Source organism: Lampetra fluviatilis, chromosome 20, assembly GCF_964198595.1.
Source record: "Lampetra fluviatilis chromosome 20, kcLamFluv1.1, whole genome shotgun sequence".
Classification (NCBI taxonomy): domain Eukaryota; kingdom Metazoa; phylum Chordata; class Hyperoartia; order Petromyzontiformes; family Petromyzontidae; genus Lampetra; species Lampetra fluviatilis.
The window spans coordinates 1,054,582-1,125,792 of record NC_136294.1 but is presented as its reverse complement, the minus strand read 5'-3'; the positions used below and the strand labels follow the sequence as shown (position 1 = coordinate 1,125,792).

The 71,211-nt window shown below is 50.4% G+C and overlaps 3 protein-coding genes across 9 annotated transcripts in view; 2 read left to right on the top strand and 1 right to left on the bottom strand.

Moving 5' to 3' along the window:
- The window catches only part of LOC144937816 (solute carrier family 13 member 1-like), a 28,534-nt gene extending 10,791 nt beyond the window's left edge, over positions 1–17,743 (top strand). Inside the window, 12 exon segments of the mRNA XM_078865304.1 lie at positions 279–439; positions 1,436–1,502; positions 5,390–5,641; positions 6,296–6,415; positions 7,076–7,168; positions 12,214–12,233; positions 12,236–12,260; positions 12,552–12,652; positions 13,098–13,234; positions 13,671–13,832; positions 15,132–15,269; positions 15,691–17,743. Of these exon segments, the coding sequence (XP_078721430.1) occupies positions 279–439; positions 1,436–1,502; positions 5,390–5,641; positions 6,296–6,415; positions 7,076–7,168; positions 12,214–12,233; positions 12,236–12,260; positions 12,552–12,652; positions 13,098–13,234; positions 13,671–13,832; positions 15,132–15,269; positions 15,691–15,864 (1,450 nt within the window). The 3' untranslated portion in view covers positions 15,865–17,743.
- Positions 17,744–24,641: 6,898 nt separating this feature from the next.
- On the bottom strand, positions 24,642–55,900 carry LOC144937814 (interleukin enhancer-binding factor 3 homolog). 7 transcript variants are annotated; one of them, XM_078865297.1, is made up of 19 exons: positions 55,780–55,900; positions 54,802–54,879; positions 53,788–54,059; positions 52,822–52,999; positions 51,946–52,102; positions 49,053–49,144; positions 48,540–48,635; positions 47,668–47,779; positions 47,125–47,222; positions 46,876–46,984; positions 45,914–46,039; positions 43,574–43,761; positions 42,956–43,078; positions 42,377–42,511; positions 41,735–41,851; positions 41,272–41,307; positions 38,940–39,030; positions 37,268–37,321; positions 24,642–26,373 (listed from the first exon to the last, which is right to left on the bottom strand). In XM_078865297.1, exons 2-19 carry the CDS (start codon positions 54,802–54,804, stop codon positions 26,237–26,239), a joined length of 2,124 nt encoding a protein of 707 aa, XP_078721423.1. In that variant the 5' UTR covers positions 54,805–54,879; positions 55,780–55,900; the 3' UTR covers positions 24,642–26,236. The 7 variants fall into 7 exon arrangements, with proteins under 7 accessions (XP_078721423.1, XP_078721426.1, XP_078721429.1 ...); XM_078865300.1 differs by having other exon boundaries at positions 45,929–46,039; XM_078865303.1 differs by having other exon boundaries at positions 53,788–53,911.
- A 5,230-nt stretch (positions 55,901–61,130) lies between these two features.
- On the top strand, positions 61,131–71,098 carry LOC144937733 (keratin, type 1 cytoskeletal 11-like). Its single transcript, XM_078865171.1, has 12 exons — positions 61,131–61,171; positions 62,780–62,873; positions 63,686–64,018; positions 65,075–65,157; positions 66,032–66,188; positions 66,713–66,877; positions 67,226–67,351; positions 67,738–67,958; positions 68,257–68,351; positions 68,692–68,710; positions 69,097–69,177; positions 69,837–71,098. Exons 2-11 carry the CDS (start codon positions 62,787–62,789, stop codon positions 69,155–69,157), a joined length of 1,347 nt encoding a protein of 448 aa, XP_078721297.1. The 5' UTR covers positions 61,131–61,171; positions 62,780–62,786; the 3' UTR covers positions 69,158–69,177; positions 69,837–71,098.
- The last annotated feature ends 113 nt before the right edge of the window (positions 71,099–71,211 follow it).

Sequence of the window (71,211 nt, the reverse complement as noted above, 5' to 3'; positions counted from 1 at the left end):
ACCATGCCCAGCAGGAAGCGGCCGTGGGCAGGCCACGTCGCGGCCAGACGGGACGGTGAGCCGTGGCCAAGAGTAGTAACGGAGTGGCAGCCAAGGAGTGGAACGCGTCCGAGCGGCCGTCCACCGTGTGTATGTTGAACTTCTTTCGCATCGGACGTAGCCAACCGTGCTTATCGGAGATTAGGAGGCGACGGAGAGGTGGAATCATTTGGCGTGCAGGTGGCTGATGAACTCTGGCTACCCCCCCCCCACCCCCCTCGCTCGGCGTGTGATCCCAGGCTGATGCTGGGGTTCATGGGGACCTCGGCTTTCCTCTCCATGTGGATCAACAACAGCTCGACCACGGCGATGATGATTCCCATTGTGGAGGCGGTGCTCACCACGCTCTTGGGCGCCAAGGAGAGCGTCGCCAAGGGGTGCGGGGACGGCGCCACGCACGGTGAGGAGGAGGAGGCGGCGGCGACCCTCGGGCGGGCTGGCACCAGCGGGTGCCGCGGTGGTGGCGAGATCTTCACGACTTGTGTGCGTGCGTGTGCGTGTTGAACTTCTTTCGCACCGTACGTAGCCAAGCGTGCTTATTTGGAAGCGCGGTGGAAGGACAAACAACTAAAACGTGGAAAGCAGTTTTATAGAAATTATTTTCAATCTCGATTATTTAACCGCGCGTAGTTCCCAGTGGCTTACTCATATCGGAAGGAAGAGCGTTCCAGACGGCCGCAGAAGATGCGGTGACCGCCTTTGTACGGCGGCGAGCCACACGCCGCCGCTGCATGGGTTGGTGGTACATTGCACAACCACATCGCTTGGTGGGTTCGGTCCCGACCCTGATGACGCCTGTTGTATATTTGGGGTTTGCGTGCTGTCTCTCTCTCTCTCTCCCCGTGGTCGAGCTGATTTTTCTCCGAGTCCCTCCGGTTTTCCCCTCCATATTTAGTCAACATCACGTGTTTAGAGTACAGTATTTGGCTCCTGCTATAAATGCCCACGTGATGATGATCAGCCACTTCGTTGAGCGATCATTTGTGGCCGGGTCACGTCTGAAAAAGTGGGCCTTACCTGGTAAAATAAAATAAATAGTAGAATCGCAGTCGTAGTAATAGTTATAGTTGGGCCGATTACCTATCCCGGCACGGCCCCGTAGTGGTGGTGGTGGTGGTTGTGGCCACGCTGCTGCACGTGGCTGCTGCACGTGGCTACTGCACGTGATACAGCGACGTGGAAGCAGCAGCGAGGGGGTGGTGGATCATCGCACAGGAAAGTGGACTCCATCTGTGTGGAATGACAGGGCTTGGGTTATATATATTTTTTTTTACCAAGTGCGAGACTCACTTAGAACAGTTTTGGTTGATCATCATCGTCATCATCGTCGTCATCATCGTCGTCGTGAGCCAAGTTGCTTCCGTCTTGGTGATGTCCGTGATGTCATTTGTTTCAGAACCAAGCGGCGACGACAAGAAGGACGCAGAGCCCTTGCCCGCAAAGGAAGACGTCGCTACGCAGGGGTGAGGAGATCTCAGCGCGGATGCCCTGCACTTGCCTCGGCATTCGCTTCCCACGCCCTGCAATGCCCACGCTCGCGCAGGGAACGCGTGCAGCCCTCGTGTCAATCCGCGGCTGGATGGACGAGGGCCGCTTGGTGAAGTGTGGCCACCCCCGCCACGAGCCGCACAGTGCCGGGAGGTGCTCATCCAGCAGCGGGCGGCATGACGTGTTCGCAGTTGTGGCGATGGTGGTGCGCGCTGGTTCGCGCGCTGTCTTATGGAATTCGACGACCCGAGTTCGATTCCCCTCTACGGCCACTTACCCCGTAATTGATGATTAAATAAACCAGTCCTGGGCCTTCCCTAGGTCAGCTCAGCCTCAAATGAGTACCTGGTGCGGTGTGTAAACATCGCCACTCGGGAGACAAAGGCGGCCGGGCGTGGTGCCGGCCACTCACCCACTCGTGTCCCGTCCCGGCCTTCATCGGTGCCGCTCGCTAACAGCACTTGCCCCAACAGTCTGTTCATCATCAGCATGAGAGATGATGGCAGTGGTGGTGTTGAATTAGATAAAGGCGCAGTCCTGCAATTCCCTGCTCACGCAGAAGAGGCCTCCACTCAAAGGAGCTCTGGACAGCCCCTTTTAGACGGTATTTGGCCTACTCTTCTACACCTGTGAGAGGTATTAGAAGAGGTGGGGGTACCCACACTGTACCCCACCATACGCAGCTTGTGGTGGGCACAAATAAGCCGCTGCTGGGTGGACAGAGGCAGTGGGGGAGACAGGATCACCATCACCACCATCATCATCATCACCATCACCACCATCACCACCACCACCATCACCATCACCACCACCATCATCATCACCACCATCATCATCACCATCACCACCATCACCACCACCACCACCATCATCATCACCATCATCATCACACCATCATCAACACCATCATCACCACCATCATCATCACCACCATTATCATCATCATCACCATCATCACCATCATCACCATCATCAACACCATCATCACCACCACCATCATCATCATCACCATAATCACCATCATCACCACCATCACCACCACCATCACCATCACCACCACCATCACCACCATCATCACCACCATCATCACCACCATCACTACCATCATCACCACCATCACCACCATCATCACCACCATCATCACCACCATCACTAGCATCATCACCATCATCACCACCATCACCACCATCATCATCACCACCATCATCATCACCATCATCACCACACCATCATCACCATCACCACATTCATCATCAATACCACCACCATCACCACCACCATCACCACCATCATCACCATCACCATCACCACCACCACCATCATCATCACCACCATCATCATCATCACCATCACCACCATCATCACCACCATCATCATCATCACCATCATCATCATCACCATCATCACCACACCATCATCACCACCATCATCACCACCATCATCACCACCATCACTACCATCATCACCATCATCACCACCATCATCATCATCATCACCATCATCACCACCATCATCACCACCATCACTACCATCATCACCACCATCATCACCACCATCATCAACACCATCATCACCACCATCACTACCATCATCACCATCATCACCACACCATCATCACCACCATCATCAACACCATCATCACCACCATCACTACCATCATCACCACCATCATCACCACCATCATCACCACCATCACTACCATCATCACCATCATCACCACACCATCATCATCATCACCATCATCACCACACCATCATCACCACCATCACCACCATCATCATCATCACCATCATCACCACCATCACCACCATCATCATCACCACCATCATCACCACCATCATCAACACCATCATCACCACCATCATCACCACCATCACCACCATCATCATCACCACCACCATCATCATCACCACCATCATCACCACACCATCATCACCACCATCACCACCATCATCATCACCACCACCATCATCATCACCACCATCATCATCATCACCATCATCACCACACCATCATCACCACCATCACTACCATCATCACCATCATCACCACCATCACCACCATCATCATCACCACCATCATCATCACCACCATCATCACCACCATCATCAACACCATCATCACCACCATCACTACCATCATCACCATCATCACCATCATCACCACCATCACCACCATCATCATCACCACCATCATCATCACCACCATCATCACCACCATCATCAACACCATCATCACCACCATCACTACCATCATCACCATCATCACCACCATCACCACCATCATCATCACCACCATCATCATCACCATCATCACCACACCATCATCACCACCATCACCACCATCACCACCATCATCATCACCACCACCACCATCATCATCACCACCATCATCATCATCACCATCATCACCACCATCACCACCATCATCATCACCACCACCACCATCCTGATTGTAGGTTTATTTAAATGATTCTACTGAACACATCAGTTCACACGAGATATGAAACTGGAATCTGGCCTGCGTGTCTTAACGACTCCGTTTAAAGGTGCGCTCCTAACTTTGGCTGTACGAACGGATCGATCAAAGTTCAGCGATAAAATCCAGTGGAACGGGATTCCACGCACGGAGGTAGGGCTAGGCTGGTGCTCATCTCTATCGCCAGCCCTGAGATAGTCGTGGAAATTCCACGTTTTTATGACAGGACCGGGTCCAGTAAAAAAAAAACACTTGTGGCTTCTCATCCTATCCCACCAATTAGCTCAACGTAGTGGTTGGTAGTGGTGGTAGTGATGGTGTTAGTGGTGATGGGTGTTGATGATCTTGACGATGGCAGTGATGGCCGTGTTTATGATGATGTTGACGACTCAGGACTATCTGCGCCTTTACGATCCGCGGAAAAGCACAGCACATGTTTGTGCAAGATGGCTCTATCTGAAGGTTGTTTATCGCGATTATTATCGTGCACTTGAAACCCTATCTGCATTCTATTCTGCCGAACCAACAAACAAGTGCAGCGCCCTCGTCGTATCTGCCACGACTCCCCGACCGAGTGCGTGAGGTTGTCTGGCTCAACTCGGAACTCTCTTCGCCGGACTTCGCACCGCAAACTGCCCCCCCCCCCGCCCCGTTACATAAGCGAGATGCCGTCTCCGCACTCTCGTACTACACGCACGACGCCCGATGTCAAATCCGCTGCTGGACGAGGGTTATTTGGCCATACTTCACCACACCGGCCATTGTGGATTAGTGACGGTGGGGTGGGGGTGGGGTGGGGAGTTGAGAATGAAGTTCGCTGCACTGGCCTCTGCTGCCCAGGATGCTCACTACATCTGCACTTTCCGAATGGTGGTGGCGGTGGTGATGGCGGTGGTGTCGGTGGTGGTGGTGTCGGTGGTGGTGTCGGTAGTGATGTCGGTGGTGGTGGGGAGCGGTAGTGTAGTGGTCAGCGCGCTGCGCCACGAACCCGGCGACCCGAGTTCGATTGCCGCTCACAAGTGACGATTATCTGAACCGGTAATGGGCCTCCCCTAGGTTGACTCAGCCTCAAATGAGTACCTGTTTCGGTGTGTAAACATCGCCACTGGGGAGACAAAGGCGGTCGGGCATGGTGCTGGCCACCCACCTCCTTATGTACCGTTCCGGCCTTCATAGGTGCTCGCTAACAGCACTTGTCCCTACAGTCTGTTACAGGCTATACAGGGGATCTTCATCTTCGTCGGTGGTGGTGATGGCGGTGGTGGTGATGGTGACGGTGGTGATGGCGGTGGTGGTGATGGCGGTGATGATGGTGGTGGTTTTGACTGAGTGAGGCTCTCCTGGGTGCCATCAATAACCGGTCCGTCCCCTGCAACCCCCGCAGCGACTTCAACGTCTACGAAGTCTCCACCAGCGACGTCGACGACGACGACGCTGACGAAGGCGCCGCCGGCGGCGTCGTCGTGGTGGACAAAGACCTCGAGGCGGACACGAACGCCGCCTCCAAGGAGAGTCGGAGGGACGACCTCATGGCCCGCGGCCTGTCGCTGAGCATCGCGTACGCGGCCAACATCGGCGGCGTGGCCACGCTCACGGGGACCTCCACCAACCTGGTGTTCGTGGAGCAGATGGAGCAGTGCGTGGCGCGCGCACACACACAGCACACAGACGAAGATCGCCCGGGTTCGCCTTGAACTCGCTGTTGGGGTCGAGTGCTGTTAGCGAGCAGCAACGATGGAGGCCGACACCGGGGGGCACACGAAGGGGTGGCTGGGTGGCCGGTAGCGCGCGCGGCCCTCGTTGACTCACAAGTGGCGGTGTTTTTACGCATGGCTCGAGGTCGACTCATTTGAGGCTGATACTGCGTTGAATTTGAGGCTGAGTCGACCTAGGGGATGCCCAGGACCGGTACAGATAACCATCGCTGGTGTTGACCGTGAGCGAGGAATCCAACTCGGGTCCGTCAGATTAGTAGCGCAGCGTGCCAACCACTGCACCACCGCTCCCCCACTCGCACGCAGCCACTCGTGCACACACACGTGGTGTGGCCGAATGGTAGCGCGAGTTAGAGGTTGGCGGTACGAGCCCGGCGGTCGCCCTGGTTAATGCTGCGGGGTCTCGACCAAAACACTCCGCGTCGTCCGCCTCACGACGGGCGGTCAATATCCCCGTGGCAACGTCACCATCCATGGTCCAAATTTTCCCCATGTTTTGTTTTAGTCCCCAACCGATCACTCGGTCGCAATAATCTCACGGAGCCGCGCGTCTCTCTCCCCCCTCCCGCCTCCAGGAAATACCCCGACTGCAACTGCATCAACTTCGGGTCGTGGATGGCGTTCGCGCTCCCCTGCGCCATCATCTTCGTCTTCATCGCGTGGTTCTGGATCGCGTGGATGTTCGTGGGTTTCCAGTGAGTGGCCCCCTCCCCAACCCTCAACCTTCCTACGCGACCTGCAAGCCGATGATTCGAAATCGACGGGGTCATTTGGGCATCATTCGCTCTCAAAATACTCACCACCCCCCTCCGCCGCGACAAATCGGTCCATGGCCTCCTGCAGTCCTCGTCACGCCGCATGAGCAGCTCCCAACCCGCCCCTCTCGACCTCTTCCTGGACGCCGCCGCCGCCGCTGTTGCTGAGCGAGATGTGGCCAGGGCGAGAGCTCCTCTCGCCTTGCCGCCCCTCGCCCTCAGTGAACGAGCCTCGCATCGCGGCCTCGGCTTCCCGCCCCCTCCCGCTTCCCTTTCCCCGGCCCGTTTTAAATGAATTCCTTGATTTTGAGATTCCCAGCGCGACCACGCGAACCCCGCGCGTGCGAGCCCACGCGTTGTGCTGCTGCTGCGCTTCCTGCTGCCAGCGGCACTCGAGTCGTTGATGAGTGCGTCTGACAGGCGGCATGTGCAACGTTTCATTTATATGCTGTAAATTCACCAAGGATCCTCCGTGGGTTATTCTGTGGTCAACGGCGGGGATGCTTCTAACCCGCGACAACAAACTCCATCGACCAATCATTGACGATCATTGACGATCATTAACCATCACTATCTCCGTGCCCCCCCCCCCACACACAGGGATCTGTTTTCATGCAAGAAGAAGAGGACGTCGAACGAGAAGAGGGCAGAGAAGCTCATCCGCCGCGAGTACAAGAAGCTTGGCAACACCAGGTGAGGTCCCGGCACGGTGCGCCCGTGAGGGTGGCCAGCACCACGCCTCCTCTGTCTCCCTGTGTCTCCCACTGTCTCCCTGTGTCTCCCACTGTCTCCCTGTGTCTCCCACTGTCTCCCACTGTCTCCCTGTCTCCCTCTGTCTCCCTGTGTCTCCCACTGTCTCCCTGTCTCCCTCTGTCTCCCTGTGTCTCCCACTGTCTCCCACTGTCTCCCTGTCTCTCCCTGTGTCTCCCACTGTCTCCCACTGTCTCCCTCTGTCTCCCACTGTCTCCCTGTGTCTCCCACTGTCTCCCTGTGTCTCCCACTGTCTCCCTGTCTCCCACTGTCTCCCACTGTCTCCCTGTCTCCCTCTGTCTCCCTGTGTCTCCCACTGTCTCCCTGTCTCCCTCTGTCTCCCTGTGTCTCCCACTGTCTCCCACTGTCTCCCTGTCTCTCCCTGTGTCTCCCACTGTCTCCCACTGTCTCCCTCTGTCTCCCACTGTCTCCCTCTGTCTCCCACTGTCTCCCACTGTCTCCCTCTGTCTCCCACTGTCTCCCTGTGTCTCCCACTGTCTCCCTGTGTCTCCCACTGTCTCACTGTCTCCCACTGTCTCCCACTGTCTCCCTGTCTCCCTCTGTCTCCCTGTGTCTCCCACTGTCTCCCTGTCTCCCTCTGTCTCCCTGTGTCTCCCACTGTCTCCCACTGTCTCCCTGTCTCTCCCTGTGTCTCCCACTGTCTCCCACTGTCTCCCTCTGTCTCCCACTGTCTCCCTCTGTCTCCCACTGTCTCCCACTGTCTCCCTCTGTCTCCCACTGTCTCCCTGTGTCTCCCACTGTCTCCCTGTGTCTCCCACTGTCTCCCTGTGTCTCCCACTGTCTCCCACTGTCTCCCTGTCTCCCTCTGTCTCCCTGTGTCTCCCACTGTCTCCCTGTCTCCCTCTGTCTCCCTGTGTCTCCCACTGTCTCCCACTGTCTCCCTGTCTCTCCCTGTGTCTCCCACTGTCTCCCACTGTCTCCCTCTGTCTCCCACTGTCTCCCTCTGTCTCCCACTGTCTCCCACTGTCTCCCTCTGTCTCCCACTGTCTCCCTGTGTCTCCCACTGTCTCCCTGTGTCTCCCTCTGTCTCCCTGTGTCTCCCACTGTCTCCCACTGTCTCCCTCTGTCTCCCACTGTCTCCCACTGTCTCCCTCTGTCTCCCACTGTCTCCCTCTGTCTCCCTGTGTCTCCCACTGTCTCCCACTGTCTCCCTGTGTCTCCCTCTGTCTCCCTGTGTCTCCCACTGTCTCCCACTGTCTCCCTGTGTCTCCCTCTGTCTCCCTGTGTCTCCCACTGTCTCCCACTGTCTCCCTCTGTCTCCCACTGTCTCCCTGTGTCTCCCACTGTCTCCCACTGTCTCCCTCTGTCTCCCTGTGTCTCCCACTGTCTCCCACTGTCTCCCTCTGTCTCCCACTGTCTCCCACTGTCTCCCACTGTCTCCCACTGTCTCCCACTGTCTCCCTCTGTCTCCCACTGTCTCCCTGTGTCTCCCACTGTCTCCCACTGTCTCCCTCTGTCTCCCTGTGTCTCCCACTGTCTCCCTCTGTCTCCCACTGTCTCCCTCTGTCTCCCTCTGTCTCCCACTGTCTTCCACTGTCTCCCACTGTCTCCCTCTGTCTCCCACTGTCTCCCTGTGTCTCCCACTGTCTCCCACTGTCTCCCTCTGTCTCCCTGTGTCTCCCACTGTCTCCCTCTGTCTCCCACTGTCTCCCACTGTCTCCCACTGTCTCCCACTGTCTCCCACTGTCTCCCTCTGTCTCCCACTGTCTCCCTGTGTCTCCCACTGTCTCCCACTGTCTCCCTCTGTCTCCCTGTGTCTCCCACTGTCTCCCACTGTCTCCCTCTGTCTCCCACTGTCTCCCTCTGTCTCCCTCTGTCTCCCTCTGTCCCGCTCTGTCTCCCACTGTCTCCCTGTCTCCCTCTGTCTCCCACTGTCTCCCTCTGTCCCGCTCTGTCTCCCACTGTCTCCCTCTGTCTCCCTGTGTCTCCCACTGTCTCCCACTGTCTCCCACTGTCTCCCTCTGTCTCCCTCTGTCTCCCTCTGTCTCCCACTGTCTCCCTCTGTCTCCCACTGTCTCCCTCTGTCTCCCTCTGTCTCCCTGTGTCTCCCACTGTCTCCCACTGTCTCCCACTGTCTCCCTCTGTCTCCCTCTGTCTCCCTCTGTCTCCCTCTGTCTCCCACTGTCTCCCTCTGTCTCCCACTGTCTCCCTCTGTCTCCCACTGTCTCCCACTGTCTCCCTCTGTCTCCCTCTGTCTCCCTCTGTCTCCCACTGTCTCCCTCTGTCTCCCACTGTCTCCCACTGTCTCCCACTGTCTCCCTCTGTCTCCCACTGTCTCCCACTGTCTCCCTCTGTCTCCCACTGTCTCCCTCTGTCTCCCACTGTCTCCCACTGTCTCCCTCTGTCTCCCACTGTCTCCCACTGTCTCCCTCTGTCTCCCTCTGTCTCCCACTGTCTCCCACTGTCTCCCACTGTCTCCCTCTGTCTCCCTCTGTCTCCCTCTGTCTCCCTCTGTCTCCCACTGTCTCCCTCTGTCTCCCACTGTCTCCCACTGTCTCCCTGTGTCTCCCACTGTCTCCCACTGTCTCCCACTGTCTCCCTCTGTCTCCCTCTGTCTCCCTCTGTCTCCCACTGTCTCCCTCTGTCTCCCACTGTCTCCCTCTGTCTCCCTCTGTCTCCCTGTGTCTCCCACTGTCTCCCACTGTCTCCCACTGTCTCCCACTGTCTCCCTCTGTCTCCCTCTGTCTCCCTCTGTCTCCCACTGTCTCCCTCTGTCTCCCTCTGTCTCCCTGTGTCTCCCTGTCTCCCTCTGTCTCCCTCTGTCTCCCTCTGTCTCCCACTGTCTCCCTGTGTCTCCCTGTGTCCCGCCCTGTCTCCCACTGTCTCCCTGTCTCCCTCTGTCTCCCTGTGTCTCCCACTGTCTCCCACTGTCTCCCTCTGTCTCCCTCTGTCTCCCTCTGTCTCCCACTGTCTCCCTCTGTCTCCCTCTGTCTCCCTGTGTCTCCCTGTGTCTCCCTCTGTCTCCCTCTGTCTCCCTGTGTCTCCCTCTGTCCCGCTCTGTCTCCCACTGTCTCCCTGTCTCCCTCTGTCTCCCTGTGTCTCCCACTGTCTCCCTGTCTCCCTCTGTCTCCCTCTGTCTCCCACTGTCTCCCACTGTCTCCCTCTGTCTCCCTCTGTCTCCCTCTGTCTCCCTGTGTCTCCCTCTGTCTCCCACTGTCTCCCTCTGTCTCCCTCTGTCACCCTCTGTCTCCCACTGTCTCCCTGTCTCCCTCTGTCTCCCTCTGTCTCCCACTGTCTCCCACTGTCTCCCTCTGTCTCCCTCTGTCTCCCTCTGTCTCCCTGTGTCTCCCACTGTCTCCCACTGTCTCCCTCTGTCTCCCTCTGTCCCGCTCTGTCTCCCACTGTCTCCCTGTCTCCCTCTGTCTCCCTGTCTCCCTCTGTCTCCCTCTGTCTCCCACTGTCTCCCACTGTCTCCCTCTGTCTCCCTCTGTCTCCCTCTGTCTCCCTCTGTCTCCCACTGTCTCCCACTGTCTCCCTCTGTCTCCCTCTGTCTCCCTCTGTCTCCCACTGTCTCCCTCTGTCTCCCTCTGTCTCCCTCTGTCTCCCTCTGTCTCCCTCTGTCTCCCTGTGTCTCCCACTGTCTCCCACTGTCTCCCTCTGTCTCCCTCTGTCTCCCTCTGTCTCCCACTGTCTCCCTGTCTCCCTCTGTCTCCCTCTGTCTCCCTCTGTCTCACTGTGTCTCCCTCTGTCCCGCTCTGTCTCCCACTGTCTCCCTGTCTCCCTCTGTCTCCCTGTGTCTCCCACTGTCTCCCACTGTCTCCCTCTGTCTCCCTCTGTCTCCCTCTGTCTCCCACTGTCTCCCTCTGTCCCGCTCTGTCTCCCACTGTCTCCCTCTGTCTCCCTCTGTCCCGCTCTGTCTCCCACTGTCTCCCTGTCTCCCTCTGTCTCCCTGTGTCTCCCACTGTCTCCCTCTGTCTCCCTCTGTCTCCCTCTGTCTCCCACTGTCTCCCACTGTCTCCCTCTGTCTCCCTCTGTCTCCCTCTGTCTCCCTCTGTCTCCCACTGTCTCCCTCTGTCTCCCTCTGTCTCCCACTGTCTCCCTCTGTCTCCCTCTGTCTCCCCGAGCGTCGATGCTTTACACGCTACGCCAGGTGCTCGTGGTCAAGGCCGAGTTCACCTAAATCGTCTCCGGTGTTGGTGTGCCGCGAGCGGGAATCGAACTCGGGCCGCCGGGGGTGCCGTGGTCCACACGGCCACGCCGCTGAGCACGAGCTTCCCCCACGCCTCTCACCCACAGTGGGGGGGGGGGGGGGGGCACGTGCCACGTACTTCAGCTGGCCGGGTTCGATTCCCAGGCGCCTCTGTGTGGAGTCTGTGTAGGTTCTACTACGGTTCCGTATGGGTGTCCTCCGGGTTCTGCCGTTTCCTCTCCGTAACTAAGAACACGCGCACAACGTATTGGTCAATCCACATCCCAATGTTGAACATTACCTGCATAATCACTCTAAACTATTAAACGAGGTAAGGCCCATTCAGTTATATCGTTCTTTTTCAGAAGCGACCTGGCCACGAATGATAGCCCAACAAAGTTGCTTATCATGCTGACACGTGTCACTAAATGTGGAGGGAAAACCCACGACCACGGCGAGAACAAGCAAACTCCAAATTCACAGCAGCAGGCGTCAGTGTCGGCATCACGACCTCCTGCACAGCAGGCGAGGTAGTTAACATCTCGCCACTGTGTGGCCACTCAATTGGAATCACACAGCAACAACAGCAGTGGCGACAGCGCTCCCCGACTGCGATCACTTGGCAGGACCCTCGTGAAAACAAGAGTCACGAGACTCAGTGAGGCTCTCCTGGGTAACACCACCACAATAAATAAATGCATGAAATGATTCATGAAAAAATACATGGATTAATACATTTCTAACCCCCCCCACCCCTATCGAGCTCGTCCGGGTCGGTTCGCCGCGTCACGTGACCTGTGCCTCCCACACCCTCACCCCGGCGCGAACCCTGGCGCAGCTACCCCGAGGCGTGCGTCCTCTCTGGGCCACCATCTTCGGGCACTAGTGAGGCCCGCACGCACGCACGCCCAGCAGCAGCAGCAGCAGCAGCACCCAGCAGCAGCAGCACCCACAATCATGCAGAGCGCCCAGTAACATCTACAACTCATCATTGGGATGCAGCGCCCTGCAATGCCTAATCATGCTCCAATACACTTGCAGCATCCTGTAATACCCTGTCATACCCAGAAGCCTGCAGTAGCTATCACACTGCAGCACCCTGCAGTAGCCAGCAGTAGCCTGCACCCCACGCCGAGCGGCCGGCGTCACTCCGTGTGCCCCGCGCTCTCTCCGCAGCAAGTCGTTCGTGTCGGACACCACGGTGGCCGTGACCGTGGGCTTCCTGCTCTTCGTGTGGCCGTCCCACACCCCTTCCTGCATCCAGCACTACTTCCCCGGTGAGAGCGGCGGCGGTGGCCTCATCAACAGCGGCAGAAGCAGCAGCACCGTGAACACTATCGTCATCACCGTCACCTGATATTATCAGCAGCATCGTCATCTACAATCACAAGTAGCACCATCATTATATGTTTTTCTATCATCATTATCTCACTATTACCACCACCATCATCGGTAATAGCACCATCGATATCTGAAATAATCATCACGATCATCATCATCATCATCACGATCATCATCATCATCATCGACACAATCACCAGGGCCACCCAGAGCTTCTTGGAAGCCCGGGGCAGGATGCCACCTGCGGGCCCCGTCACTCAGAAGCACGATGGAGCTGGCCCCGTCCTGAGGCCCCCCTTCTGTGTGAGGCCTGGGACAGATTGCCCCTTGTACCCCCCCCCCCACCCCACCCTCTGACCTCCCCCGTGCCGCCCCCCGCAGGCCCCCCGATTGATCCCGACAAGCCCCCCGTGATTCACCCCGTCACGCTCATGGACTGGAAGACGTTCAACCGCGGAATGTCGTGGGGGGTCTGCTTCCTCATCGGGGGGGGCTTCGCCCTCGCAGAGGGGGCCGAGGTAAGTGCCCTGCACGGGACACGGGGCGCGGGACACCCTGCACCGGACACAGCACACGGAGCACCCTGCCCAGGGAATGAGACACTGGGTTCTAGATTTGAAGCTTTTGTGACTGCAAGGATTCACACTCTTAGTTCTTTCGGTAAAGTCACGTAGGTAAAAAAATGAAATTAAAATTAATAAAAAATAAAATAATAAAATCACGACGTTTCGGAAGCAACACAAGTCTCCGTCATCAGGTGGGAGACTTGTGTTGCCTCCGAAACGTCGTGATTTTATTATTTTATTTTTATTAATTTTAATTTCATTTTTTTACCTACGTGACTTTACCGAAAGAACTAAGAGTATGAGACACTGGGTATGGGACACCCTGCACGGGACACGAGACAAGGGACGCCCTGCCATGGCACCCTGCACGACCCCCCCTGTGCCGCAGGTGTCTGGGCTGTCCACGTGGATGGCGGCCCAGCTGGAGCCGCTCAAGGTGCTACCCGGCTGGGCCATCTCCATCATCTGCTCCATGTTGATCTGCGCCTTCACGCAGTGCGCCAGCAACCTGGCCACGGTCACGCTCTTCCTGCCCATCCTCTCCTCCCTGGTGAGACGGGGGAGGGGGGGCACAGTGGGGGGGGGGGGGTCACGTGGGAATCCTCGCAACGCCGCTGGAGCTGGCTCGGAGTAGTAGGGGGCATATCGGCAGAGGTGGGACAAAGTCATTGTTATGCAAGTCCAAGTCGAGTCGCAAGTCATCAAATTCATGACTCGAGTCTGACTCGAGTCCAAGTCACATGACTCGAGTCCACATCTCATAGGTGGGACAAAGTCATTGTTATGCAAGTCCAAGTCGAGTCGCAAGTCATCAAATTCATGACTCGAGTCTGACTCGAGTCCAAGTCACATGACTCGAGTCCACACCTCTGCATATCGGCATAAGGCACTACCACTACAGTTCAATGGAGGTACACACCTCCGTTATTAAATGCAATATCAGCACGAGCAGCCGTTGTTGTGGAGAGATTTCAATGACCAAGTAGATGCGCAGATGATACGTAATGCTTTATACCTCCGTGTCTCTGCGTAAAAAAATATATAGAAGTAGATTTTAAATACGCGATCCATCGGCCCGCGCGGCCTTCTGGGAGTGCATCAATTCAGCAGCGTTGATTCAGTGCGAGCAAGACTGCGGACGGGTTTCGACATGCATTGTCTCATCAGCACGGCCAGGCTCGCTTGGATCAATGCTGGTGAAACTGGCAGGTGTCAGAGGCAAGGAGTCTCCCGCGAAGACGTGGGTCCGATAGTTCGACGCAAAATAACTTAACGCATATCACTTACATTCGCTGTATCCGTTAGGTAGAGGTATGACCTCCAATTATCACGGTTGGCTACGTACGGTGCGAAAGAAGTTCAACGTACGTACCTCGTATTAAGGAAATGAGGGGGCTTATTCCCAGCACGGTTCGCTATAACGAGGGGGGGGGGTCGTGCTAGCACGGTTCGCTATAACGAGGGGGGGGGTCGTGCTAGCACGGTTCGCTATAACGAGGGGGGGGGGGGTCGTGCTAGCACGGTTCGCTATAACGAGGGGGGGGGGGGTCGTGCTAGCACGGTTCGCTATAACGAGGAGGGGGGTCGTGCTAGCACGGTTCGCTATAACGAGGGGGGGGGGGGTCGTGCTAGCACGGTTCGCTATAACGAGGGGGGGGGGTCGTGCTAGCACGGTTCGCTATAACGAGGGGGGGGGGGGGTCGTGCTAGCACGGTTCGCTATAACGAGGGGGGGGGGGGGTCGTGCGAGCACGGTTCGCTATAACGAGGGGGGGGGGGGGGTCGTGCGAGCACGGTTCGCTATAACGAGGTGATTCCCGTTGAACCCCGGGATTCGTTTCTCACCGCAGGCGGAGGCGATCTCCGTGAACCCCATTTACCTGATGCTCCCCGCCACCATGTGCGCCACCTTCGCCTTCGTGCTGCCCGTCGCCACCCCTCCCAACGCCATCGTCTTCTCGTACGGACGCATCAAGGTCATGGACATGGTGGGTGCGCGGAGCTGAGCATCCTCACCGTCGCTATGGCATTCCCATCATCATCACTATGATGTAGATCATCAACATGACTCATCATCACCATCGTGCTGTGTGCCATCGTCATCTGGATCTTTTTAATTCTCTGCACCACCGCCATCATTATCATCCTCTACATCATTAACATCATCGTCATCATCCCATACCCAAGTGCTTTTCCTTCGCCTAGGTGAAGTGTGGCGTCGTGCTGAGATCTCTAGTCGTGGTTATCATCACCACCATAAATCATCATGATCATCCGATGCAACATCACCACCATCACCTCAATCCCATGTGCATCTCTACGTAGCTCAAGTGTTACATGGTGCTGAACCACCTGCTCATCGTCATCACCCCCAACCACGCTGAGCCCACGTGCTTCTCGTCCACGCAGGTCAAGTCTGGCGTGGTGCTCAGCTTCCTTGGCGTCGGTCTCGTGGCGATGGCCATGAACACGTGGGGTGTTCCCCTTTTCGACGTCCTCAACTACCCCGATTGGGCACCCAACCGCACGCAGCCCTCCCCGTCGCTCACCACGATCATCCCGACCTCGCTGTTCCATCTCTGAGCCCCGGCCTAGAGCCAAGCGGGTCGAGGGGGGGCTGGAGGAGGAGGTGGAGGGGTTGACACTCTGCACACTTGGTCTCCTCTTCCCCCAAGAAGAGGAGGAGTCGTAGCAGGAGGAGTACACTTTCTTACTGAGCCCCCTCCTACTCCAGCTTGAACACGCACTTCTTTAAACTGCTTGCTGTTTAGTTTGTTGTCCTTCTACCGCACCACCGTCTAACACGGTTGGCTGTGTACGGTGCGAAATAAGTTCAACATAGGTACGTACAAGCAGAGGTGGAGGAGGAGCAGGAGGAGGACACTTCCTTACTGAGCCTCTTCCACTCTCTCGGTGGACACTATTATGGCTTCATGTCGAACCAGTCAGTGGCACAACAAATACAGTTCAGTACCCAGCACACCACATCGAGTAGACATCTCCCTACGGCTGCGGCTGCTTGCCACACGCGTATTCCGGGTCTCCCAGCAATCTGGACAATAGTCCGTGAAAAATTAAACCCTGGTCACGAACCATGACGCCTCGAACTGGCAATCACAGACTGCAGATGATTGAGCAGCTTTGGATAACTGGGCGATTGTTTTCCCCCAGGTTGTGCAAATACATCCTGATGAAGGGCAACTTAAAATCGCATGGAAATCATTAGCAATGCCACATGATTGGGAAATTCTAGGCAACTTGCCAGCTTTCAAGGCCTAGGCAACTCCAGATGGTGACTAGGCAGCTTCAGATGATGGGGAATCTACAGGTGACTGGACAGTTACAGGCAACTGAGCAACCCCAGAGAATAACGAAGCAACTCTTTGGACGATTTATCAACTCGAGTTGACTGGGCCGGGCAAAGGTGCCCGACCAGAAAACTGTAAAACTCTCGTTGACTGGGCAACTCTCGATGGCTGGGCAGACATGTTGGGCAACTCCAAATTTTCCACCAGGCAAATCATTTCCCAGAATACCTGGTCTGTTAGAGTCCGGGCGCTCACCATACCACATTTAGTTTTTCACTCAGTGAGATGCTATTTTTTATATCACCGTCAAGATACGAACAAATGTACTCGAAGGCAGTGCGCCTTCCTGTGTCCGGTAACGACCTCGAAGTGGACATCACAGAACTACTTCTGAGATGTCTTCATTCGCCTCTCGACCGCACCGGGTGGCGATGCGCTGCCTCGCACGCCCTGCCAGGGCGCGTGCCATCCACATCCCAACCAAACGTTTGCGTTTCATTCAGACCTCGAGATCAGAACCCGACTCAAGCGAATAACCAAATTAACACCGTGGGCTTGTTACTGCGCAATCATTTGTGACCGAGCTGAGCCTGTCACCTCGCTAGACTTGTTGACCCCCCAGTATTACTCACGCGAGGCCCAAATCTCCATTCGAATCCAGGCTCTCGGCGGCGTCGTCTCTGGGGTCTCTGGCCCGGCCATTGTGAACCCACTTCAAGAGGGACGCGCCAACCCAGGGCTTGAACCCAGCCAGCTTCACCAAGTTCCACTTCATGGAAGGGGGGGGGGGGGATGCAGATATATTGTACTCACCTTTAACGTTAACACTGCATTAAGTTGTTATATATTACTTTGTGGCGAGCTTATTTCTTGACAAAATTATTTCACTGCTGAAATTGACTCCAAGACCGCTTCCACGTTATGTATATACAGAACATTATCTATATACTATTATATATACTATTGTCTAAACAATCTCTAACGTTGTCGTAAAGTGGCCCTCTCAAGGGGGCGAAGGCTGCCACATCGCTGGTGCAATGGTCCCCACACTGGACTCGCAACCCAGAGGTCACCGGTTCGATTCCTTCTCGGCGCATCCAGCCCAGCGATGTGCGCGTCGGTACGCCAGTCAGTAGAGCGGCCGGAGTGTGGGTGGGGTAGAGTGTGGTGGGGTAGAGTGGTGGGGTAGAGTGTGGGTGGGGTAGAGTGTGGTGGGGTAGAGTGGTGGGGTAGAGTGGTGGGGTAGAGTGTGGGTGGGGTAGAGTGTGGGTGGGGTAGAGTGTGGTGGAGTAGAGTGTGGTGGAGTAGAGTGTGGTGGAGTAGAGTGTGGTGGGGTAGAGTGGTGGGGTAGAGTGTGGGTGGGGTAGAGTGGTGGGGTAGAGTGTGGGTGGGGTAAAGTGTGGTGGGGTAGAGTGTGGGTGGGGTAGAGTGTGGTGGGGTAGAGTGTGGTGGGGTAGAGTGTGGGTGGGGTAGAGTGTGGGTGGGGTAGAGTGTGGGTGGGGTAGAGTGTGGGTGGGGTAGAGTGTGGTGGGGTAGAGTGGTGGGGTAGAGTGGTGGGGTAGAGTGTGGGTGGGGTAGAGTGTGGTGGGGTAGAGTGGTGGGGTAGAGTGGTGGGGTAGAGTGTGGGTGGGGTAGAGTGTGGGTGGGGTAGAGTGTGGTGGAGTAGAGTGTGGTGGAGTAGAGTGTGGTGGAGTAGAGTGTGGTGGGGTAGAGTGGTGGGGTAGAGTGTGGGTGGGGTAGAGTGGTGGGGTAAAGTGTGGTGGGGTAGAGTGTGGGTGGGGTAGAGTGTGGTGGGGTAGAGTGTGGGTGGGGTAGAGTGTGGGTGGGGTAGAGTGTGGGTGGGGTAGAGTGTGGGTGGGGTAGAGTGTGGGTGGGGTAGAGTGTGGTGGGGTAGAGTGTGGGTGGGGTAGAGTGTGGGTGGGGTAGTGTGTGGGTGGGGTAGAGTGTGGTGGGGTAGAGTGTGGGTGGGGTAGAGTGTGGTGGGGTAGAGTGTGGGTGGGGTAGAGTGTGGGTGGGGTAGAGTGTGGGTGGGGTAGAGTGTGGTGGGGTAGAGTGTGGTGGGGTAGAGTGGTGGGGTAGAGTGTGGGTGGGGTAGAGAGTGGTGGGGTAGAGTGTGGGTGGGGTAGAGTGTGGTGGGGTAGAGTGGTGGGGTAGAGTGTGGGTGGGGTAGAGTGTGGTGGGGTAGAGTGTGGGTGGGGTAGAGTGTGGGTGGGGTAGAGTGTGGGTGGGGTAGAGTGTGGGTGGGGTAGAGTGTGGGTGGGGTAGAGTGTGGTGGGGTAGAGTGGTGGGGTAGAGTGTGGTGGGGTAGAGTGTGGTGGGGTAGAGTGGTGGGGTAGAGTGTGGGTGGGGTAGAGTGGTGGGGTAGAGTGTGGGTGGGGTAGAGTGGTGGGGTAGAGTGGTGGGGTAGAGTGGTGGGGTAGAGTGTGGGTGGGGTAGAGTGTGGTGGGGTAGAGTGTGGTGGGGTAGAGTGTGGTGGGGTAGAGTGTGGGTGGGGTAGAGTGTGGGTGGGGTAGAGTGTGGGTGGGGTAGAGTGTGGGTGGGGTAGAGTGTGGTGGGGTAGAGTGTGGTGGGGTAGAGTGTGGGTGGGGTAGAGTGGTGGGGTAGAGTGGTGGGGTAGAGTGTGGGTGGGGTAGAGTGTGGGTGGGGTAGAGTGGTGGGGTAGAGTGTGGGTGGGGTAGAGTGTGGGTGGGGTAGAGTGTGGTGGGGTAGAGTGGTGGAGTAGAGTGGTGGGGTAGAGTGTGGTGGGGTAGAGTGTGGTGGGGTAGAGTGTGGGTGGGGTAGAGTGGTGGGGTAGAGTGTGGGTGGGGTAGAGTGGTGGGGTAGAGTGTGGGTGGGGTAGAGTGTGGGTGGGGTAGAGTGTGGGTGGGGTAGAGTGTGGTGGTGTAGAGTGTGGTGGGGTAGAGTGGTGGGGTAGAGTGTGGGTGGGGTAGAGTGGTGGGGTAGAGTGTGGGTGGGGTAGAGTGTGGGTGGGGTAGAGTGGTGGGGTAGAGTGGTGGGGTAGAGTGTGGTGGTGTAGAGTGTGGTGGTGTAGAGTGTGGTGGGGTAGAGTGTGGGTGGGGTAGAGTGTGGTGGGGTAGAGTGTGGTGGGGTAGAGTGGTGGGGTAGAATGTGGGTGGGGTAGAGTGTGGGTGGGGGTAGAGTGTGGTGGGGTAGAGTGGTGGAGTAGAGTGGTGGGGTAGAGTGGTGGAGTAGAGTGTGGGTGGGGTAGAGTGTGGGTGGGGTAGAGTGTGGGTGGGGTAGAGTGTGGTGGTGTAGAGTGGTGGGGTAGAGTGGTGGAGTAGAGTGTGGGTGGAGTAGAGTGGTGGAGTAGAGTCAACATCTCCTAGCCGCCATGACGCCCGTGTGCAGGCGGTGCAACTGCACCAGGGCCCCTCGGCGTCGGGTTACAAAGGGGGGGGGGGAGTTGGTGGGGGTGGCAGTGGAGGAATTGGGAGAGGGGCCCACGGCAGCCAGGCCTCGCCACTGCCCGACAGTGCAGTGGCGAGGCCTGTTGTTGTTGTCGTTGTTTGTCGTTGTTGTCCTTGACGTTGTTGGGACCCGCGGCTGAGAGGGGAGCCGCCTCCAGCGGTTGGAGGGAGCGGCGGTGCTCGCTCTCGCGTTTCTAATAAAACGAAGCACTTTTATTTTTTGTACCTCGGGGCCGTTGCTCTACGACGCTGCGCGGAAGATGGACAGAGGTTAAGAGGAGATGTACAAACGGGTGCCTTGATGACGTCCACTCGCTTATCAAAAGAGAGGAGAGATCGATGAAAGCTTACACAGATTATTTAGCGGTGCTGCTGCTGCAATGGCAGCGGTGTACAAGCAAAACAAACACACCCCGACATATACATAATACAGATATAACAAAAATATACATATACAGTATAGTAGGCCACGTGTCAGGAAATGGCCCCTTTCATAGCACGTAATAGGCTATGATGCACGTGCTATGAAGAAGCGCCATTGCCCGAAACGTCGCCTATAATTCGTTTTGTTCCAAGGCCGCGCAGTGGTTACTGACGAACGTGTCGAGGGTGGACTTTCTTTTGTTTGATTAAAGCTCAAATCTGGAGGGCTGGCAACCACCGGCGAGTTCAAGCGACCCACCTCCTCCCGCACCGCGGGCCCCACTCGACGGCAGGGCCCGGCACTGACCCGCTCGGCGTGGCGGGCCACGCGTGGAGCTGCTTCGCCGAGAGCGTGGGGGGTCCCGCTTGTCTGCGTGCGTTTGGGGGAGTAAAAGATGGACCGAGGTTGGCTTGTGTGGTAACGGTCAGGGCTAGTGCGGTCATAGCTCGTGTCTGGATGGCCAGTGTGGTAATGTAGAGTGTCTGGATGGCGAGTGGAGTGGCGTCTGGTTGGCGAGTGTGGTAATGTAGAGTGCCTGGATGGCCAGTGTGGTAATGTAGAGTGTCTGGACGGCGAGCGGGGTAGTGCCTGGTTGGCCAGTGTGGTAATGTAGAGTGTCTGGATGGCGAGTGGAGTGGCGTCTGGTTGGCGAGTGTGGTAATGTAGAGTGCCTGGATGGCCAGTGTGGTAATGTAGAGTTTCTGGACGGCGGGCGGGGTAGTGCCTGGTTGGCCAGTGTGGTAATGTAGAGTGTCTGGACGGCGAGCGGGGTAGTGTCTGGTTGGCCAGTGTGGTTTGGGATGGGGAGAGACAGGATTTGAATGGCTCGTTGACTCTAACCCGGTCTGCTAAGCCAGATAGAAGGGTAAAAAACCAATTATCACCCTTTAATGAATGAACTTGAATAGCCACATCCACGTTGTAAAATTATCGTTTTCTTGTTCGTCATATTACAGCTCCTTATTTGTACATAGAATAATGTATTAAAACAGAGCGGAGGTCTATTTTTCACAATGTTAATTTACAACCAATAAACATAAAACGGCAAAACTTACAGGTGCTTTTCCGACTCGATATATCAAACTCCATTGACACGTCAGGACACACGCGGGCTGTACTTACACCCGTCTCAAACAGTGGCGGCGTGAGATTACAAAAGTGCCGAGTTTACGGCCACTTGTTCATCACGGCTGGACGAATGTCTCATGTCAGCAGTGCGAGTTCGATGGATCACTACACCACTGCTCAGTGCGGACGGTTGAAGCGGTGGGTAGCCCAGCTCAGGTTAATGCCACTCTAAAACTAAACTATATTTTTTATTTTACTACGTAAGGCCCGACTGAGCTGTACAGCTATTTTTCAGGAGCGAGCTGGCTATCACAAATGATAGCCCAACGAAGTGGCTTACCACGTGGACATTTAGAGCAGCCAATACTGTACTCTAAACGCGTGATGTCGATTCTAAATGGGGAGGGAAACCCCGGAGGACCCGAAGAAAAATCCACGCGACCACGGGGAGGGCACGCAAACTCAAAATATGCAGCAGGCGTCCGTGTCGGGATCAAACCCACGACCTCCTGTATTAAAAATCAACATGCGTTTATTAAAGTATTTGGCTGCTATACATTTCCACGTGATAAGCCACTTCGTTGAGCGATCATTTGTGACCAGGTCGCTTCTCGAAAAAAAAGAGCCATATAGCTCAGTGGGCCTTACCTGGTGAAATTAGAACAAGTTTAGTTTAAACTTGAGAGGGGGCAGGGAGACGTGGAGACGTCACAGCCACCAGGGGGCAGGCGACACACACGGGACGAGGGCGCACACACAGACTCCAGCGCTTCACAGCACCACCACCACAAACTCTTCACTTTGTTGGGAAGTGGCCCTCGAAGGAGACGACGGCTGCCGTGGAAGCAACGGATTTGCGCGCCGAGCTTGTAGAGCAGAGGTCGCCGGTTCCACTCGATCTCCATCGTCGACGGAGGGAGAGTTGCACTCGCAGCCTTCGGCCGGCGGACCCGTGCCGTGGCCTTCGACGGCCATTCTCTCAGGCAGCGCGATCCCGCTGCTCGCGGCGAAGGGTTCACGACTCGACAGCGATTGTGGGGGACACAAAACCGGCGGGCCGACGTCGTTGCGCACTGCAGGGCACACCGAGACTCCGCGGCACTTTCCCCGATGATTTGTGGTTGGTCATTTTTTCATTCTTCACCTGAGGACGGCTGCTTGCGTTGTGGCCGAAACGTCGTGAGAATTATTTTATGTTTTATTTGTATTATTTTATCACTTCCCTTCTACGTGACTTTACCGAAAGAACCAAGAAGATGAATCCCTGCAGTCACAAAAGCTTTAAATCGAAATCTCCACCATGTCTTACCGGAAATGTTTTCTCCCTTGGACCCAAAGATAACTTCTTAAAAAGGCGAATTCAGATGTGTTCTTACTTCAGTCAGTGTTAAGGACTTATTGCGGCGAGATTGGATTTCAGTCGACCTCTTGCGTTGGCGCCAGGTGACCCGATGACCCGAATGCCAGCCTGCTGGCGACGAAGGGGACATGTGGGACTGCGCTGCCAACGGAGGGCCGTGCAGGAAAATCCGGTTGTACATCCTCAGCCTAAGCTCCTCCCTCCATTTAAAAACCACACTGACCATAAGGCGCAAGTTTGGCCAAACAGTCCCCACGACCTGCACTGCATGGAGCTTTCATCCAGCAGTGATTTGAACAAGTTTGCCTGGACACGTACTCACGTATGCAATCATTATCCAGGCCTTAATAAGTTATCTGATCTTAAAGGCCACTGTCGACGTTGATGTACTTTTCTGTTCCAAGGCAGCGCTGTGGTTGGCATACTGCACAATGAACCCGCTCGATTCCTGGCCACGTCTAACATCAGTGGCTGATATCGAACCGGTCCTGGGCCACTGCCACCCTTCCATAAACCCGTACTGACCAGCATATTGAAGTGTGGTTACATCAAATCCCACGACTCACTCTGCATGGACAGGCCTCCATCCTGTAAATTATTACATTTTGTAAGACAATGATCGTTAAGAGGTGCGTTTTATATTGTCCTTGACAGCAGCCGCTTTTCCTTACACATTCACCCTGCCACTTTGCGAAGACACCTTTCACATTTATTACGATTTTCCAAACGCCGATACACATCGTAATGGAACGCGTCACAATGGCCAAGGATCTGCTGCTCATTCGCACAGCCAGTACCAGGCGGTGGCTCCCCAATCCAGCTTGCGGAGGCAACAACGTCCGATCAAGGGTATTCCGGTCTCAAGACGCGTGCGCGACGGCGAGACCAGGGGAATGTGAAGGCAGGCGGCTTCGTCATCAGCACCCTAGCAGACTCACAGAGAGACCTTTAGAGTCCCACAGAGACCCACAGACTCACTCAAGAGTCCCAGGCTCACAGAGAGACCTATATAGAGTCCCACAGAGACCCACAGACTCACTCAAGAGGCCCATACTCACAGAGAGACCTTTAGAGTCCCACAGAGACCCACAGACTCACTCAAGAGGCCCAGGCTCACAGAGAGACCTATAGAGTCCCACAGAGACCCACAGACTCACTCAAGAGGCCCAGGCTCACAGAGAGACCTATAGAGTCCCACAGAGACCCACAGACTTACTCAAGAGGCCCAGGCTCAGAGGTCCACTGGGGAACTGCAATGTGCTGGCAGTGGCTTCATCATTGGCGCTTTCGCCACCAGACAGGCACATGAAGCCCAGCCAGTTTCCCAACAGACCTATTCTTTAGAGAGCCCAGCACTGGTGCATTCGTGTGTGGTCTTAGCATTATAATCCACAAATAAATAAAAATGCAGCGAAGGAACTAATAGCTCTTACTTTGCCAATACTTTGCTTGACTGTGTGTCCCTGGTTGTTGAACAGTTTTATTAATGATAAAAAAAAACCACACGACTGGGTAGGTTGTGACGCTTGTACAGGTCTCTGTCGCGTTTTCGGGTTGTGCCGCGTGCCGTTCGGCACGACGTCCGACGTTTCGGTCAACGTGCTGGGAGGGCTTGTGGCGCGTGGAGCACAACGTTGTACACGGCACAATCCGAAAGCGCGCCGCACGGTGCTATGAAATATATGTTAAGGGGTAAGCCAGAGCGCGCATCAAAGTCCGTTGAGAGCCTTTCCTTTCACCTCGTTAGCAAAGCTACGAAACAATGAAGGGCAGCCAAGGACGCAAAGCCCAGGTCAGTAACAAGAGTCCTTTATTCCTCTTAGACTGCATCTTCCTGTCATCTACCTGGCACTTGTCCCCCGAGGGGAAAAAAAAAACCAGAAACGGACTTCGTAGCCTCCTCAAACGGGAGCCGTGAGCCACTGGCGGACGTCAGGACCCCGAGCGGGCAGTGGGTCCCCTTCCTCAACGCAAAATCCACTTGGTAGGTCGTACAAAAAAACGCGCACACCGAAAATCAGGGAGTACGTCAAATGAAAATATTAAAAACGGCAAACAATACAACTGTAACTTATACGAATATAAGAGAAAGAGAACGTCTGAGTTTGCCGAAAAAAGTGTCGGGAAGGAAAGCATCCTTTCATCCTTCATATCCTTGACGGAGTTGCAACCTCTCCTTGCGAAGAACGTCACAAAAGCATTGAGACATGGTACTGCGCTCTTGCAAACACAACTGTCCCCACGACGAGACGAGGGTCTGCAAGACCATGCGTAAAATAAAATAAAAAGTATTCCAAAAGGCACCCCAATTATCATGCCACTAGCAGGTCGGATGACAGCAATGGTCTTAAAACAGCAACCTTTCGACTATGTCGCCTACGTTAAACGAAGAGAATGACACCGGTTTGGATAAAACCGTGCGGAGAGCTGGATGGTCGATAGGACATGCATGGGGCGGGTGATCGCGAGGTCTGGCACCCACATTCCTACTGCTGCCCCCCCCCCTTCCACCACGACGGGTGGTCGTGCACGGGAATGCCACCGAGGACTTGGCCCATCGGTCGCAATGTGGCAAGTGGCAGCAGCGTCCACCGGTGCAGCGCGAGTAAAAACGCGAGGCACGCCGCCGCCTCGTAGGCCACGCGATGCTTCATTCCCCCGCACACCACATGATCCGATTTGTCATAAAAAGTTTGAAGTCGCTACTTCAACCCATTCCACTGTGCTACTTCGGGGATAATGTATCGTCATCGTCAATGGCCACATTATTTGTAAGAACCTATTACGTACACGCGCGTAATTCCGAGCGTTGAGATTTTAATTGACGATTCGTTAATGGTCACATGCCTAACGCCGAGGGCGGGGCAAACCCAGCTACTGCAGGGTGGGGAGGGAGAGGAGGTGGTGCAAGGTTGGTGCGTTACGTTGCGTAGATCTAGCAGCGTACGGGACATGCCAGCTGCCAAACATCTTACAAAAGACCAGTGCAAGACAGAGCACGCGCACGCGTGCACGCACGCACACACACACACAGGCAAGGAACACACGCACACAGACGCACAGTAACTTGCAGCACAGCTGAACTACCGCATTCACAAATGACCTTCTCAAAAAACCAATTTTCCCTAAGCAAGGAATGGCCAAGCCATCACCACCACTACCACAACAATAACCATCACAGCTGCCACCACCTCCCCCTGCCTGCAACTCATCCTCCTCCTAACCCCTCACACCTACGCTCGGCACAAAAGCGCCGCTGCGGCGATCACCGGAGGTGGGTGGGGGGGGGGGACGCGCGCACGGGTGGCAGGCGGCGCCAGGGCGAGCGTTAGGCGGGTAGCGCACGTTATCGTGGGTTTAGGATGCCGACGGAGGGCCGCCGGCCGCTTTAGTAGTAACTCCCGAACGGCGGGCCGTGTGGCTTGCCGCCGCCGCCGCCGCCCCCCGGCCCCGAGCGAGGAACGCTCACACCCAGTTGCACCACAGTCTCCCCCGTGCTCTCGAAGCTGGCCTCCGACGCAAAATCTGTGCCGGGGAGACAGAGCATATACAAGACGCACATTAGTGCCGGGTCTATACCCCCATGCTGCCAGCCAGCTTGACGCTAGGCTTACACTACGGGAATTACTATTATTTTAAAGGAATTTTAAGGACGCAACTGATAAAAACTAACGGTTCTAATCTTGTGGCACGATTGCTGGGGAATCGACAGCGAGCGTGGCCCGCGACTTCATTTCACACGGCCCGTGGCCACACTTGGTCTTAACCCCTCGAAACGGCCAGCCAACGACGTACATCCGTCCCTACAAAATCCTAGCGGTACTCATCAGGTACAAGAGGAGAATATTTTAACAACCTGGCAAAACTCTAATTTTAACGAGCTCAGTCAGATATTACAGCAGTGTGTTAAAGAGACAAATAAGATGCAAGAAAGAATGGTTTTAAAGACGACACCGGTGGTTAAATCTCACGCAAGATGGGCCGAAAGACAGATCCAAAATATGTATCCCCAAGGTGTGAACGTGACATTGAATTGCACATTACTACAGCACGCCGTCAGCCGCATGCTGTGCAGACGCTACGCTCAGATTCTTGAAATTAGACACGCAAAAACAACTCCTTATCTACCCGACCCAGGTCTCCCTTTCTCAATAGCTTCAGACAAGTCACCGCACACCACCAAGAACACTTCCAACAACTCACAAGGGAACAAATTAAAAACGCAGGAAATTATGGCCCAGAGTCAGTTATAGTCAGGACCCGAACGAGTTGAGCATCAACGAATTAAACGTAAGAGCGCTTCCATAGCAGGGAGAGGACTCCACCGATAAACACAATCACCTCGCCTCCAAAGTGAGCCGCCAGCACGGCTATGCGACAAGACGTGCGGCAAACATTGAGCTAACACACGCCGGGGTAATCACGCCGGGAGATCACCACAAGAAACTTCCAAGCAAAGTCAAGCTTCTGCATATTAAAAAAAGCACTTCTGACAAAAAGGAATTGGCCAAACATAAGTAGGGACCCCCCACCCCCTACCTCGTGAAAGGCTACCGACTCAAGCGAGCCGGCTCAGAGCCATCATTAACTTGAGTCGACTAAGAGCCACCATTAACTTGAGTCGGTTCAGAGCCATCATTAACTTGAGTCGACTAAGAGCCACCATTAACTTGAGTCGGTTCAGAGCCATCATTAACTTGAGTCGACTAAGAGCCATCATTAACTTGAGTCGACTAAGAGCCATCATTAACTTGAGTCGACTAAGAGCCATCATTAACTTGAGTCGGTTCAGAGCCATCATTAACTTGAGTCGACTAAGAGCCACCATTAACTTGAGTCGACTAAGAGCCACCATTAACTTGAGTCGACTCAGAGCCATCATTAACTTGAGTCGACTAAGAGCCATCATTAACTTGAGTCGACTAAGAGCCATCATTAACTTGAGTCGACTAAGAGCCACCATTAACTTGAGTCGACTCAGAGCCATCATTAACTTGAGTCGACTAAGAGCCATCATTAACTTGAGTCGACTAAGAGCCATCATTAACTTGAGTCGACTCAGAGCCATCATTAACTTGAGTCGACTCAGAGCCATCATTAACTTGAGTCGACTCAGAGCCACCATTAACTTGAGTCGACTCAGAGCCATCATTAACTTGAGTCGACTCAGAGCCATCATTAACTTGAGTCGGTTCAGAGCCATCATTAACTTGAGTCGACTCAGAGCCATCATTAACTTGAGTCGACTCAGAGCCACCATTAACTTGAGTCGACTCAGAGCCACCATTAACTTGAGTCGACTCAGAGCCATCATTAACTTGAGTCGACTCAGAGCCATCATTAACTTGAGTCGGTTCAGAGCCATCATTAACTTGAGTCGACTCAGAGCCACCATTAACTTGAGTCGACTCAGAGCCACCATTAACTTGAGTCGACTCAGAGCCATCATTAACTTGAGTCGACTCAGAGCCATCATTAACTTGAGTCGACTCAGAGCCATCATTAACTTGAGTCGACTCAGAGCCACCATTAACTTGAGTCGACTCAGAGCCATCATTAACTTGAGTCGACTCAGAGCCATCATTAACTTGAGTCGACTCAGAGCCACCATTAACTTGAGTCGACTCAGAGCCACCATTAACTTGAGTCGACTCAGAGCCATCATTAACTTGAGTCGACTCAGAGCCACCATTAACTTGAGTCGACTAAGAGCCACCATTAACTTGAGTCGGTTCAGAGCCACCATTAACTTGAGTCGACTCAGAGCCATCATTAACTTGAGTCGACTAAGAGCCACCATTAACTTGAGTCGGTTCAGAGCCATCATTAACTTGAGTCGACTCAGAGCCACCATTAACTTGAGTCGACTCAGAGCCATCATTAACTTGAGTCGACTAAGAGCCATCATTAACTTGAGTCGACTCAGAGCCATCATTAACTTGAGTCGACTCAGAGCCACCATTAACTTGAGTCGGTTCAGAGCCACCATTAACTTGAGTCGACTCAGAGCCACCATTAACTTGAGTCGACTCAGAGCCACCATTAACTTGAGTCGACTCAGAGCCATCATTAACTTGAGTCGACTCAGAGCCATCATTAACTTGAGTCGACTCAGAGCCACCATTAACTTGAGTCGACTCAGAGCCATCATTAACTTGAGTCGACTCAGAGCCACCATTAACTTGAGTCGACTCAGAGCCACCATTAACTTGAGTCGACTCAGAGCCACCATTAACTTGAGTCGACTCAGAGCCACCATTAACTTGAGTCGACTCAGAGCCACCATTAACTTGAGTCGACTCAGAGCCACCATTAACTTGAGTCGACTCAGAGCCACCATTAACTTGAGTCGACTCAGAGCCACCATTAACTTGAGTCGACTCAGAGCCATCATTAACTTGAGTCGGTTCAGAGCCATCATTAACTTGAGTCGACTAAGAGCCATCATTAACTTGAGTCGGTTCAGAGCCATCATTAACTTGAGTCGACTCAGAGCCATCATTAACTTGAGTCGACTCAGAGCCACCATTAACTTGAGTCGACTAAGAGCCATCATTAACTTGAGTCGACTAAGAGCCACCATTAACTTGAGTCGACTAAGAGCCATCATTAACTTGAGTCGGTTCAGAGCCATCATTAACTTGAGTCGACTAAGAGCCATCATTAACTTGAGTCGACTCAGAGCCACCATTAACTTGAGTCGACTAAGAGCCATCATTAACTTGAGTCGACTAAGAGCCACCATTAACTTGAGTCGACTAAGAGCCATCATTAACTTGAGTCGGTTCAGAGCCATCATTAACTTGAGTCGACTAAGAGCCATCATTAACTTGAGTCGGTTCAGAGCCATCATTAACTTGAGTCGACTCAGAGCCACCATTAACTTGAGTCGACTCAGAGCCACCATTAACTTGAGTCGACTAAGAGCCATCATTAACTTGAGTCGACTCAGAGCCACCATTAACTTGAGTCGACTAAGAGCCATCATTAACTTGAGTCGACTCAGAGCCATCATTAACTTGAGTCGACTCAGAGCCACCATTAACTTGAGTCGACTAAGAGCCATCATTAACTTGAGTCGGTTCAGAGCCATCATTAACTTGAGTCGACTAAGAGCCACCATTAACTTGAGTCGACTCAGAGCCACCATTAACTTGAGTCGACTAAGAGCCATCATTAACTTGAGTCGGTTCAGAGCCATCATTAACTTGAGTCGACTCAGAGCCATCATTAACTTGAGTCGACTCAGAGCCACCATTAACTTGAGTCGACTAAGAGCCATCATTAACTTGAGTCGGTTCAGAGCCATCATTAACTTGAGTCGACTAAGAGCCATCATTAACTTGAGTCGACTCAGAGCCACCATTAACTTGAGTCGACTCAGAGCCACCATTAACTTGAGTCGGTTCAGAGCCATCATTAACTTGAGTCGACTAAGAGCCACCATTAACTTGAGTCGACTCAGAGCCACCATTAACTTGAGTCGACTCAGAGCCACCATTAACTTGAGTCGACTCAGAGCCACCATTAACTTGAGTCGACTCAGGGCCATCATTAACTTGAGTCGACTAAGAGCCACCATTAACTTGAGTCGGTTCAGAGCCACCATTAACTTGAGTCGACTCAGAGCCACCATTAACTTGAGTCGACTAAGAGCCACCATTAACTTGAGTCGGTTCAGAGCCATCATTAACTTGAGTCGACTAAGAGCCACCATTAACTTGAGTCGGTTCAGAGCCATCATTAACTTGAGTCGACTAAGAGCCACCATTAACTTGAGTCGACTCAGAGCCATCATTAACTTGAGTCGACTAAGAGCCACCATTAACTTGAGTCGACTCAGAGCCATCATTAACTTGAGTCGACTAAGAGCCACCATTAACTTGAGTCGACTCAGAGCCATCATTAACTTGAGTCGACTAAGAGCCACCATTAACTTGAGTCGACTCAGAGCCATCATTAACTTGAGTCGACTAAGAGCCACCATTAACTTGAGTCGACTCAGAGCCACCATTAACTTGAGTCGGTTCAGAGCCACCATTAACTTGAGTCGACTCAGAGCCACCATTAACTTGAGTCGACTCAGAGCCACCATTAACTTGAGTCGACTCAGAGCCATCATTAACTTGAGTCGACTCAGAGCCACCATTAACTTGAGTCGACTCAGAGCCACCATTAACTTGAGTCGGTTCAGAGCCATCATTAACTTGAGTCGACTAAGAGCCACCATTAACTTGAGTCGACTCAGAGCCATCATTAACTTGAGTCGACTAAGAGCCACCATTAACTTGAGTCGGTTCAGAGCCATCATTAACTTGAGTCGACTAAGAGCCACCATTAACTTGAGTCGACTCAGAGCCATCATTAACTTGAGTCGACTAAGAGCCACCATTAACTTGAGTCGACTCAGAGCCATCATTAACTTGAGTCGACTAAGAGCCACCATTAACTTGAGTCGACTCAGAGCCATCATTAACTTGAGTCGACTCAGAGCCATCATTAACTTGAGTCGGTTCAGAGCCACCATTAACTTGAGTCGACTCAGAGCCACCATTAACTTGAGTCGACTCAGAGCCACCATTAACTTGAGTCGGTTCAGAGCCATCATTAACTTGAGTCGACTCAGAGCCATCATTAACTTGAGTCGACTCAGAGCCACCATTAACTTGAGTCGACTCAGAGCCATCATTAACTTGAGTCGACTCAGAGCCACCATTAACTTGAGTCGACTCAGAGCCACCATTAACTTGAGTCGACTCAGAGCCACCATTAACTTGAGTCGACTCAGAGCCACCATTAACTTGAGTCGACTCAGAGCCACCATTAACTTGAGTCGGTTCAGAGCCATCATTAACTTGAGTCGACTCAGAGCCATCATTAACTTGAGTCGACTCAGAGCCACCATTAACTTGAGTCGACTCAGAGCCATCATTAACTTGAGTCGACTCAGAGCCACCATTAACTTGAGTCGACTCAGAGCCACCATTAACTTGAGTCGACTCAGAGCCACCATTAACTTGAGTCGACTCAGAGCCACCATTAACTTGAGTCGACTCAGAGCCATCATTAACTTGAGTCGGTTCAGAGCCACCATTAACTTGAGTCGACTCAGAGCCATCATTAACTTGAGTCGGTTCAGAGCCATCATTAACTTGAGTCGACTCAGAGCCATCATTAACTTGAGTCGACTCAGAGCCACCATTAACTTGAGTCGACTCAGAGCCATCATTAACTTGAGTCGGTTCAGAGCCACCATTAACTTGAGTCGACTCAGAGCCATCATTAACTTGAGTCGACTCAGAGCCACCATTAACTTGAGTCGGTTCAGAGCCATCATTAACTTGAGTCGACTCAGAGCCATCATTAACTTGAGTCGGTTCAGAGCCACCATTAACTTGAGTCGACTCAGAGCCACCATTAACTTGAGTCGACTCAGAGCCATCATTAACTTGAGTCGACTCAGAGCCATCATTAACTTGAGTCGACTCAGAGCCATCATTAACTTGAGTCGACTCAGAGCCACCATTAACTTGAGTCGACTCAGAGCCACCATTAACTTGAGTCGACTCAGAGCCACCATTAACTTGAGTCGGTTCAGAGCCACCATTAACTTGAGTCGACTCAGAGCCATCATTAACTTGAGTCGGTTCAGAGCCACCATTAACTTGAGTCGACTAAGAGCCATCATTAACTTGAGTCGGTTCAGAGCCACCATTAACTTGAGTCGACTCAGAGCCACCATTAACTTGAGTCGACTCAGAGCCATCATTAACTTGAGTCGACTCAGAGCCACCATTAACTTGAGTCGGTTCAGAGCCACCATTAACTTGAGTCGACTCAGAGCCACCATTAACTTGAGTCGACTCAGAGCCACCATTAACTTGAGTCGACTCAGGGCCACCATTAACTTGAGTCGACTCAGGGCCACCATTAACTTGAGTCGACTCAGAGCCATCATTAACTTGAGTCGACTCAGAGCCATCATTAACTTGAGTCGACTCAGAGCCATCATTAACTTGAGTCGACTCAGGGCCATCATTAACTTGAGTCGACTCAGAGCCATCATTAACTTGAGTCGGCTCAGAGCCACCATTAACTTGAGTCGACTCAGAGCCATCATTAACTTGAGTCGACTCAGAGCCATCATTAACTTGAGTCGACTCAGGGCCATCATTAACTTGAGTCGACTCAGAGCCATCATTAACTTGAGTCGACTCAGGGCCATCATTAACTTGAGTCGACTCAGAGCCATCATTAACTTGAGTCGGTTCAGAGCCATCATTAACTTGAGTCGACTCAGGGCCATCATTAACTTGAGTCGACTCAGAGCCATCATTAACTTGAGTCGACTCAGGGCCATCATTAACTTGAGTCGACTCAGAGCCACCATTAACTTGAGTCGGCTCAGAGCCACCATTAACTTGAGTCGACTCAGAGCCATCATTAACTTGAGTCGACTCAGAGCCATCATTAACTTGAGTCGACTCAGAGCCATCATTAACTTGAGTCGACTCAGAGCCATCATTAACTTGAGTCGACTCAGAGCCATCATTAACTTGAGTCGACTCAGAGCCATCATTAACTTGAGTCGGTTCAGAGCCATCATTAACTTGAGTCGGTTCAGAGCCATCATTAACTTGAGTCGACTCAGAGCCATCATTAACTTGAGTCGACTCAGAGCCACCATTAACTTGAGTCGACTCAGAGCCATCATTAACTTGAGTCGACTCAGAGCCACCATTAACTTGAGTCGACTCAGAGCCATCATTAACTTGAGTCGGCTCAGAGCCATCATTAACTTGAGTCGACTCAGAGCCATCATTAACTTGAGTCGACTCAGAGCCATCATTAACTTGAGTCGACTCAGAGCCACCATTAACTTGAGTCGACTCAGAGCCATCATTAACTTGAGTCGACTCAGAGCCACCATTAACTTGAGTCGACTCAGAGCCATCATTAACTTGAGTCGGCTCAGAGCCATCATTAACTTGAGTCGACTCAGAGCCATCATTAACTTGAGTCGACTCAGAGCCATCATTAACTTGAGTCGACTCAGAGCCATCATTAACTTGAGTCGACTCAGAGCCATCATTAACTTGAGTCGACTCAGGGCCATCATTAACTTGAGTCGACTCAGGGCCACCATTAACTTGAGTCGGCTCAGAGCCATCATTAACTTGAGTCGACTCAGGGCCATCATTAACTTGAGTCGGCTCAGAGCCATCATTAACTTGAGTCGACTCAGGGCCATCATTAACTTGAGTCGACTCAGAGCCACCATTAACTTGAGTCGACTCAGAGCCACCATTAACTTGAGTCGACTCAGGGCCATCATTAACTTGAGTCGACTCAGAGCCACCATTAACTTGAGTCGACTCAGAGCCACCATTAACTTGAGTCGACTCAGGGCCATCATTAACTTGAGTCGACTCAGAGCCACCATTAACTTGAGTCGACTCAGAGCCACCATTAACTTGAGTCGACTCAGAGCCATCATTAACTTGAGTCGACTCAGAGCCATCATTAACTTGAGTCGACTCAGAGCCACCATTAACTTGAGTCGACTCAGAGCCACCATTAACTTGAGTCGGTTCAGAGCCACCATTAACTTGAGTCGACTCAGAGCCACCATTAACTTGAGTCGACTCAGAGCCATCATTAACTTGAGTCGACTCAGAGCCATCATTAACTTGAGTCGACTCAGAGCCACCATTAACTTGAGTCGACTCAGAGCCACCATTAACTTGAGTCGACTCAGAGCCACCATTAACTTGAGTCGACTCAGAGCCATCATTAACTTGAGTCGGTTCAGAGCCATCATTAACTTGAGTCGACTCAGAGCCACCATTAACTTGAGTCGACTCAGAGCCATCATTAACTTGAGTCGACTCAGGGCCATCATTAACTTGAGTCGGTTCAGAGCCACCATTAACTTGAGTCGACTCAGAGCCACCATTAACTTGAGTCGACTCAGAGCCACCATTAACTTGAGTCGACTCAGAGCCACCATTAACTTGAGTCGACTCAGGGCCATCATTAACTTGAGTCGACTCAGGGCCACCATTAACTTGAGTCGGCTCAGAGCCATCATTAACTTGAGTCGACTCAGGGCCATCATTAACTTGAGTCGGCTCAGAGCCATCATTAACTTGAGTCGACTCAGGGCCATCATTAACTTGAGTCGACTCAGAGCCACCATTAACTTGAGTCGACTCAGAGCCACCATTAACTTGAGTCGACTCAGGGCCATCATTAACTTGAGTCGACTCAGAGCCACCATTAACTTGAGTCGACTCAGAGCCACCATTAACTTGAGTCGACTCAGAGCCATCATTAACTTGAGTCGACTCAGAGCCATCATTAACTTGAGTCGACTCAGAGCCACCATTAACTTGAGTCGACTCAGAGCCATCATTAACTTGAGTCGACTCAGAGCCATCATTAACTTGAGTCGGTTCAGAGCCACCATTAACTTGAGTCGACTCAGAGCCACCATTAACTTGAGTCGACTCAGAGCCATCATTAACTTGAGTCGGTTCAGAGCCATCATTAACTTGAGTCGACTCAGAGCCACCATTAACTTGAGTCGACTCAGAGCCATCATTAACTTGAGTCGACTCAGGGCCATCATTAACTTGAGTCGGTTCAGAGCCACCATTAACTTGAGTCGACTCAGAGCCACCATTAACTTGAGTCGACTCAGAGCCACCATTAACTTGAGTCGACTCAGAGCCATCATTAACTTGAGTCGACTCAGGGCCATCATTAACTTGAGTCGGCTCACGAACCATCCTTTGAATCTCGGTGAGCTGAACCTGAGCCAAGCCATCCATGGCCGAGCAACTCACAAAAGTATGTTGAAAGTCAAGGAACATAAACCGATCACGTGAACTCGCAGCAGCGGCTTTTGGCTAGCCATCGAACAAAGATGGTCAACTGCACGGTGCGATTTCGGATTCGCTTCTGTGGTCATCTGGAACGCTCGTCCTTTCAATATTATGAAGCCACCAGAGCAATGCACTTTCAAATCGAGATTGAAAATTCATTTCTTTACAACTGCTTTTTGTGTTTAGCTTGTCGTCCTTCCCCCGCACCTCCGATTAGCACGGTTGGCTGCAGACGGTGGGAAAGAAGTACAACACACTGTACATACAAAGTAACAGAGCGGCTCAAGCCCCAGTTGAGCCGTTGGTGCCAGCCCGAGGCGAACAGCGACGAATACAGGCGCAAGACATTTTCGACTCAGAAATAATGTATCCACATGGCTTGCGTGGTTCAGTCACAGATGCACGCAAGTTTATTTGCTCATGTGCACAGCACGTGCAACACCTGTGCGAGGCAATTACACGTTGCTCCAGCAACAGCACAACAGTCTCACAACAGCTAAACACCCGAAGCTGCGAGAACAACGTCGACTCAATCCCCCAACCCCCCCCCAGCACCCCCAACGCCCACATCCCCGTCCCGCTGCCGCCGCCGCCACCCACCCTTAAACCCTCGCGTTGCCGTCACCAGCGATTGGCTACTCTCAGCTACTGGGCAAAGCCAGCGGTAAAAATAACGCGGCGTACAAAGAAATACAAGACTAAGGTCTCAACAACCGAACTACGACCCAACAACCGCCGCCGCCGTTGCTAATGTCCCCAGCACCAGCAGCGGGAGATTTGAGATTACTTCAAGAGCAGGATGGGGGTGGCATGCGGAGTTAGCCAACAGGAGGGCAGCCTTAATCTGGGCGTCGGCTGAGACTCATAAGCTCTGGACTCCCATCGCTTACGGCCCGTGCATACGCCCAAGCAGCGTTGACACACAGAGGAAGGGCCAGGATTAAGGGAGGCTCCCTGTGGCGCTTACGACAGAGAAGATGCATTAATTTTGGAGCCCCAAGGCAGGTCTGGACACACTGCAACATACTTTTCTAAAATGCATGTGGGTTTTTCTTCTCCCTCCCATCAAATGTGTGACTGGCAGAGATGCCAGACTATGCAAGGGCATTCAGAAATTAATGTGAAATTGAGGGGTTTGTACTCAAGTACATTAAATAATTTCTTTCAACGGACTCTTTTAACTTTCCGAAGATGCGACTGTTTCTCTTCACCCGCCCGCCCGCGCCCCACCAGTTTTAACCAGCTGTGAAAATTGAGAGGCGTTCACAATCGAGTAGTTTAATGTTTCAAAACCGTTCCATAACGCTACAACTCTAAACGACAGTATAATAATAACAATCATTATAATAATAAAAAAACTACATCTCTCTTCCGGAACGCGCATGCTTGCGGGAGGGAAAGATGGGCATTACGAAGGCTTCTTCGCTCCGCCGCCGTCTGCGGTCACACAGGGCAGTAGCGCCTGTTGTCCATGTGACGAGGAGCTGCCCAGTTGTACCCGTGGTGCCCTCTCATCGCGAACCGGTGCTCACCGTATGAGGGCTTCTCCATGGATCCGAAGGCGTAGGACTGACTGTACGCGCCCGCTGCACGCACCGAGAGCCACAGTCAGGGGGTTAGAGGTCTCGTCAGACGACACACAACGCAATGTATGTGTATCAAACACCATTCATTTATATTATCGATCATCATGATGATCATCAAGAGCCAGGGTCGATCCACTACTCGATGGAAGGCCTCCCCAAAGCTGCTGTCATCTCTCACGCGATACCACTGCTATTTAGCGGCCCACTCAGCATCTGTGAATTGGTTTGGATGGAAATTACAGGGTGACATATAGAAAACCCACCGATTTCTACTGATCTCGACTTAGGCATCTCATTGAATGTCGTAACTCAAACTGGTGAGTGCGAATGTAACCTGTACATATTGCACGATCGCACATATGTGCCAATGTGCAAAGCTCAAACAGATTAAGATTACACGTTCCACGAGTGAACTTACGGGGATTTCGCTTGTTACGCAACGTTAACAACATATTTGTAGTTTTGAAAAAAGTAATTTAGACAATCAGCATCTCCATCTACAATGACACACATTGCGATGTGGCCGAGGTAAAACTATCATAGACTTCAACTTATAAGAGATTTTTATTTTACCAGGTAAGGCCCACTGAGCTATTTAGCTCTTTTGGAGAAGCGACCTGGCCACAAATGATAGCCCTTCGAAGGGGCTTAGGATGTGGAAATCTATAGCAGCCAAATACTCTAAACGCATGTTTCTAAATGTGGAGGGGAAAACCGGAGGACCCGGAGAAAATCCACACGACCACGGGGAGAGACACGCAAACTCCAAATATACAGGTGTCAGAGTCGGGATCGAACCCACGACCTCCTGCATTCCAGGCGAGGTATTTAACATCTCCTAGCCACCGTGGCTTCCAACGGGTGAGAGGAGGGAACGCTCTCTCGCGTCTCTTACGTCGATAATAAAAAATAACTTAGACCGGTAAAGGTAAATGCCTAGCATTTACATAAGCCGAGCCTGAGGCCAGCCATGGCTGAGGCGTTCATGCATGCTGAGCCATGACTAAGAATACGGCCCATGTAAAACAAAATGTGTATCAGTGTTAGCCAATATTAATCCATCGCAAAGTGGCAGGTTACATTTGCTGTCAATGAGAAACCTATGAATGCACCACTTAGAAACGCTGTCTTAACTTCCTCTCCGTCCAAGAGGGACATCGCTGTTTTTAAATTCCCCGGCACTTAACAATGCCAATTCCCATTGTGATGTAACTGCAGAGCTGGTTCTTAGAACCCACTGCGAGCCGTAATGTAGTTGGAATATAAAAAGAGGTTCATAGCCTAATGCTGTAACCTTAGCGCACTGGGGTTGCACTCCTAAGTCACTTGAAACTATGTTTCTCGGACTGACAAAGCTTCAAACTCAAGTCTGACACGCAATGATACACACATCTCGGCGTGCAGCTACAAAATAAAGAGCCTTAACACGTTGGAGTTCGGGTTAGGCCACGCAATATTACCAGATTTCTGGTTACATCATTACATGGCCTTACGCAAAAATCTATTGCGTTTCAAAATAAGAGCCGTTTTTTGCTGTTTATTTTGTTGCATTGTGTTGTGTTCTACAAGCGTGACAAAGAGGTAATGCTGCTCATGTCAGGGAGCCCGAGGGCCTTACCTAGACCGGCAGGGCCCATGCCTCCACGTCCAAACATCGCTCCTCTGAAGAATCCTCGACCACGACCTCGGCCACGACCGCGAGACCGCCCCTGCACACACACACAAGACAAAGATCCCCCTTATAGCCTAAACAGACTGTTGGGGCAAGTGCTGTTAGCGAGCACCGAAGAAGGCTAGAACGCCACACGAAAGGGTGGGTGGCCAGCACCACACCCAGCCGCCTTTGTCTCCCGAGTGGCAATGTTTCTACGCACCGCACCAGGTACTAATTTGAGGTTGAGTCGACCTAGGGGAGGCTCAGGACCAGTTCAGATAATCATAACTGATATGGGCCGTGAGTGTGAATCGAACTCGGGTCATCAGGTTTGTGGCGCAGCGTGCTAACCGCTACACTAACGCTCCCCACACACACACACAAGGGTCAAGATCAACCTCCGGGGCATGTGCTGAACTTGTGAAGTTACTTATAATCGACGAATGTTTTGTAGAAATAATTCCATGGTACATGCACAGCGCCTTTCTGTTAATTCACTGCTGGAAAAGGGCCTCACTACACCATGCGTGTTGTGGAGATATGACCATGAAACATTAAAAACTCGAATCTATTAGATTGACAGTGATGTTTTTATTGGTGGTCGTTTTGACGTTTTAGGCCATTGGGCCTGAGCTCAGCAATCGTGTTAAAATCATTCGATAATCTCCGAGTCAGACACCGGCGACGTCGAGTGAAAGCAAGAATGCAGGAGCCCACAGATGGCATTTCACATAATCCCTTGAAACGGTGGCTTAATCCCAGAACAACCTGTCTCGCCCTGGTGCCAGGTTCCGGCTCGATGTAGTCATGGCAAGGGCAGTAATTACAGCCTGAAGCCATCGTGTGTGAGCCTGCTAATTGCAACAATTATCCGGGCACGGTCATTTGTTCTCCTGGAGCAGCAATTATTAGATTAAAGCTTAATATTACCGAAACATTTCAGCTTCAAACTATTCGCAAGTCCGACAGCTGGTCTTTGAAATTCAGAAATGCAAACAGGTGAGCACTGAGTAAAGTGTGGCAGCATCCACCCACCGATAGGAAAATGTTACAGGCACAGGCGTTGAGAGGTCATCACGGCAAATGCCATTGATGCCACACCACACCTCGCCTTCTCCCTTCTGCTAGATGCCATAGTTTTCTGCAAAGTTAACACCGGACCTCCAAGAACGGATCTTACAGTATGCCCACGCCATCTAATGCTAGGCCTTCCCCTTGCTCACCGGCCTTTGGGTGCCACTGCGATGCCCGTGTCAGTGACCCGCCACACTCCACCCTGCACAGCCTCCTCTTCATGCCCACATCTACAACGCTTATTGCCGCGTCCTATTCTAAACCTCCAAGTGGTTTACCTCATCTTCCTCCACCTTGCACATGCGTTCCAACCATCACAACCTCTTATTCCTGATGACATCAATACATTCCTGCCTCATTCGGCTTCAAACTTCAAAGTTGTGCATCCTTCCATAAAATTCCTAGCATCCTTCACATGCCCCTGTATTCAAATGCCAGAAATGTATTTTCCAGTTGCTTTGTTAGCAAGTAGGAAATGTGTAAAAGTCTGCCACATTCATGGAGCTGTCTGCCAAATGCGAGTACAAGTAATTCTCGAGAATGAAAATAGCCGTGAAAATGTTTCTAGATTTGAAGCTTTCGTGACTGCAAGGATTCATACTCTTAGGTTTTTTTCGGTAAAGTCACGTAGGTAAAAAATAATAGAAATAAAAGAATAAATAAAAATAGATCAATTAAATCACGACGTTTCGGAGGCAACACAAGTCTCCGTCTTCTGATACAGTAAATATAGCTGTGACGGTCCCACCTGAAGACGGAGACTTGTGTTGCCTCTGAAACGTCGTGATTTAATTGATGCATTTTCATTTATTATTATTTTATTTATATTATTTTTTTACCTACGTGACTTTACCGAAAAAGAACCTAAGACAATGAAAATGTGTTGAGAATGGCTCAAAGCAAAAATTGCAGAGAAGTCTGAGGAGAAGGATTGTGGCTGATGTGGGAATATGCTAATAATCATAATTGCTTATCTACCCAGGATAGCCATACGGATTGCAAAGACTCTTGCATTTAGATGTTTGGCCAATTCAATGGCATTTTATTTTTTTGCTATGGGAGAACAGAGAACGCCTTTGGAAACCCACGCAGAAAGGGAGGAGAACATACACACTCCATACATGAAGGCACCCAGTCGGGAATCGAACACAGGTCCCTTCTTGCTTCGAGGCACGCGTGTTACCAACTGCGCCGCCCTGCCACCCAATAATTACTTATTTACCCTGAAAGGGTCACCGCTGGAGATGTGATGGTGATCCTAAAGAGGAAAGTGGAAGAGAAGAGGGGAGGAGGAAGGAGACAGATCAGTTGGTGGGACGTGATGAGTTGGACGGGACTCTACTTGAGATGCTGAAGATCGCGACATGCGGTAAGCGTCTGTCATGGGCATCACCCCCCCTCTGCACCCCTCCCTCTCCTCCATTCACCCTCCCTCCTCAACCTCTTTCATTGCAAAAAATTTAGTTTAGTTTTTTTTATCTCATTACTTAGAAGCTATGTTAATCCCTTTCTTTAATAAAACATGCAATAACTTTTTATCTAGTGTAGATCGCCCTAAAGAAGTCCAGGCATGAAGCACGCTCAATCAAACACACATTGTCTTCATTAACCTTCAGTTACGATGCCGACACAGAGACACAGGGATACAGCCCATCATGGCGGGCATGGTGGTGCCTTCAACTCACGGCGCCGGCAGCGTTGGGCCCGGTGAAGAGGGCCGTGATGGCTGCGAGTGCGGCGTTGGCCTTGGCCACCTTCTTGTTGGAGCCGGTCCCCTGGAACTTCTGGCTGTCCACCTCCACCTGCAAGTACCATCACACAAACCAAACGGTCCCTTCCCTCACCAGCCAACGGTCACCTCTACCCGCGTACAGCTGCACACACACAACCGCTAGGGCTAATGGTAGATGGGCGTGTGGTTATTACGATGTGCCCAATCTTTATGTACAAGTTCTAGATTTGAAGCTTATGTACAAGCTGAATAATGTTTCGCTTGAATCAAGTATGTGGGCCGGAGCATAAATTGTAATGATTCAAACCCCATGCCGCCCCCCCCCCCCCGCCCATGTGATTTAATGGAACTGTCGAAATTTTGGAGTTGCACCTCGATTGAAGAATCGATCACTATTTTCCTTTGAAGTGGATCGATCAAATGCGTTAATGAAATGAGGAAAATATATTTTTTATCACAAAATTTTGACAGGATACACTTCATGAGCAAGTGCCGTGGAGCGTTGACGGCAATTGTGCAAGGACACGTCCAAGACGACGAGGGTAAGGGACGCAGCAGCAAGTCGTGGAGCACGCGACCAGTGGCGCCGACCGACCTCGATGACGAACTGCTTGTCGTGGCTGCCGCCGGTCTCCGACACGACCACGTAGTTGAGGCCCTTCCTTTTCTCGTTGAGCTCCATGATGGGGTTCTTCCCATTCGGGGTGAGGACAGGGAGCTGCTTGCCCGACTGTGTGGGCGAAGAAGGGTGGTGGGATGGAGCAAGGTGTTAACGAGCGGTGTGTGCAGCACACAGGCCTAACTACTCTGAAAAATAATATATTGTATGCAACAATTTTACTTACATTTGCTGCATTCATATGGTGCTTAAATGCCTCATCAACGCAAAGAGCCTTGCATCAACAATACACATCACTCACATCACCTATCACGGCCCAACACCACGCTTTAGCCGGAAGTAAAAACTGAATCCATCTTGGCAACCTCAGATGCCATCGAACGGCTTCACAAACTCAAGATACAGCTAAAAACTCGTCCATTGATTTTCAAATGCCAGAGGAAAGGAGTATACGCCATCTGTCTGTCTGCTCCCACTGTGAGTGTCGTGTAAACAGGAGAACACTGAACACCACGGTGGAGACGATCGGGGTGAGACTGTGCACTGGGGAGAGACCTCGGTGTTGCTGACGGAGGCGCCAGTCGGAGTGCCCGAGTCCTCGAGTGTGGACGCGTTTTGCTCCGTAGGCTCAGACTTCTGGTCGAGTTCAAGTGTGTCGTAACCCAGGTCCTTCAAGACCTGTGCGTTGGGAAAGCGCGGTACCAGGCGAATTTGAGGAACCACACACGGCAATTAATATTTAGAACTACATTTACATATATAAACCCCAAACACAAAAACAATTATGCTGAGTTTTGGGTTATATCACGGGATCACCTGGCCAAATTTCTAAGATTCGTTCACCAACCGACATATCCAAAAAAAATAAATTGCACATATACAAATGTTTAACACACTGATAAGCAAATTTATCAATGGGATATAAGATCCAGAAAGTCAGAATAAAATCATCAAGATGGATACAAAAACCCAAGTGTTAAGTTAACAATGATCTTGTAGAATAGGAGTGAAGAACGCTTTTCCTTGCTCAAAGTCGAAAAGGACTCAAAATAATGTTTTGGCGAACAACTAGACCCTAACCCACACTTTAGCGTTAACCAATAACAATGAGAAATATCGACCGAGTTATAAAGAGGCCCTGGCAGTGACGAAAGTGATCAGAGGACAGCTTGCCTGTTCGGCCACGTTGAGGCGTGCGTGCTTCTTGGAGGGCCCGTCGGCCGTGTACTCCTTGCCCTCTACCGTGGTGCTCATGGTGAAGGTAGGCGCGTGCACGGGGCCCGACTGCGTCACCAGCTTGTACTGCAGGCCAGGGTAGTACTTGTTGAGGCGCATCAGGGCGTTGGAGTTGAGCATCGAGTCTGTGCGTCGCAGGGGGCAGGAGGAACGGGAAAGAAAACCCAAAGTGTGTTGTGGCAACAGCTGCGATGAGTGTAGAGATGGCAGCAAGGTTTTCATTGGCATCCTCCAGTTTTAATTGGATGCATTTTAAATGAAGAAAGCAAATAGCAAAAAACACGTGCATCCCTGCCAATTGCTTGTTCATGCCACTGCTGGTGGAAGAGCCTCTACGACAGGAAGTTCTAGAAAGCTCCTCTAGAGCAGGGGTCCTCAACCCCCGGGCCGTGGCCTGTTAGGAACCGGGCCACACAGCAGGAAGTGAGCGGTGAGTCCGCACGTGGCCCTCCCATTGTTTTATTATTCACCACTTCCATCCGCGCCTCTTCCCCGCACTGCGCACTTGTCTCAGTCAGCCCACAAGCTCTAACCCCTAGCCTAATGAGTAAAACACAAACGTCGCTGGAGAGCTTCTTTGAAAAGGAGGAAAGACCCAATGATGAATCCCCCCCCCCCCCCCCGGTCCGTGAAAAAATTGTCTTCCATGAAACCGGTCCCTGGTGCCAAAAAGGTTGGGGACCGCTGCTCTAGAGGGTATATGTCACCTCCTCTTCCATGCCGGCAAGGTGTCTTGGAAGAGGTGGAGTAATCACACTTTACATGACCTACTGATTTGACTATGGTAAACCCATTTATACCACTGGTCGAGGGATTTAAGAAATTTGCGGTGGTATTTTAAATGCCGCTTCGAGATGTCTAATCTAATCTTCGCGCTGTGCATTTCAAATCCGGTGTGCTAACTAACCATGACACCATGCCAGTTTCCAAATGAAGACAACAACCTAATATAGAAATTATTCTGATTCTCGAGATACTTTAAAAACCGTTTTCTTTTTCTTCCTGTCTCTTCCTTTACTTTTTTGCCCCGATGCATTTTGTATGGTCTATGTATCTCAAAGTCACTTTGAGACACTGTGGCTTTTAAACAATTGTTACATGAACATCCTTTAACATTGCACGTACCCAGACTGTCCTGGACTATCCTAGAAAGGTTTAAAACGTTATGAGAGAAAAAACATTCTTTAAAATCACGGACAAGTGCCCGACTACTCGCCCTCTCGTGACAACACTGGGTTGATCTCATATGAGAATGTACAATTGTGACACTGATCCTACTGCAGTGCCATAATGGCATGCTTGGCCCAAACTCTTAAAGCAACTTGTTTCTTTAGAAAAAGCTTTGAGCACACATTGCACAACCTGGAAACATACACAGCAGAAGCCGTTTGTGTTGCATCGTTTTACAACACCCAATACGTTAATACTGATCTTTAACACAAGCATGCAGTCAGCTGCAGACATGACAACAATTGTTTACATGCACAACAAAGCAGCAATTTTGTTAGAGCGTGCCTTACTTTAAGCGCCGTTGAAGCAAGGCATAAGTGCTTTAACACAAGGTCCATTTCCATCCAGGTCACATTAAACTCAAGCCAAATAGGTTCCCACAAACTGAGGCAAATTTACCACAGGGTACCTGGGTAAACATTGGTCAGTTTAGAGTGGTACTGAGGTCACAAATAAGCCCGTAATGATTAGCCCAAGCCTCGCAACTTGATTGTATTGTATTGATTTCGGGGTAGCAATTCGATTTGTGAAGATTCTTTTACCTTAACAATGTCATGCAATGCACCGCCTCCACTCTTAAGCGAACCAGCCATATACAACACATGCCAAAAGTGACCAACCGATCCTCACACGCACGATCCAAAGCAAGTATCGCGAGTCGAAGAATCTATACATATCGATAAATTAGCACATCGCCACTTCCAGAATCACAATACACCACCACCATTAGCAGAACTTGCCGAAGGAATGTTTCTCAGCAGAGGCAGCCGGCTAAAATCCACCGAGTCAGACGACCTGTCGGCGGCGCCCTCCGACGCGAGGTGGATTTGTACGCATGCAGTTTTCATTTTCAATCTAAACTGCAGCAACGAACTACGCCAGTGTTCCCAATATAGCGGCGCAGGCTACCATCATTTTCATCGACCGGCGCAGTACCAGACCGTTAATGCGGTGCGTCGGAGTTGCAGGGCGGAGGACAGTGTGGGGCATGGGGGGGAAGGGGGCCCTGTATAAACGCTATAGCGCCGGGCGAATAACCACACAAACCGTTGTCTGGCAGACCTTTACGCCGGTCACGCAGCTTCTTGCTGCCCAGGACGACGTCCAAATTCCCGTCTTCCAAGGGGCGCTTCAGGGGCACCAACGAGGGCGAGTCCGCGTGCGCCTGTGGGTCTGGCGCACACAACACCGCCATACTACCCGTTACCAGCAATCTGCCACAATTTTAGTTAAGCTAATGAATAATTGTCGGGTTGGTAGGATTTTAGGTTTTTTTATTTAATGAGATGCTACAAACCGAACATTCCTGTGCAATTGGGTTTTTGTTGGGGGGGGTTTATTTTCGTTTGTTTGCATTTTCTTTTTGGGTAATCACCAATTAAAAAACATTCGCAATGCTCCCTGAAGGCCCATTAGGAAGAGGTGGAGAGGGACGGCCTGCCGCGCATGCACCAACGACCGCTTCCGCTCTCTGTACTCTGCAACCGTCGCTCAAGTCCACTAACAAACCCCTCCTCATCACGCTCCGGCCGAGGCTTCTGAGTGCGCAGCGGTCAAAAGCAGAGCTGGGATCAAAGCGTTTTGGGTTTGCAGGCGCGCCGCGACAGCCTGCACGAACTTGACGGCAGCGAGTCGCCGACACATCGGCGCAGTCGGTGAGAGGACTGCGGCAAGCCCAGTAGTGAACTTCAAACTTAGGAGGATACTCAACAAGTCAACTGGCCTCCTGGAATCGTCACGGTCTATCACAAAAGCATATTTTACAAGGTATCTGAGCATGGCTCTCTTGTAAATAATGAATGTCCAAAAAGCATAGAAAATGATGCTCAACGCAAGGTCACCATGTGACATATAACTGAATAGAGCCTCTCAATTTAGCTCTGTTTCCTGTTTTCAAATCATGCAATTTATCGTCCATTTGACACCGAGGGCTTGCCGCAGTAGACAGCATGGCAGCAGCGTCCACAAAAGGAGGTTTCAAGGTCGGGTGGGAGGGGGGAGCAGCTCACCCAAGGTGTCGTCCTTTGGCACCTTGCGATATTGGGGCCTGACGTACGTCAGAGACTCCATGCCCAAGACCTTGTGCACATGTCCGAAGGCCATGTTTCGCAGGTAGTTCTGTTAAGGAAGAAGGCAAGGAGGGGGGTGAAGAACAGCACAACGTGCGTTTAAAACCGCCCAGGCTAACAAAGCACAGGTGGTGCTAAGAAAGTGCAGGTGAGGTCCGGGTTGGGCGTCGTGAGGGTCACCCGCCTCACCTGGGCACTGAAGGTGAGCTGCTCAAGCTGCTGCACGCTGAGGTCGCTCAGGACATCGGTGGCGACCTTCTCGCAGGGGTCGCCCAGGCCGGGGCCATCTGCCAAGCAGACACCACCATTAATAGGTGTCTACTGCTGCCCACTGTGGTGGCTGATGTGAGGTGCAGATTCAATTCAACACTTTATAATTTTTGTATCGTTTGTAGTAAATTTTTTGTCTCGTTTGTATTGCCCAAATTGTATAGTCTACCGCACAATGTCACATTTCCTTCTTTCTCGTTCACTCCTTCAGTCCAAAATGTTACATGTGCACATAAAATGGAAGCAATTGCTTATTCACGGCATTGCTGCCAGAAAGGCCTCAACTAGTGGCTGCCACTCGGATATTTGGCCTATTCTTCCACGCTGCCGATTGACTGTGGGGAACCCTTTTATACTGTTGGGTGGACAGAGGTGGGGGTGGATATCAAAATGTGGCCCATTGGAATTAGGACCAAGCGAAAGAAACCTTCAGATGGTGACCGAGAGGGGGGAGGACATTACCTGGCATGAGGAGGCCGGAAGATAGGCACTCCATGACGCGTCGCAAGCCCTCGCCGGCTCCCATCGGACGATTGCACGTTCCCATCGCTTTTTCGCAAATTAGCTCCAACGCCTGCGGCGCACCAGAGGCACAGAAGATCGCTTGAGCCAAGGCTACGGCTGAATTGCACGACCACCACCATGGAGAGGGAAAGATTGTAAAATCCTTCCTCTAAAACCCTTTGTAAACCATGAATTTCAATCGCAAAACTTCCTTTAAATGATAGACAAAATGCATCACAAGAGGAACATCCTTGTAGACTAGACTCTAAGAGACATAACAATACACAAAGGGCTGCTCACAAGCAGCAAGGCAAGATTGCCAAAATCATGCCTTGCATGCGTGTCATATGACCACCATATGGAACGCACAATGCTCTCAACCTTGTTGAAACCACCAGAATAAAAAATTGCTAACGTAAACTTGCCATGTGCTGGCTGCCCACGTGGCAGAATGATGCAATATTGTCTGTACATGTGACCTATAACCTGCACCTCTTGTCTCCAGTTCTTTCAAATATACCTTGTTAATCCCACTTTCAATTCAATATTCGTCATCTAATGTCTCCAGGTCTTTCATCTCTCTCTCAGTAATATTTCTCACCTCACTCATCTGTATCTCTTTATATCACGGGGAGTCACAACTTTTGGCAGGTCACAGCTCAGAACCACATTAATGGCCCACAGGCCATCAGTTGTAGAGCTCTGATCTACATCATGACAGCGGCAGCATGGACAGAATCTGATCTGAAGTGCGTTTTCCCTGCACAGTATAGAGTGAACACTGGGGGTGACTCCTCCCAGCGGAACTTCTGAACACCCCCACCGCTCACCCAGCCGTTTAGGGGCTCCCATGCCGGGTCGAATGAACTCAAATGTCGGAGGAGTCGAATAACGATGACGCAGGAGCGTAGAGGGCTGGCTCTTGCCTGGAATGATACAAAATAAGAATAGAAATCACAATGAATAAATATTAGGCTGGTTTCACTTCACAACAACAATGATGCTTGTGTAAATGTTAGCAATGCATTGCAGTATTTGCTAGTTTTAACATTTCACGGGTCCTAAATAGCAACGACCGCATGATTTTCTCTCCTGTCTTTACAATCAATCAAGCCGACTATGGGTAAACACAAACCCTCTAATTGCTTTTGTAGCCTCATGAAAATTATCAGCCATGTTCAGTTTAACCTGGCAGGTGCTTCAAGTACAAAAACAACACGAGAAAGCATCAAGTTTCAAACAATAATTCAAGTGAGCAGTTAATTAACCATTCGATTTACTTTTCAACAACAATGCAGCTCATAAGGCTACAATAACAATAAGGCAGTAAAACGTGGGCAAACCTGGAACCACTTGGCGCGGCGCAGTGATGCCAGGGCCTTAAGGCAATGCTGCCTGTCCAATACATCCGGAGCTTCCTTTACGGTAACCTTCTCTATTGGGCGAGCGGGGAGTAAAAGACGGGCACGGTTTGACCAAGAGAGAATCTGTCATTTGTCGGAGACGCGGGTGGGGAGGCGAAGGAAGCAAAAACCAGAGGTAACACAAATGAAAAAAAAATCTTAAATAAAGATTAAAGATAAACTGCGGGCATCTCTCGAGTTCCCCGTGTGGCAGGCAAGGCAGGTGGAGGCAGCCAGACATCGTCCTGCCCAGGTTTAACATGACAACTGGACACACACTTTCCTCTGCATATAGTGCAGGAAAGCACTTCCCAGTTGGTCAGCATAAAAGACGAAGGTTTCATCGCAACAATGAAACCAGTATTATAATCCCCACAGCTGGGATTTAGTCAAATTGAGTGGAGAATCAAATTTTACGAAATATGTTTGTGTACAATCAATGGTGATTGGCCTAAGACCATCAACTAACAACACTTGAGGACATGATTTAAACATAGGCAGAAGATTGGATCTGAACCTAGACCCTTAGCGGTGCCAGCTCAGCGCATTGACCTCTGCAATACCTGGCCACCTACAAACTTTTACTAAAATTGACAGCAGTGACAAGCATCGCCAAGCTGCCAACAAAACCAACGAGGCGAGTTAATGGGCCGTTTCCAACTTCTCACATCGTGAATGAGGTTCACATTAGACAAGTGCGGGTGTGGTCTTGCCAAATTGAACAAAGCAAAGACACTATGAGACCTCCTTTACCAGTGGCAAAATATAGTAGTAGGTTTTTACCCTTTCAACTGCTACAAAAACTGACAACTTTATAAGCAAAGACCTCAACGACTGCATGACCTGCCACACGCAAACACAAGCCACAAACATCCTATCAAGACACTCCTCCTCCTTCCCCCCTCACCCACTCCAACATGACAGACAGCGTCCAGTTGGTCAAAGGTCCTTGGGCTCCAGGACAAACTAGATGGCTTTGGGCAGGCGTTGGCGTCACAGGAGAAACAAAAATAAAAAAATCCAGACTGCGATAAAACCAGACAAACTAACAAGTTAGTCATTGATTCTGACCAGAAAGAACGCCTGAGCAATTCTCGGCCAATGTAACTGATTAAAGCAAAGCAAGCCATCAACCGTTTCACTTTTCACGTATGAAGTAAGCTGCTGTATGATTGTATTACTTTATGTTATAACACTTGCTGATCCAAGGAAGTCTAACCAAGTTTCATCAATCATTTTGAGGAGAATACTGCCAAGTTTTCACAGAAGGGGCGATGATTGCTCTGTATATTCCAGTTATGTAATTTGTGGGTAATTATCCAAATTTGGAGCATGACACCAGTATACAATGGCCCAAGTTTGCAAAGGACGTCATGGGATTAATATTAATCAGGGCGGCTGCTGAATTTGAACCGTAAATCTCTGCGAAAAGCAGCGAACATGCTACTGCTATACCCTTTCAAGCAATAAGATAATATAATAATGTGTAAAGCTTGATGTAAAGCTTTCGTGACTGCAGGAATTCATACTCTTTGGGTCTTTGGGTCAAGTCACGTAAATAGAAAACAATAGGTCACGACGTTTCTATCGCAACACAAGCAAATCGTCTTCACCTGAAACGTCGTGACCTATTATTTTCTATTCACGTGACTTGACCCAAAGACCCAAAGAGAAGGTGGACAGCTGTTCACCTCCATTATTGCTGTAAAGGGTGACGCCTTTTATTTTTTCATCATTTTGATACCAGCAAAGATGGTTTCATAGGTATGTTACCAAGAGGCCATATCAGCACCCTTTAATTCATGACACACTTTAGGAAACTGCAAATTGTTGTGCAGCTGAAAAACTGCATGAGCTAAGCAGTAGCTTTCAACGACCCTCAACTTATTTTTTGGTTGATCGATTACTTGCATTAGCCAGTCACGACAGCCCAATTGAGGAGTGCAGTGAAAGCAGGCTCCACAAAGTAACGAGTCTGATACTGTGTAGTGAGGGGCGGGGGAGGCAGTGAGATAACTATGGGGAGTGGGGCAGAGAGGGGGGGTCCATGCCAGTAGGAGCTGAGCTGGCAGCAGGGCGGGACCGCATAATGAACGGGCACGGTCTGTTTTCACTGCACACATCAAGACAATCCGTTAAGACTCGCCAGGCAGAGTGCAGACAACAAACAGTGTTACAATTTGGCCAGAATAATGAAGTTTGGTAGTGACCCTCGCAAAGCCTTCCAACTATTTTACCTTGGCCACGTGTGTCTGAGAACATTTCCTACAAAACACGATGTGCTCCCTTCCAAAAAAAACGTCAGGACACCGACACGACCCATTGCTAACAATGTGAAAAGAAACAATGTATTTCTAATTTGAATGCTTGATAGGAAGGCTGATTTTAATACTGCATAGGTTTTCATGGTTGTATCACATATAGTTCGGCAAGTGTGATATTTCACGCCATGTACAGGGAGCTCCATTAGGAACTGATTATCCAAATTCTTCCGAATTCAGTTCCTCTATTAGCTCCCAGCACATCAAGTGAAATATGGGACATCATGCTGAACAAAACACAGTACAATCCAAAACAAATATTGCGGTGTAATTAAATAGGGCTCAACAATTATATCTGAATTATGTAATCATGTATACACGGTAACTTGTGTATACGTCAACAATCAGCGGCAGGATGCCGAATGCAAGTGCAGAGCCTAGTGTTGCCTGTAAGTATTCAACCTCAGCTCTGACCCGAATGCGAGGTTGCAAAGGCCCAATGGCAGGAGCTAAAGTGAGGGGCATGTCTGTGGGCGTGCGCCAGGTAAGAGAGCGTCTGGGTGCAGGCGCACCTCCGTCTCCTCCCTCCTCCTGCTGCTCCATCTCCTCTCGCACCAGCGGTGAGGTGAGCGTCACAGTGAGGGTGAGGAACGGCTCAGTCTGGCGTGAGATTACCACAGACGCCTCGTTTGCCTTCATCTCCACCAGGAACTCCTCATTTTTCACGGCCTGCAAGGACAAACAAAAGAGGGGTGTTGTTTAGGATATTTAAAATCCACCTCTTTTGATGCATCTGTAATATCAAATAAATATACAAGAAGCGACCTGCGTGCTATTCCTTGAATTTAGTCAATGATCTTGATTTGAAGCTTTCATGACTGCAGGAATCCATACTCTTTGGTTCTTTCGGTAAAGTCACATAGATAGAAAATTAATAGATCACGACGTTTTGATCGCAACACAAGCAACCGTCATCAGGTGAAACAAACACAGCAGTTCTCCTGCTGTGTTTGTTGCGATCGAAACGTCATGATCTATTAATTTTCTATCTACGTGACTTTACCGAAAGAACCAAAGAGTTTAGTAATATAAGTGTTTATTACTTTTACATTGTATATTCCCTTTATTTTCTCTGTGCAAGTTTAAAGGTCTCTATGCGAGTCTAAATCTCGATGTAAATAAATGGTGACCAGGCTGAGACCATAAAATAATTACACTTTATAACATAGTTTAATCATGAGCGGGCTGTTTGAATTCCAACTCAACATCTCAGCAGTGCTGGATCGATATCTCTCAGTATTTCGGTGCCTGAATAACAGTGGCAACCTCGGTGGCTGCAATGAATGGTTGAAGGAACCAACACGCCACGACTGTTACACGTGCCCCCCAACCCCTGCAGCATTTATGCTTCCATAACCGCTGTTCAGTGGCACCAGCATTGCTCTTACCTTGAGCTGCGCCGGCAGGCTCTCAGAGACGCGGCTTAGCAGGTGAATCGTGGGCTTCTCACGGCACAGCAGCACCAGCTCGAGGTCTGTGTCGCCCGTGAGAAGCAGGCCCTTGGCCACCTTGCCCACGCGCATCACCCCGCGCAAGGTACGCTTCGGGGGTTCCGCCGGCTTCTCCCTGCACCGGTGCAAGAATATGAAAGCATTTCAAGAAAGTGAATAGTGTTCTGATCAGTGTTAAGGTTGTACCGCACATTGTTCAGCACAATGTCCATCTTTTTGCTCAACATGGCAGGAGTTTCTTCAGGAACTGAATACAAAAATTCTATGGAATTCAGTTCCTGCCGAAACTCCCAGCGTGAGGTGAAACGTCACACACCATGTGGAACAATATACTGTACAACTCCAAAACACAATAAAGAGGTGTACAGCAAAAAACGCAAAAACCTACGTAATATTAACAAGAGTATCAACTGATACAAGCATGGCCTGCTGCATTAGCAGCAGGCCATGCTTTCCCACCTAATGTCGGGCGCTTGTGTTGTGCCCGAAACGTCGTGATTTATTTTATTTTTATACCTACGTGACTTTACCGAAAGAACCAAAGAGTATGGATTCCTGCAGTCACGAAAGCTTCAAATAAAGATTGATACAAATATATGTATTATTCTGCACTTTGTCATAGGTCAGATTGATGATGGGGGTGTATCAGTTGAGATAGAACATGCCACTAATGTTGGCCATGGCAAGAAATTGAACTTAAGATTGCCAGGTGCACAGCACACTGCACTCGGTAATGTGGGAGTAGAGTTCAGTACAACAATTGACACCCCTGTCTTGCCAGGGTAAGAATTGAACAGGAGGGTTAAACCATCAAGACTTGTGAGTGACAGCTTTCAAATAATAAATTGTATTGTCACAGGGGTCAGAATTCTACGAGGGTCAAAATATGAGATGATCTCCTACTTTTCTCCATCGCTGGCCTCCTCGCCATTCTCTGACTTGACCGCGACGTCGCCGGGCTCGGCCTTGACGGTGACCGGGGCCTCGTCGACTTGCTCGGTGGTCTGCTTCGCCTGGTCCGTCTGATCTATCGAGTCAGACACGAGCTTCAGTGCCTTCTCCGTGGTGGTCACCATCTCTTGGACGGCCTCCAGCTCGGCCTGCGTCGGGTACACCTCCGTGTGCTTGGCCAACGCATGCCGGTCGTCCCGCGCAAACATGCGGTACGGGCGATACTACGGTACGCGCGAGCACAAATAGGAGAGAGGACACGCGGATGCATACAGGTTAAGTTGTGGCAAGGTATTCGTTTCAGCTGGGTCTTCACAGGTCGATGACCCACATATTGCATCCACTGTAGTCAAGGCAATTTGAGAATATCCCTTGGGGTGAAACTGTTATTTCAATCTAATTTCTGCCCACTTATTACAAATCCAATTTCAAATCGTTGCACGTAATTTTCTTCATGTCCCACAATTAAAATATTACAAAAACCCACCCATACTGATAGTTTAACCAACCCCAGCTGCAAGTTTAGTACCCAATAGAATGTGAGATTTCCAAAGGTGAGTGGCGCAAGATATTTTTTAGTATGGAGACTCCATTAAGACAATGACTATGCTTCTGTATTATTTAACCTCTCCCAAGACCCATTTTTAAAAGAGCCAACTTGATTTGTCCGTTTAAAAAAATCATTTTAAGTTATTTAGTTTTACGAAATTGTATTGATTTGAATAATTAATGTATTACCTATCGTTTTACTGTCATATTCACTTGTTTCAACAGTTGATGGTGTGAGGCACACCGACACGTTTTTATATACTTGTGCTTCAGAAGAAATTAAAACTGCATGAAATACACGTTTACGAATAGGGTCATGATCAGGGCAGTGCGGTCAGAAGCAAATGGATACAATCGACAACTATGTTAAGCGCTTATACGCGTATGAATGTGTTCGTAGCGTTGTTCACTTCCTACCATGTTTGCTGAATAGAAGAATGAGTTGCAAAGAGATGAAGCTTGCACCAGATATTGCAATGGTTCTTTAAGCGTCACCTGTAACAAACAGCACTCAATATTATAATCCATACACACGCATGGTTTACACCACAGCCTCCCATATCAAGACAATCAATCTCAAAAACTACACATCACCAGGTTGATAGCTGAGTTAACCAAGCCAAACGAGCTGTATATTTGTTTTTATTGTGAAAGTACTCATGTGGTAGGGGATAAATGCAATTAAATTAGCTTCAGTGGATTTAAAATGGAAGCACTTTCCAACGACCAAGCAGTTGACAAATACAAATGCATGTTTTGTTTATTAAAGGGACAAACTACCTGCCAGACGTGAAATCAATTATAATTAGTTCCAGCACCGACGTTAGTTGAAATTAGATGATTGCAATTCATTACGAATCGTTCATTTACAATTGTAAAAAATCCCAGGTCTGGTATCCAGTACCAATGAGGGTTCAATTGCTCGAAGCGTTTTAATACATCGCTTTAATTATAGTGCCGGGCGGTGGGCATCCCCTGTTAACGTCCCAGGATTCATCATCATCAGCCATGAAAACCCGCGCGCTGTTAATTCATTCGCATCTGCACCTTCGAACGAATTTAAGTTTAAATGAGTGCGGCCTTGCACCGAGGCCTCGTCTAGGCGAGCCTGACCTCTCGCCGTAAAACTTTAAATTCGCCACTCACTCGGCGTTTTGATCAAGAAAAAGCGACAGTGTGCACCCAGTAAAACATTCTACAGTTAAACGAGCAACTCGTTTAATTCATAAAATAACATTTTAATTGAAAAAGGCGGGAGGTGGCCTGTGCGCAGGCTTCATTCAGGCGAGTGCCGTCACCTTCACCGCCGCCAACGCAATTGACTCTCGTGTCAACGAACGTTATCGTTGACGTCGTCACTAACGCCGCCGGTTGTGATGAAGAAGTGTAACGCACGCGGAGGGGAAATGAGGAGGAAGTTTACGACGGGGATGAGGAGGAGGCGTGCGGTCTCCTCGCCTCGCACAGCCGAGACGAGACCCAGGTAGAGATGGCGGCGCAGGGACCACGTGATCGCCAGCCCCGCCCCTTAACTCAACTCCCCCACAGAGCCCTCCCGCCCCCCGCATCCCACCCACCACCTTCACCCCCGTCCCTCAATGGACCTCTAGTGGTGGTGGAGGAGGCGGTGGGGGTGGAGGAGGAGGTGGTGGTAGTGGTGGAGGAGGAGGAGGTGGTGGTGGAGGTGGTGGTGGTGGAGGAGGTGGTGGTGGTAGTGGTGGAGGAGGCGGTGGGGGTGGAGGAGGAGGTGGTGGTAGTGGTGGAGGAGGAGGTGGTGGTGGAGGTGGTGGTGGTGGAGGAGGTGGTGGGGGTGGAGGAGGAGGTGGTGGTGGAGGAGGAGGTGGTGGAGGTGGTGGAGGAGGTAGTGGTGGTGGAGGAGGAGGTGGAGGAGGTGGTGGCATTTGTGGTGCAAAAGCACAAACAACAGAAACCCAACACGTCCGTCATCAATAACACTGTGGCAAAAAAAGGGAAACAGATCATAGGCGACGTTTCGGGCAATGACCCTCCGTCACCTCTCTATGATTATACACGTTTCCTCTTCAGGCAGTCTTATTGGCGAATGTGCTGCGTTATTTTGTAATGGCGATGGGTGCCGAGGGTCTGCATTGATGAGTGATGGGGTCCCATCGATACTGTGCAGCGGTGCCCAAGCTTGCCGAGTGCGTGGGACCCCCTGCCAACGTCCAGACATTGAGCGGACCACGGGCTGGGACCCACTGGTCCATAGTGATGGATGGTGGTCTGTGCTCAGTGACGGATTAAGCTAGTGCGGGGCCTGTAGCACGTGTTATATAGGGCCCTAAACTAATATTAAAACACAAATGTTTTACTGGCATAGTAAAGTAATTGTATTTTTTCATTTGCTATACAGCCAGATAATACGACATAACGCAACCTTAAACACCCAGTCGTTCATAAAAGTTGAAGGCAGTATAGTACTATAGTAATAGAGCAAGTGCAGAATCACTGAATCGGAATTGATAGCTTGAAATCATTTAACGAGTGACACTAGAAAGCGCGGGCCCGAAGCATTTGCTACTTGTGCTACTAGAATTATCCGGCACTGTCTGTACTGATGAGTGATGGTTTAGACTTTAGAGCAAGTGGTTCTCAACGTTTTTATGGCTGCTGTACCACCCCCTTGTTGAATTTTGTTTCAAGAGTACCCAATTGCTCGACCCAACTTGGTTTTGAGAAATAAAAGTGTGAATAATGAACATCAATATTTTAGTTTAATGTGTAAGCTTTCGCCACCAATATTATTCGCAATAAAGGTTTTTGGGTTAGATCGCGTAAGTAAATGTGTCGTAACCCTCCACCACCCGACATAGCCAATTCGTAAGCGATTTGTCACTACTTCAGCCCACGGGCGTATTAGAGAGTGAATCCACAACATTTACAATTTGAGTAGTACGACGTTTCGCTGGTAATTACATCCAGCATCATCGGGCGATTTGCCAGAATAGTGAAGCCATCCAACTGCTTCCGGTCTTAAATAGAGCAGCAGCAGAACGACGTCATCACTGAACCCATCAGGTGCATGAATCATAGGCGAGGGAGGGGGGTATTATAATTACATAATTGATTGGTAATCTTGACGTAAAGCTTTCGTGACTGCAGGAATGAATATTCTTTGGGTCTGTCGGTACAGTCACGTAGGTAGGTTCAAAGAAAATAGCCAAACAAGTAAACCCGTAAAAACAAAGTTTTTCACTATAAATCCTTTATATGCGTGGCATCGGGGCGGCTAGAGTCCTCTCGTCCTCTGGCTTGAGATGGCTGCCACCTATGGGTCAGCAGATTGTCTGGCAGCATTAAACAATTGGTAATTAAATATTGAAAAAAAATTCTCTTAACAGTGTAAAATTTTGGAAACAATTTTCACGAAAATGCATTGTCACGCACAACGAGTGTGTGTGCAAAATATCAGCTCGATTGGATCACGGGAAGTGGGTTAAAAAACGACCGAAAGATTTGCACGGTCCTAAGCAAGCAAGCGAACTTAATATAAAGGATTTAAAAATAACAAAAACTACGACGTTTCGATCACAACACAAGCGTTCGTCATCAGGAAGAGGGGGTTAGCTTCTAAAGGCGAACTGTTTAGAAGCTAAACCCCTCTTCCTGATGACAAACGTTTATGTTGCGATCGAAACGTCGTAGTTTTTTGTTATTTTATTTGAACCTATCTACGTGACTTTACCGAAAGACCCAAAGAATATGATTGGTAATAATTTAATTAGTTTGTGTTTCCTCGAAATCTCTCCTCTGGCCACCACGTCCGATCGCACCACATCGCCCCACCTCTTCTTCTGCCTTCCTCTTCATCTCCTCATCTTACAATTGCTTAATAATACGCTTCCAGGCCGCACTAAGCCTGTAGCTGTCAGATCGGTTACAGTTATTTGTATTTCTCTCAATTTCAATGGATTCTCGAATTAGTCTTGGCCAGTAATATTAGTTTTGCACAACACTTCAAAATAAATTGAGTGTCCTTGTTGGCAAGCATATTCTGCAACTGCCGATAGTTGTGTTTGAGAGTATTTAATACATATTATAAATCAACATTTCAAACAACTGTCCATTTGGTGAGGTATCCTAACGAGCTGCTAGTAGCTGCAAGCGAATTAAAAATGTTCTCCGGACTCTTTGCACGCGTTACATCATTTGGTCTTGCTCGCTGGTTACTCTTGGATACCGCATTGTTGACGATCAATGCGTTTGGAAAGGTCTTTCATAGCGTTCGAGGTTTCCATATGGATTTAAGATTTGTCTTCGTTATTTTATATTGGCAGGTTCATACATGATTATTCACCAACGACTCTCGCGCATTATATAATTTCACACATTTATACATCACCTCACGTACCTCCTGGGACATTGACATGTACCCCCAGGTGTCCACATACCCCCAGTTGAGAACCACTGGTCTCTAGTGATGGTCTCTAGTGATGGTCTCTAGTGATGGGTGATGGTCTCTAGTGATGGTGATGGTCACTAGTGATGGTCTCTAGTGATGGTCTCTAGTGATGGTGATGGTATCTAGTGATGGTGATGGTCTCTAGTGATGATCTCTAGTGATGGTGATGGTCTCTAGTGATGTTCTCTAGTGATGGTCTCTAGTGATGGTGATGGTTTCTAGTGATGGTGATGGTCTCTAGTGATGGTCTGTATTGATGGTGATGTTCTCTAGTGATGGTCTGTAGTGATGGTCTCTAGTGATGGTGATGGTCTCTAGTGATGGTCTCTAGTGATGGTGATGGTCTGTAGTGATGGCTGATGGTCTCTAGTGATGGTCTCTAGTGGAGGTGATGGTCTCTAGTGATGGTCTCTAGTGATGGTCTCTAGTGGAGGTGATGGTCTCTAGTGATGGTCTCTAGTGATGGTGATGGTCTCTAGTGATGGTCTGTAGTGATGGGTGATGGTCTCTAGTGATGGTCTCTAGTGATGGTCTCTAGTGATGGTCTCTAGTGATGGTGATGGTCTCCAGTGATGGTCTGTAGTGATGGTCTGTAGTGATGGTGATGGTCTCTAGTGATGGTCTCTAGTGATGGTGATGGTCTCTAGTGATGGTCTCTAGTGATGGTGATGGTCTCCAGTGATGGTCTGTAGTGATGGTCTGTAGTGATGGTGATGGTCTCTAGTGATGGTCTCTAGTGATGGTGATGGTCTCTAGTGATGGTCTCTAGTGATGGTGATGGTCTCTAGTGATGGTCTGTAGTGATGGTCTGTAGTGATGGGTGATGGTCTCTAGTGAAGGTCTCTAGTGATGGTCTCTAGTGATGGTCTCTAGTGATGGTCTGTAGTGATGGGTGATGGTCTCTAGTGATGGTCTCTAGTGATGGTCTCTAGTGATGGGTGATGGTCTCTAGTGATGGTCTCTAGTGATGGTGATGGTCTCTAGTGATGGTCCCTAGTGATGAGTGATGGTCTCTAGTGATGGTCTCTAGTGATGGGTGATGGTCTCTAGTGATGGTCTCTAGTGATGGTCTCTAGTGATGGTGATGGTCTCCAGTGATGGTCTCTAGTGATGGTGATGGTCTCTAGTGATGGTCTGTAGTGATGGTCTCTAGTGATGGTCTCTAGTGATGGTCTGTAGTGATGGTCTCTAGTGATGGTCTCTAGTGATGGTCTCTAGTGATGGTCTCTAGTGATGAGTGATGGTCTCTAGTGATGAGTGATGGTCTCTAGTGATGGTCTCTAGTGATGGTCTCTAGTGATGGTCTCTAGTGATGAGTGATGGTCTCTAGTGATGAGTGATGGTCTCTAGTGATGGTCTCTAGTGATGGTCTTTAGTGATGGGTGATGGTCTCTAGTGATGGTCTCTAGTGATGGGTGATGGTCTCTAGTGATGGTCTCTAGTGATGGTGATGGTCTCTAATGATGGTCTGTAGTGATGGTGATGGTCTCTAGTGATGGTCTCTAGTGATGGTGATGGTCTCTAGTGATGGGTGATGGTCTCTAGTGATGTTCTCTAGTGATGAGTGATGGTATCTAGTGATGAGTGATGGTCTCTAGTGATGGTGTCTAGTGATGGTCTCTAGTGATGGTCTCTAGTGATGGTCTCTCGTGATGGGTGATGGTCTCTAGTGATGAGTGATGGTATCTAGTGATGAGTGATGGTCTCTAGTGATGGTGTCTAGTGATGGTCTCTAGTGATGGTCTCTAGTGATGGTCTCTCGTGATGGGTGATAGTCTCTCGTGATGGGTGATGGTCTCTAGTGATGGTCTCTAGCGATGATGATGGTCTCTAGTGATGAGTGATGGTCTGCACTGATGAGTGATGGTCTCTAGTGATGGCTGATGGCCTAGTATTTCGTTAACTGATTATCCATATATTTGTTTTATCAATCTCTATATTGCCACACGTTGAAGCAGACACTACGCACTGATTGCAAACGTTACTCTTCAGACACAGTGACACGCTGCACGCGTTTCATTATGAAGCTCAGTTTTTGCAGGGTGGATTTTTGTTGAATTCCTTAATGCGTGCGTAACGTCTGAGCAAACTCATTTCTCAACACCGCACGGATTACGCGGTGTTCTCAAAGAGACAGCAAACGTGTTATATATTTTTTTCATAGACAAAAATTGACATGAATTATTCTGGCTTAGGGAGCTAATCCACTGGACATGTCCCAACCCTGAGATGGGTGGAGTCACGTTCCGCCCATCGATCTGAGTGGAGATATAAGGACCCGTGTCCTCCTCTGTCCCTCATTCTCTCACCAGAATCTTCTCAAAGAACCTCCTGCCTGCCAGACATCACCCGACACATCCACAGGTATGGCTGCAGTGGTCTTCTTCTTCTGTGGATGGCTGATGTTGATATAGAGGCAAATCATTGTCAACAGTCGTGGAGTGTAGTGTACTGTTTTTTGACGATGCCTTCATATGTAACTGTGTGTGAGTTTATAGGTCTCGACGTGAGTCTATGGGTCTCAGTATGAATCTGTAGATCTTTGTGTGAGTCTATAGGTCTCCATGTGAGTCTATGGGTCTCAGTATGAATCTGTAGATATTTGTGTGAGTCTATAGGTCTCCATGTGAGTCTATGGGTCTCAGTATGAATCCGTAGATCTTTGTGTGAGTCTATAGGTCTCCATGTGAGTCTATGGGTCTCAGTATGAAGCTGTAGATATTTGTGTGAGTCTATAGGTCTCCATGTGAGTCTATGGGTCTCAGTATGAATCTGTAGATCTTTGTGTGAGTCTATAGGTCTCCACGTGAGTCTATGGGTCTCAGTATGAATCTGTAGATCTTTGTGTGAGTCTATAGGTCTCCATGTGAGTCTATGGGTCTCAGTATGAATCCGTAGATCTTTGTGTGAGTCTATAGGTCTCCATGTGAGTCTATGGGTCTCAGTATGAATCTGTAGATATTTGTGTGAGTCTATAGGTCTCCATGTGAGTCTATGGATCTTCTTCATCGTATGGCTAATGTTGATACAGCTCAACAACTGCAATTCCACATTGAGGTGGTTAATGAACCAGATCATTGTGTCAGGGGTACCAGAGTGGTGTATCGCTGTGATGATGCCTCCTCCTTTGTAGGGTACCTGTATTTGTGATTGAGGCTTTGAGTCATTCGATGTTCCACGGGTCTGTTCTGGGTGCCCACAGTCGCCGCACACTGCCTGTTTTTCTGTGTGTGTACTGCACATGTCCCATTTGTCCGTCATCGAGTATCAACTGGACCTCCGATTAGCACAGTTGGATATGTACGGTGCGAAAGAAGTGCAACATACATAGATACAAAAAGGGCTTCATAGCGCATCGGACTCCTCCAGTCTAAATAAATATTCTGATAAGTATCGGCAACTGCTGCTGCCGCCACGGTTAGTGCAGTGGATGTGGATCAGGGGTTGTGGTCCATGAGCTTCAGGGTGGAAGATAGACGCCAGGGATCTTCTGCGCCGTCGGGTCTCTCACGAGGAGGAGGAGACGGCGGCGTTTGGCTGGAGTGGTGCTCGCCTCTGATGAGACGACGAGCAGAGATGTGATGATGATGCTGCTGCTGCGCTGGCAATGGCTCTGGAGCACAAAGAACAAATGAACTCAACACATTCGTTAACAACGCACGTTACATATAAAACTAAACTCGGCATTTCAAGAAATGGCCCTTCATCTCTTTATTATGAACAAGGGCCATGAGCCCAAAATGTTGTCTCTCGTGGTCTGTTTCCTTTAACGGCAGTGCTATTAATATAATGTGTTGAGTTGTTGTTACCTGTGATTACGGCTGTGGTTAGGGTTGCCGCGATACAATACGATATTGATGTTCACGATACGACGATGTATCGTGATGTCCGTTTCCTGCTTTTTCTGTGGTCTCCTCTCATTCTGACCGCCGCACTTAACATCTCTCCGCGCCCGGTCGATCTCCATGACAGAGACACCATGACGTCCACAATGAAGATCCGTCACGGAGGTGTGGGAGGCTTCTCCAGTCGATCGGCTGGTGGCAGCGTGGGGACACGGCGCGTGGTGAGTGTTGAGAGAGGGGGCCTCGAAGCCAAGGCCGTAATGTATAATATATATTGGGGGGGACACATCCCCAAAACCTAAATAGTTTCAAATGTGTGGTGGCCCTCACACTGATGATGTCTCATCGGCGAAAGTGGCCCCGCTCTGAACATTAGTGAAGAACACTGGACCAGAACGTGACTCAGGCTGAATGATCTCAGCCGGGGAGGGCCCTGTTGAGCTCAGCAGCTCCGTTACAAGGACAACCACAGCCCTAGGCCGTCAGCAGTGGCGACAGTCAGAAGACATCGCAGGGCGGAAGAAATGTGCAAACTAACAAAAGCAAAAACAACAAATTATTTACACGAAACCCATGCTAGAACTTAGTGCAAACAGGGTAAATAACAATATATCGTGTTTGCGTATAAATTAACAAGTGTCAAAATAATCTATGGGACCCTTTTTGCCAGTATCAAGATGATGAAAAAATAACATGCTTTACGCTTTCAGTAGGCTATGAGTATAAAGTAGTAATAATCAAAGATTTATATAGCGTCATTCTTGCTAATTGCATCTCACAACGCTGGACAATAATGATATCCATAATCACACGAAGGGGCTAAATCCTATTTAAATAACAATTGTTAAGTAAATACAAAACTCTCAGAAAATAAAACAATGACGAACTAATTGAAGAAATGGGACATCAACACAGTTATCACAACGAATGGTGCGGATACCAAATCTACTCTATCTACTACAGTGCATACATTCACATTACACAATTATTATTGTGAATAGAAGATATTTTAATTCTTCTTCCCCGGCAACAGGTGAGCAGCTCCTCCAGCACGTACGGTGGCGGCCTGCGCGGAGGCCACAGCATCATCGCCGGCGGCTGCTACGGGGGCGGCCTCGGGTACCAGAGCAACTACGGCCTGGGCATGGGCATGGGCCTGGGCGCCGGCATCATCCACGGCAGTGACGAGAAGCAGGAGCTGCAGGGCCTGAACGACCGCCTGGCCGGCTACATCGAGAAGGTTCGCATCCTGGAGCACGCCAACAAGGAGATCGAGATCAAGATCAAGGAGCTGCTCAAGGGGAAAGGTCCATCCATCAAGGACTACAGCGTCTACTACTCGGCCATCGAGGACCTGAGGGCCAAGGTACTCGGCCGCACCCAGCGCTGCTAGCTTTTACACTGCAGGCCAAACCCGAACGTATTTCTCTATTATGAACAATGCGCAGTCGACTGCGAACTCAGCAATAGCCGGACCAGATCTCGGTAGAAATAAAATCCTGCTGCCACCTGACACACAGATGCCAATTCCTGGATTGGCCCGGTCAAACTCTGAAAGGTGCCAACCCTAATCACATCTCTTCCCAATGTCCCAGACACTATGGGATTTATTGATAAGATTTTAACTATCCTTAATAATACAGTTGTTAACTCTTTAGCTCACTGTGTCCATCTTTCTATCTGTGGGGTGTCTGTAATAGAGGCCACAATGACTATCGTAAGAATGATCGAATGTTAATTAAACTGGAGAGCCTAGGTAGGCTATTGAATGGCCTATGATGTCAGTCAAAACTCTGACCTCACCAAGTGCATCTCATTTTTGTTGCTTTTAAATCTGGAAATTCAAGGTGCTTTCCCACTCAAAGGAATGAGGTCATGATCTCAGGTACTAAACTAATATAAAACTATTTTCGATTTTACCAGGAAAGATCCACTGAGCTGTGTAGCACTTTTTCGGAAGCGACCTGGCCACAAATGACAGCTCAGCGAAGTGGCTTATCATGTGGACATCTATCGCAAACCAAATACTCTAAACGGGTGATGTTGATTCTAAATGGGAAGAGAAAAACCGGAAGACCTGGAGAAAAATCCACGTGACCACGCGGAGAACACACAAACTCCAAATATACAGCAGCAGGCGCCAGGGTCGGGATTGAACCCATGACCTCCTGTATACCAGGCGAGGTAGTTAACATCTCACCACCGTGGCACCCCCAGCCCTGCACCAGTCGAAGACATTCCAGATTCCTACGTTGTTGTTGTTTTTGTGCCTGGTTGTCACCCATGCAGGCACTCTTCAGACTCAAACCTGATTATCTTCCAAGGCCTGATGAGATTGGGTGCACTCCAGGTGGTTTGGTCATTGGCTTACGCCCACTTATTGTGTCCGCATCTGCTCACTATGTTTCATTTGGTACCACAGATTCTGACCCAGACCCTGGAGAATGCCCGGGTCAGCCTGGAGATCGACAATGCCAGGCTGGCAGCCGATGACTTCCGTTCCAAGTGAGTGACTTTTTTTAAAATGCAGTTAACATTTTTCAGGTCGCTGGGTATACAGTGCAGTGCACTAACCACCGCGCCACTGCTCCACACCCATGTCATTGTAGAATGTGTTTTTATGAGGCACAGATATTTTTACTGGGGACTTACAAATCAGTGTAGCTTCACCCCGTATTAGACAACGACCTGTGGAAGTTGACATCACAGAACTACATCTGATATCCCTTCATTTGCCTTTTATCCACACTGTGTGGTATCACCTTCTCACACGCCCTGCTATAAACGTGATAGTTTTCTTTAATTCTAAGTGCTGGATATATTCCAAGTTAACTGCAAAATATAATTTGAACGTGATAGTGTGTCCATCAATTAATAAATCAAGGCTCTCAATATTAGAGGCAGTGGTGCTTCCCCGGGTGGCATTAAAGTCAAGACACCGTCCTCGTCTTTAAAGTATTTCACTAATACCCGTTGCAGATGTCACTGCTCGCTTGAAGAGATGTAAGAAGTAATTTTGTCCTATCCACTTCAGCGGGCCGTCCTTTAACACGAAGAAAGGCACTTTGCGTGAGGTGTCTGCATATGTCCTTTCCGTTAGCTAAATTGTACCAAATTACCCATATGACGGAATCTCAGAAGTAGTTATGTGGTATTCACTTCCTTGGGCTGTTCTGTAACGCAAGCACAACCCTTCGCATTCGCCACCCACGTTTGTGCTCAACATCCATCCAGACCCGTTGGATAAAATGTGCTCGCTTGACGTGACCTCAGAAGTAGTTCTGTGGTATCTGCTTCCGCGGACAATTCTCCTGGTCGTCCGGCCCTACCCATTGTGCCGCGACGAGCCGTCTGACAACGCCGGTGCCGCTCCACTCAGGTGGGAGACGGAGCTGGCGCTGCGCAACTCGGTGGAGGTGGACATCGCGAACCTCAAGTGCCTCCTGGACGAGTACAACATGGCACGCATGGGGCTGGAGGGAGAGATCGAGGCCCTCCGGGAGGAGCTCATCTTCATGAAGAAGAACCACGAGCAGGTGCCCTCCACGTGCCCCCCCGCCCCGGCAGACACATTTACATTGCCCGTGATTTAGCTGCCGTGCATTCATGATCATGGTGGGAGGGGGGTTGGGAGGGACAGAGAGAGAGATGGACAGACAGATCTATAGACTGACAGACGGATAGACAGACAGAGTTCTAGAAAGCTGGGCAACTCAAAGGATAGACAGACGAACAGACAGGCAGAGGGGCAGACAGGCGGGCAAATTGACAGAGAAATCTCGAGACAGACAGATAGACGGAAGAAGGGCAGATAGGAAGACGGACATTTTTTGACACAACTGCCATTCACAACTAAGTGGCAGTGACGTCACCACGGCGCTCGTGCCATGCTAGGTGCACTTTGAGGCCACATGAAGTGTCGAAGGCCCGCTGGTGGGAGGTTACGAAACAGACCCAGCAGGTGCCATGTGTTAACTGACTGAGATGACCGGCAGACGCACCACCTGATGATGACCCCGTGGTTGTGCCCCGTGACTGGCCCCGTGCCGCCCGCTTGCAGGAGGTGCTGGCACTGCGAGCTCAGATCGCCGACACGTCCATGTCGGTGGAGGTGGACAACGTGAAGGGGGCCGACCTGGCGCGCATCCTCGCCGACATCCGGTCACAGTACGAGGGGATGATCGCCCGCAGCCGCGACGAGGCGGAGGAGGCCTTCCGCAAGCAGGTGCGGCACGCACAGACAAAGCTCCCCCGTGTAGCCTCCTGAAACACCGTTGGAGCGAGTGCAGCAAGCGAGCCATCGTTTGAGGATGAAAGACACACCACTCGACTAATCACTTGAACCCTGACCCTCCTCTCTCTCTCTCCCTTGATCTCTTTTGTCTATAAATCAACCGTTCTGCTCTCCTCCTTTCTCTCCTCATTTCTCCTCCTCTCCCCACCTCTCTCCTCCACCTCCCCCGCTCGCTCTCTGCTCACCCATTTCCTCCGCATCTCCGGGCCTCTCTGCTCCTCTCCCCCACCGCCCCCCCTCTTCCCCGCCCTGCTGCTGCTGCCGCTGTTGCTACTGCAGCTGGAAACGGTGAAGCAGGTGTCGGTGCAGCAGAACCAGGTGACCATCACGGTCAAGACAGAGCTGCAGGAGACGCGGCGCTCCATGCAGGGGCTCCAGGTGGAGCTCGACTCCATGCGCAGCATGGTGAGTGGCGTCCGCCAAAGACTCACAAATCGATCCATGGACTCGCATACAGACCCACAGAATTACATAGAGACTCATAGACTCACATATTAACCCACAGAATAACATAGACACTCATAGAACCACGCACAGACCAATGGAATCACACAGAGACTCATAGACTCACATATAGACCCACATAATTAAATAAAGACCATTAGACTCACATATAGACCCAAAGACTCACATATACACCCATATATTTACAAAGACCAATAGATTCGCATAGATATCCATATACTCACATAGAGACCCGTAGACTCACACAGAGGCCCATATACTCATACAGAGGCCCATGGACTCACACAGAGACCCATAGGCTCACACAGAGGCTCTTAACCTCGCAGATCCGCTCGCTGGAGGACACTCTCGCCGACACAGAGGATCGCAACGCGCGCGACCTCTCCGGCTACCAGAACATCCTGGCGCGGCTCGAGGCCGAGCTCACGTCCCTGCGCTGCGACATCAACCGCCAGCTGAAGGATTACGCGGACCTCCTCAACATGAAGATGAAGCTCGAGGCCGAGATCGCCACCTACCGCCGCCTGCTCGACGGAGGGGACACCAAGTGAGTCGCGAGGGTGGTTGGTGGTGGTGGTGGTGGTGGTGATGGTGGTGGTGGTGGTGATGGTGGTGGTGGTGGTGATGATGATGGCTGCAATATTGATGATGATGGTGGTAATGATCTTGATAATCGTAGTGATGATGGTGATGATAATGATCTTAACAGCGACTGTGATGATTGTGATAATGATGGTGATTATGATGGTGATGATAATTTTGTTGATGGTGGTAATGATGATGGTAGTGATGATGGTGGTGCTGATGGTGATGTTGATGGTGGTGATGTGTGCCACGCCCCGCAGGCTCGCCAACATCACCGCGGGCCAGGCCCCGACGGTGCTGCTTCCCTCGGGCGGCTCTTCCTCCACCGCCAACCACGGCGGCTTCTACACCACCGGTGAGGCTCCACTCCTCCTGCTGCACACCCCACTCCTCCTCTTCCTCCACCTCCTCCTGCTCTTCCCACTTCTCCTGATCCTCTTCCTCCGCCTGTTACTGTTCTTCCCACTCATCCACCTCCTCCTGCGCTTCCCAATCCTCATTCTGCCCCAAAATTCTTGCTTATAAACAACTGGCAGTGCACCAGCAACGCTTTCAGAAAATCTGACTCGACGGTTGAGACACTGAACGTCGAAACCGGTCAAATTTGTTACATTATTATATTATGTTCTCCACAACGGTGCAATAATAACATCAAAAAGGCATATTTTAATCTTTCTCGTTTTGACCTTCCACAGGAGGCAGCGCCGGAATGGGGTGAGTGTTTCCAAATTCACACCGACGATGATGATGATGGTGTTATCGGAATTATCGTTAAACCTTCAACTCTAACCAGACGAGAGACAGTTCAGACAATGATGCCGCTTAAAGGCCCGACGAGGTGAGAATGTAAATAAATACATGAATAGCAAGATTATGATATTATTTTATCATTGCAGCGTGACAACAAGAGATCATAATGATCACAGTATTTTAGTGATGATGACAATATTATTGTAGCGATCATTATTATTACAGTGATGATGATCATATTGATGACAAAGATGTTGATGATGATATCGATGATGATTTCGATGACGATGCTGTTGATGATTATAATGTGAATGATGAAGTGAATGACGATGATGATGATGTGTATGCAGTGGCAGCTCCAGCAGCACGATGACCATCACCCGCTCGTCCTCGGGCAGCCAGGTCAACTAGAGCAGCGCGCTCGCGGCACGGTACGCCCGACGACTCCCAAGATCGTCGAACCCACGTGGCGGATTAGGCCACGTGCTGCAGTATCACTGACCCTCCACCACCCGACGAGATTGCCACATTTACACAGTGAACGTGATGTACACCGCAAAAATAAATGTGCTGACTTGAGACTTCTCATGACTGAGTTGAACATCAACGAACATTGGCATACAGCTATACCACGTGACCTAACCCATAATCAAATATGAATCGTTGACCTGGCTACGAAAATCTACACTTTGAGACAACTAACCTCATCCACAGCCATGACGCATCATTGTGCGTGTGTATATGCATGCGTGTGTGTGTGTCGACGGAGCCTTAAAGGAGCACACCTAGTGCGGTGCGTAAACAGCAGCATTGTGGAGACAAAAGTGGCCGGGCGTGGTGCTAGCGACCTACCCAGTAGCGTAACGAGCGTGGGGGCAAGGGGCACCTTGACCTCCCCTGGTGGCCAAAGCTACGAGTTGGGCCACCCTTGACAACCACCATGAAAAATGTCTTTATGAAAATGCTTTCATTTTACGTTCCAAGTTGTATTTAAATTAAATTAGAGCGGTAACGTGTGGCTTCCGCAAATGGGCAAATCAAATATTGGTGCCCCACCTGACGCCCGCGTGTCTCCGTGTGTGCCTTGCAGATGTCCACGAGAGGAAGGTGTCATCGGTTTGCAGACCGCACGAGCCGAGGGTGACACGTGGCTTGCATTTGCTTGATCTTCTTTTTTACATATAAACTCTCTACATCTCGACTCACACGGCGCGTCTCAACGGCAGCTCACACACGCGCCACATCGGTGACACGAGGGGAGGGTGGGACCCGAGAAACGATCAGCTCTTGTAGCTAAACACGTAAGGGTTTGTCCTGGGGTGTCCGACAGAAGTTTGAACCTTCGTGAATCATCATAATTATCGTTTTCAAAATACTTTAAAATCAAGTCGATTTGAAGTGTTTTTTTAAACATAATTAACGGATCTTCTAGCCCATGTGGGATAGTCGGTGGCACGCAGGCTAGGTGTGTAGCTGCAAGACAAGAGCTCTATTGATGACGACGCGTTGGGGCACATCAGTCGGGTTTCCGTTTCTAGCCTTCCTCGATCCGAGGGGCTGGCCATGAGATGGGACTCTCCTACGCCACTGGGCTCTGTTTTTGGCCGTTCTTGCGAATCGTTGTCCCACACCGAGCCCTGCTCCAGCAACAGCGTCATCAATCCCAGCCCTTCTGAGTCAGCCTCGGCCTCTGTGTCTGAGACGTGAGTCACCATCTTCTCCAGGAAGCCTCCGGGTTTCCGCAGGACGTATTCCAGGAGACATCATCTCCGGAGCACGGCAGTATTTTTTCGACATCGACACGCCGAGACGTTTTGACAAAAGCGAGGGGACATCGTAGTTTTTGTCAGCCAGGGAGAGGGTGGAAGTGTACCGTCATTTGTGAAACTCAATTAAAAATACGACCATTTAAGATGAGAGCGGTTTGGTTTTATTATTTTGGGCTGCGTTTTTAACGGAACCAAGCCAAGATATATGAGAGTTCGGGTCAATGCGTGTGTGGATGTTTTCCAGTTTAAAAACCGTCGACTACGACAAACTCATCTGCAACACGCCCCATCTCAGCAGATTTCGGACGCCGAACAACGTTGAGCCTGGATAGCGCTGGCAAAGATAACCATCACCACCACCACCGCTGTGTGCAGTTGTAGGAAGTAGAGGGTGATGCATTGCACTCCCCGCGACTACCACCACCAAACCTGCACTGACCAGCGTGATGAAGCACGGTCTGCATGGTTAGGCCCTCATCCAGCAGTGGATTGGCAATCGCGGTACTGCGCGTGTACGTGTAAGAAGGCCGGTGTGAGCCGTGACGAGCGCTGACGAGGGTCGTGAGATGAGGTGTAACGGAGCCCCCCCCCCCCCACTTTTACCCGCCTGCTTATTTTCTGTACCGGAGAAATCCACACCGCCAAGACATTGGAACAATAAAATGTCTGCATGAACAAATATAATGCCGTCAAAAA

What these genes read in the sequence shown, in the direction of transcription:
- LOC144937814 (XM_078865297.1), bottom strand. An exon ending in GCCTCAACGTGGCCGAACAG is followed by an intron (nt 43,079 to 43,573) that starts GCAAGCTGTCCT and finishes CCCAACGCACAG; the next exon opens with GTCTTGAAGGACCTGGGTTA. An exon ending in CATGGAGAAGCCCTCATACG is followed by an intron (nt 26,374 to 37,267) that starts GTGAGCACCGGT and finishes TCCCCGGCACAG; the next exon opens with ATTTTGCGTCGGAGGCCAGC.
- LOC144937733 (XM_078865171.1), top strand. Translation starts at nt 62,787, where the DNA reads ATGACGTCCACAATGAAGATCCGTCACGGAGGTGTGGGAGGCTTCTCC. An exon ending in TCGAGGACCTGAGGGCCAAG is followed by an intron (nt 64,019 to 65,074) that starts GTACTCGGCCGC and finishes TTGGTACCACAG; the next exon opens with ATTCTGACCCAGACCCTGGA. An exon ending in GCCGATGACTTCCGTTCCAA is followed by an intron (nt 65,158 to 66,031) that starts GTGAGTGACTTT and finishes CGCTCCACTCAG; the next exon opens with GTGGGAGACGGAGCTGGCGC.